Here is a 72089-nt window from a genome sequence, read left to right as displayed (position 1 = left end):
GCAACAACCGCCACCTCCCCCACCCCCCCACAACAAACCTCCAACACAAGCTGGGTGTCCAAGAATTCAACTCAGTTCTGCCATCGTCCTCCCCAAGACATGCCAGGTACATGGGTGAGGGCTCGGTCCCACGAGATCACCCCCTCAACACACACACACCTCAACACACACACACACACACACACACACACACACACACACACACACACACACACACACTTTGGGCGCATCTGCCACCCAGGCTTCTGAGCGACCAGCTATAGATCAGAGGTTCCAACAACCCCCTCCTTGAGTTTGATTAATCTGCTAGAGCAGCTCACAGAACTCAGGGGAACACTCACGTTTTTCAGTCTTTTAAAAGACTGTGGTGTGTCACTGTCCGGGTGTGGATGTGTTTGCCAGCCGGGAAGGTCTCCAAATGCCCGGCTTCTGGGATCTTAGGGAGGTTCCTCTCCTGGGCATGACTGACCATTGGCTGTTTCCAGCCCCTCCCCTCCCTGGAGAAGAGGCCTGGGGGCGGGTCTGAGAGTCCCAAGCTTGTAACCGTGGCTGGTGCTTTCTGATGACCAGCCCCACCCAGGAGCCCACCCACGGTTACCTCATTAGCATGAGAGATGCTCCCAGCGCCCTTATCATTTAAGAAATGGCAGGGATTTTAGGAGCTCTGTGTCAGGAAGTGGGGGCAGAGACCTATATGTATGTTTTTTCTATCATCTCATGCCACGTTTCAAACCCAACCCAACCAATGAATATCCCTGGGGGGCAGGAGCGGGTGGTTACGGTATTTAAAGCTCACCAGGTGGTTCTGATGTACAGACTGAGAACCAGTCGATTTTTACGCTTACCACAATTGAACCTGCATATGAAACACCTGGAATTATTATGAAGACCCCCAGATACCGGTTCAAGCTGGCTTGTGCTTGGGAGTCTGTATTTCTTTTTTTTTTTTTTTAAGATTTTATTTATTTATTTGACAGAGAGAGATCACAAGTAGAGAGGCAGGCAGAGAGAGAGAGAGGGAAGCAGGCTTCTTGCCGAGCAGAGAGCCCGATGCGGGACTCGATGTGGGACTCGATCCCAGGACCCTGAGATCATGACCTGAGCCGAAGGCAGAGGCTTAACCCACTGAGCCACCCAGGCGCCCCGGGAGTCTGTATTTCTTAACAGTTACAGGTTCTTGGATTCGACTGTAGGAACCTCCTCTTTACTCAGATAGAACTGGATGAAGAAAAATAAATTGACCCGATGTGATAAGGAAGAATCAAAAAGCTGTGATACATGTTCTCTCTCACAGATTTTCACTCCTCCTGAAAGAATGCAGTCGACCGTAACACTGCAACGGTTTTTTTTTTTTTTAAAGATTTTATTTATTTATTTGACAGACAGAGATCACAAGTAGGCAGAGAGGCAGGCAGAGAGAGAGGAGGAAGCAGGCTCCCTGCTGAGCAGAGAGCCCAATGTGGGGCTCGATCCCAGGACCCTGAGATCATGACCTGAGCCAAAAGCAGAGGCTTAACCCACTGAGCCACGCAGGCGCCCCTGCAACGGGTTTTTAATACCAAAATATAAACATTAAAAGAATATCCCCATTCCCCAAGGCAAAGAGAATTCCCAAGAAACGCTGCCTCAATGTGGAACATTCTACCCCCAGGAGGGCCACTGTTCCAGGGGTGCAGAGCCTCTCCATAATCCTCTGCCAGTCACCCAAGTCTTTGTCATTTACCCACCGGGCACAGACGAATTTCATAGCTTTCTACTGACATTAGGGTGTGACATGGCTTCCCCAAGTTGACTCAGTTTCTTAAACAAGATCTGATTCACAAAGGACTATGCATGACAATTTCATAAGCTCCATTTTAAATACAACTTAAATTTACAAAATTTACAGGCCGTGTCTGCCTGGTGTCACCTGGACCCCCAGCACAGGTGCAGGTGTCTGACTCACAGGACACAGAAAAGAGGTGCTCCTGCCTCTCTTCCCCGTCTCTCAGACACTTCCCGTCAGGGGACACTGGGCGCCCAGTCTTCTCTCCACTGGGCCTCCTTCAGTCATTCTCCTCATTGGGGAGGGGACTAGAAGGTCCCCTGGGACCCCAGGAACCTGTCTCTCTGACGCCTCTAAGATGTGAGAACTCCGATCTGCCGGGGCAGACTTCTCTGCAGAGAGTCGGGGGCAGCTGACAACTTGGAGCTCAGCCCTCCCGTGGCCCATCTCCTGCCCTGTCCTTGCCCCCGCTGGCCTGGATCGTGCCTGGGTGGTGGAGTTTAGGGACGGCACAGGCCTGGTCTGAGCTCACACCAGCAGAGCTAGATGGGGCCCAGGGATCAAACCCGGCACCAGGGCTGGTGTCTTCCCAGTCACTTGGGGTATTTGGATCCAAGAGAAGTGCACTGGGGCGGTGGACAGCTCCCAGACCAGGTCACCAGGAGCTCAGTTTGGGGGGGTTAGAAGAGGCCGAATCTTGCTCTCTTTGGAGGGTTCTGACAAGTTTGGAGAGCGACCTGGGGAGAGATTTTACCGGGGGCCTGGATGCTGAACTTGGAGTTCTGGCCACATTTCCCTACAACGGGATGCGAGTGGGACCTCGAGGCCACATGACAATGCTTGGCCTGTGCCTGGGCCAGTGTCTTCCCAGCAGGCCAGGGGACATCGGCGGAGAAAACACCAGGCCTGTTGGCTGTGAACTTGGTGATGAGAGGTGAGTCCTGGCAGGAGTGCTTTAGAGCTCGCAGACCGAATCCACACCACGTCTTTGGGCTGGCTCACCAGCACGCATTTCCCGGGCTTCCCTGAGAGGCAGTGTAGACCACTCATCAGGTGTCACGAAGGGGAGCTGACCTGCGGGGACCGGCCCAGGACAGATCGTCTCGTATTTGTTTGGATGGGCAGTGGCCTGGTGGGGCGCTGTGGGAGAAGGAACCTCACATCACACACCTCAGAATGTGTCACCCGTACTGCACACAGGTGTGTGGGAGTGTCAGGGTGTGTGACAACTGTCCATCGGGACTCCACACAGGACTGACGCACTCAGCCACGTCACCACAGCATAGAACGTGCAGAGTGTAAATGGCAACCATCCTTTTGAAGGGTAATCTGGGAGTATCCACAAAATTTTTCAAGATGCCTCGTCTTGATCTAGGATCACAGAAGGCATCTGACAGATCCCTTCGCCTGGGCCCAGAGACACTTCCACAAGCATCTGCTGGCCGACTTGCACAAAATAGAAAAAATACATATCTCAAAGAAAGAAACTGGAATATGAAAAACACGTAGGACACCCACGAGGCTCCTCTAGGCCGGCCTGGGGTTGACTATAATCCCACGCACCCGAGAATGAAGCGAAATGCAGATGGAGACACAGAGCAGGGAGGCAGGAGTGAGACTCACCCTCAGGTGGGCGCCCACGTCCACGGGTTCCTTCCACGAGCCCTGCTGCTTCTGCCGTGGTCTCACGGGTGGTCTCGGAGGCAAAGCCTCCCTCCTCTGATCTTCCTGCCTGCAGAAAAATCATGTGAACTGTCTGGCCGCCCCGACCTTCCTGCCCACACAGTGACCAGCCACCAGGAACACTCCTAGAGCCCAGACATCACCCCTGTTCTGGGGTGGGGGGGTGCTCCACGGCCCAAGAATCATTCCGACCCTGTGGTTCCTCACCTCTGTCTTGGTTCCCTCCTGCTGTCAGTCCTGTGGAAGGACCCCAGGACCTGTAAGTCCTGAGCCCTCCTGGGTTCCCGGTTTTCATTCTTATAGGAGCCCAAGGCCTGGGGGGCAAGGGCCCCCGCCCAGCACTTCATGGGGCACCTCCGGCTGCTGGCCAGGTGCCCAAAGTCCCCGAAGTTCTTGCGTTTCACCTGCCGGGGGAGGGAGCGAGCGCTCAGTGAGTCAGCAGAAATCGCAGCGGCTTTCACAGGTTCATGTCAGGGCAGAGATCTGGAGTTGGAAGAGGACACAGACCCAGTGCCGGTGGCCAGGAAATTGAAGATGTTATGGCCCCACTCGGAGCACATTTTATGATGTCCACGAACTGGATTGAGCATTGTGGACACCAAGCTGAACGTGCCGCTAAGTGGGGAATAAGGTTGCTCCCCAGAGGATCTGACTGGGCCAATCCCCCAGGTTAGGACATCAGAAACAGGCCAGCTGGGATAAGTCAGAAGCCCCCAGTTATGGACACACAGGTGTCAGCGTTTTCTCACTCTGTGGGGGCCATGCAGATCCTCTGTTTTTTTTGTTTTTTTTTTTTTTTGTTTTTTTAAGATTTTATTTATTTATTTGACAGAGAGAGTGAGCAGAGGCAGATAGAGTGGCAGGCAGAGGCAGAGGGAGAAGCAGGCTCCCTGCTGAGCAAGGAGCCCGATGTGGGACTCGATCCCAGGAGGCTGGGCTCACGACCTGAGCCGAAGGCAGCTGCTTAACCAGCTGAGCCACCCAGGCATCCCGATCCTCTGGTTTTTGAAACATTCAAGCCGCCACTTACCCCGGTTTTCTCTTCTGGGGAGGGATTCCTTTGCCCCACTGGTCCCCTCTGTGGCTTCCTCACGTTCTGAGCTATAGGGAGTCTTGGGAGCCGCTGGTATATGCAATCCCCCACCATATCCTTGGGTTTCTGGCCTTTCTTCCTCGGGGATTGATCGTCGGACTCCCTACTCACAAGAAAAGGACCAAAAAAGAAATCATGTAGACACAGAGATAGAAGTCCCTCATACCCCTACTTCTCTGCCAGGACTGGGTGGGGGACTCACTGATCACCAAGTGACACCCACAGGGATATGGTCTCTGGTGAACTGATGTCCATTCTGTGCCATGTTGTGATGTTTTCCCATCATTACTTACTCCCAGGATAGGACACTGCCTCATAGGAAAAGGCCACTTGGTCTATAAATGGTGAACTTAGATTTGCAACATGAAAGCCTGTACAAGTCCTCCCTGAAAATATTGGTATGACTCAGGCCCGTGACCTGGGTTTCCCTCCAGCTGCTCCCTCCATGTGTAAGGTGTCTTCTCATATTTATCAAAACCAATAAGGGGGCCAACAGCTAGTGATTCTTTCCCTACGGATTTCCGGAAGAGTCTGTTTTCACTGAACAACGTCTTACTGAGAAAACCCACCACTTCCTCTGACAAAGGCTTGCGGGGATTTGATGTGACGCTAATGAACACCTGTGACTCTTCATACGTGACCCCCATCACCATCCCCGTGACAACATGGCCGTTGTCGGCAGAGGCGCCCCCAAGCCGCACCGGGACACACACCCGAGGTTGCTGTGCCAGCTCACAGACGTGCAGGGCGCTCAAAGAAGAGCCCGGGTGATGGTGAGGGTCACACAAGTCAGAAGCTTCCCGGCATGTTTGCGCACAAGTCTACAGCCCACACCAGCGCCCCAGAGGGAATCCCCGCACCCCCTCCCCAGACCTTGCCCACGTTACCCCCTGACATTCGTCCCACCTCTCCTCTTGGTCTCCGTGTCTCCATGAAGCTGTGGGAGGCCAGCCCCCCGAAGGCTGACATTTCTTACTGGAGACACAGCGGGCATTAGGGTCCTCTCCTGGCATCAGAGGAAACCGTAGCATTACCTCCACGGCAGCAACAATGGCCCATTTCTCTGTCATCAAGTCAAGCTGATAGAAAAGAGGGTCAGGATACAGTCCGAGTTCTGCGCACAGGAGGAAGCCTTGGGATCATGTAAGATAACTAAACAAACTCCCAATTTCCCGCGCTCCTGAATGCAAAGCTACTCAGAGTAAAGGCTCTTTCCTCCAATTCAGCCGTGGGTTTGCCGATGACCTCCACCAGGGGGCGCTGCGGGGCACAGGGAACGCTGGTGGTCCCCAGGTGGGAGAACTCTGCCCTGTGATTTGATTACTGCTCGTCCCTGCAACTGGCCAGTGCCCACATATCCACGTGGCTAACCACGGGCTTTCAGCCCGGATCATATCATGGGGGGAGACATCAGCACTTGACTGGGAGGCCAACTCGTTCCTCCACATGTCACCTGCCCAACCTCTCCCACACTTACATCTCTCTGCGGAATCCCAAGCTGCTTTAAGAAATCTTTCCCCTGTCCCATTGAGAGCTGGGTGGGGTCCATCACGGTTGGTCTGTCCCAGGGACTCTATTGCCCTGTGGGAGATGGAAAATGAAACCACAGAACTCTGCACATCCCTGGACCCCCACCCCTGCCAATGCACAAGACAGCCAGCTCCCACCTCTAGCCTGCCGCTGTCTACCCTTTTACCTTTTCTTCTAATTACACCTCCGTAGTCTTCTACTAGAAACACAGTACCAATTTGAATGAGAAATAAGATGACAATTTAAAAAAATTTCTCCACTAGACTTTCCTGACTTAACTAGACTTTTTATATATACCTGAAGTACAGATTCCATATTTAGGGACCTTATACTGTATACCATAAAACACTTGGAGAAAGTGATCATGTAATTGGGTTCAAAAAGAAAATTCAATATATTAGAAAACTGGATATCTTACACTCTATAGTTCCCCTTTGTCATAACTAAATAAAAGTAAATAAAGCTACACTATTGAACTTCTTTATAAGGTTAAGTATGTTCAAACTATTCACTACATTTCCAGAAATTCTGAAATCAAATTCCTTAAAATAAAAAATGAAATTCAAATGGAAATTATACAGAAGGAAACAAAAGATAAAGCACTTTATGGGAAAACTTAGGAGCAGGGCAAAACCAGGTTCAGGGAGAAATTCCTTAGTCTAATGGCCATATTATACACAAACATAGAATTTATAGGACATTTTCACCTTAAGATATTGTAGCAGGGGAAGAAACTGCAGCAGGAAAACAAAAGGTCACAAAACGGGGGCACCAGGGTGGCTCAGTCAGTTAAATGTCAGCCATTGGCTCAGATCTGGGATCCCAGAGTCCCGGGATCAAACCCGGAGTCAGGTTCCCTGCTCATCGAGGAGCCTGCTTCTCCCTCTCCCTGCCCTCCCCTGCACTCATGCTCTCTTTTGCGCTCTCTCTCTCAAATACACAAAATCTTTTCTTTATAAAAGGAAGAAAAAATGAAATTAGTTAAATCAAAATTAGTTAATCAAATTAGTTAAAATTAGTCAATCAAAAACTCAGTGGGAGTACCTGGCTGGTTCAGTCAGTAGAGGACGCAACTCTTGATCTCGGGTGGTGAATTCAAGCCCCACATCGGGGCAGAGTTTACATACCCACAAACACACATACGTAGGATCTAACAGGAAAATAGAGTGTAATAGGAAAATATATTATTTCTTTGCAAACAGCAATAGAACCCATTACCACAGGCTGCCATAAAAAGATAATAAAATTTATCATAATAGATTATATTAGAAGAAATGCTGTATCTAACCTTGGGGCAAACATATTTGAAAATCTAGTATAAAGTACACTTTCCTCTTTGATTTTTTTTTTTTTTTTAAGTAAACTCTGCATCCAGCGTGGGACTAGAACTCCCCACGTCAAGATGAAGAGTCACATACTCTACCAGCTGGGGGAGCCAGGTGCCCCTCCTTCAAATTTCAAATGACCAGAATTGAGTAATGAGGAAGCATTTCCCAAGGACAAATTAAGGTAGAATAATTCTTGTCTCTCCATTGGACTGGGAGTTTCATTGCTGAGGTGCTACTCTGTTTCATTTCTGGGTTCATGATCCGGGCTCAGAATTTCAACCAGCTCCAAAGAAGTTCTCATGAACACATTGGCATAAAAGATAAACTAATAAATCACTTACTCTTTTTAAAAGCCCTGGGCCTGGGTGCTCAGTCTCTGCAATGACCTTAAAGTTAAAATTTGTCTAAAAATTAACATTTTTTAAGGTTTTTGAATCAGGCCCTGCCCAAAGAGATTCTATTAAACAATAAACAAATCTTTATTTCAACACCTAAAATGGCCCCCTCTCCCTATTTTCTTCTATTTTTGTGAGGGGTAAACAGAGGTCCCAAATAGTCATGGAAACTAACCTGTGGTTTTGTGTCTGTTGGTGGCCTCTCATATATGAGGGTGCTGGGCCAACCCCACTAGAGGCAGAGGAGATTCTGGGATGACTGAGAAGGCCACTCTTCTGCTGGGCTTTTATACAGCTTGGAATCCCCAGGAAACCCTTTCCCACTAACCCAATCAGCCTAATCTAATCTTGTGTGAGCTCATCCTTGTGTGTGAGCTAATCTTTGCCCGCTTGCCCAGGACTGGAAAGGATTTGCTTTATTGGAAGAAATGTTTTATTGTTTACACCCTCAGCTCTTTCATTGTATCTCATGTGTATGTATCTGAAACAATATACTGTAATTTGCTCTTTGCAATTCCCAGGGATTTTTTTTAAAAAGATACACATATAACTATATATATATATATATTTTTTTTTAATTTTATTTATTTGTTTGACAGACAGATTAGGCAGGCAGAGAGAGAGAGAGGAGGAAGCAGGCTCCCCGCTGAGCAGGGAGCCCGACTAGGGGCTCGGGGTTCGATCCCAGGACCCTGGGACCATGACCTGAGCCGAAGGCAGAGGCTTTAACCCACTGAGCCACCCAGGCGCCCCTAACTATATATTTTTTAACACTATACACCATGCTGGAAATGTTCATGCTCACACATTGTTCACACATGTTCATGTTCACACATTGCCAGTGGGAGAGGTTGTGCACATGTGAGGACACGGGCTATGTGGGAAATCCATGAACCTCTGCTCAATATTGTTGTGAGCCAAAAACTGCCCCAGAGAATAATACCTATTTTAAAAAAATATTTACAAGTATGCCAACATACTGGCTGATTCATTCTACGTCTTGCTACAAACAGGGTAACTTAGTCTCCCCAAGGCAAGGAGTTCAGTGGCAATCAGGGGTTTGAAAACTGAAATGAAGAATGGTTCTGGGGAAAAAAAAAAAAAAAAAAAAAAAAGAATGGTTCCGTTTATCCACAGAATCAGAGCCCGCCTCAGATGCTGAGAATGCCAGCCCGGCCAGGGCCAGATTCCGTCAGAGCACAGACAGGTTGCCAGTCTCCAACCCCCAGGAGACCTGGAAGCCAGCAGGCGTCCCAGGCCTGGGCAGGGAGAAGAAGCTCTGACAAGGAGAAGGATCCCGGGAGGATTTGGATATGAGTTTGGAGGGGATGAGGAAGGAAATGGGTGGAGCTCCGAAGAGCATCCCGGAAGGGTGTTCCCTGGGCGGGGTCTGCATTCAGGCAGGTTTCTCCACCCACCTGCTTCCCAGCTCTCTCCTAGGTCTGGGGAAACCGAAAGCTCTTCTGCACTTGGAGTCCTTCTGCCCTTGGCTAGGGAGGGGTGTGTGTGGGGGGGGGGTTTATTGATGACTGCAACTCTCAAAACTCAGGTGTGATTTCTAAGATAATCTCATCTGAAGACAAAGAGAATGAGGAGGAGAAAGAGAAGGGGTAGGAGGAAGGAATGACTGGCTTTTGGGTAAATGTCCCATCCTAGAAGGAATGCTGTGTTCTCTCTTCCTCTATAAACACTGTATTTTTGTTTAAAAAAAAATAGAAAATCTTTACTTCTCTACCTCTCATGTTCCTGCCTAATGGGTTTTTCCCCCCTGGGTTTTTTGTTTTGTTTTTTTTAATTTATTTTTTAAATTTCTTTTCAGTGTTCCAGAATTCATTGTTTACACACCACACCCAGTGCTCCATGCAATACGTGCCCTCCTTAATACCCACCACCAGGCTCACCCAACCTCCCACCCCCTGCCCCTTCAAAACCCTGTTTGTTTCTCAGAGTCCATAGTCTCTCATGCTTCATCTCCCCCTCCGATTTCCCCCAACTCATTTCTCTCCATCTCCCAATGTCCTCCATGTTATTCCTTATGCTCCACAAATAAGCGAAACCGTATGATAATTGACTTTCTCTGCTTGACTTACTTCACTCAGCATAATCTTCTCCAGTCCAGTCCATGCTGATACAAAAGTTGGGTATTCATCCTTTCTGATGGAGGCATAATACTCCATAGTGTATATGGACCACATCTTCCCTATCCATTCGTCTGTTGACGGGCATCTTGGTTCTTTCCACAGTTTGGCGACTGTGGCCAATGGCCAAAATTAACAGGACAGGAAACAATGTGTGTTGGAGAGGATGTGGAGAAAGGGGAACCCTCTTCCACTGTTGGTGGGAATGCAAGTTGGTGCAACCACTTTGGAAAACAGTGTGGAGATTCCTTAAGAAAATAAAAATCGAGTTTCCCTGTGACCCTGTAATTGCACTACTGGGTATTTACCCCAAAGATACAGACAGAGTAAAAAGAAGGGCCATCTGTACCCCTATGTTCATAGCAGCAATGGCCTAATGAGTTGGTTTTTTTTTTTTTTTCAGCATAAAAGTGTTCATTGTTTTTGCACCACACCCAGTGCTCCATGCAATCCATGCCTCTCTAATACCCACCACCTGGTTCCCCTAACCTCCCATCCCCCCGTCCCTTCAAAACCCTCAGATTGTTTTTCAGAGTCCATAGTCTCTCATGGTTCACCTCCCCTTCCAATTTCCCTCAACTCCCTTCTCCTCTCTAACTCCCCTTGTCCTCCATGCTATTTATTATGCTCCACAAATAAGTGAAACCATATGATAATTGACTCTCTCTGCTGGACTTATTTCACTCAGCATAATCTCTTCCAGTCCCGTCCATGTTGCTACAAAAGTTGGGTATTCATCCTTTCTGATGGAGGCATCATACTCCATAGTGTATATGCACCACATCTTCCTTATCCATTCGTCTGTTGAAGGGCATCTTGGTTCTTTCCACAGTTTGGCGACCGTGGCCATTGCTGCTATAAACAATGGGGTACAGATGGCCCTTCTTTTCACTACATCTGTATCTTTGGGGTAAATACCCAGTAGTGCAATTGCAGGGTCATAGGGAAGCTCTATTTTTAATTTCTTGAGGAATCTCCACACTGTTCTCCAAAGTAGCCTAATGAGTTTTTAAAACCACTTTGTTTCTTTGATTTTCATTCAAGTGAAGGTCGGTTCACTTAAAAAATAAAAATAGATGATTTTTGTGGTTTTATGCATTCTAATGTGAAAAGCATTTAGAATGGTTTCCAGTAAATGGTAAAATTCTTTGTTTTTGCTCTTCTCAAAACCTCTTTTAAACCCTATTATTTCTCTAAAATTTCTTGATTACAAAGTCATTCATTAAGTCTTTCCTCAGTCCCTTAATTCCCAGTCACTCAGAGTGTGAACATCAGATTGGCAGTATTGGAATCATCAGAAATCTTCTGAAAATGGAGAATCTTGGGTCCCACCCAGCATCTCCTCCATAAATGTCTGCCATTTAACAAAATCTCCAGGTAATTACTTTGTACGTGAATATTTGAAAAGTGCATTTCTAAAGCACCCCGCTTTCTCCTGTGAAATAGACAACACTTACTATGTAAGATTTAAAAAAATAGGGAAGCTATGACCCTGCAATTGCACTATTGGGTATTTACCCCAAAGATGCGATGTAGTGAAAAGAAGGGTCATCTGTACCCCAATGTTTATAGCAGCAATGGCCACGGTTGCCAAACTGTGGAAAGAACCAAGATGCCCTTCAACGGATGAATGGATAAGGAAGATGTGGTGCATATACACTATGGAGTATGATGCCTCCATCAGAAAGGATGAATACCCAACTTTTGTAGCAACATGGACGGGACTGGAAGAGATTATGCTGAGTGAAATAAGTCCAGCAGAGAGAGTCAATTATCATATGGTTTCACTTATTTGTGGAGCATAATAAATAGCATGGAGGACAAGGGGAGTTAGAGAGGAGAAGGGAGTTGAGGGAAATTGGAAGGGGAGGTGAACCATGAGAGACTATGGACTCTGAAAAACAATCTGAGGGTTTTGAAGGGGCGGGGGGGTGGGAGGTTGGGAGAGCTAGGTGGTGGGTATTAAACAGGGCACGGATTGCATGGAGCACTGGGTGTGGTGCAAAGACAATGAATACTGTTACGCTGAAAAGAAAAAAAATCCATAGAAAAAAGATTTAAAAAAATAGCTCTTAGAAACATATGTAGGTGAGTAATAGGTAGAGAGATGATGGACAATCTGTGTTGCTTCCTTGCCTGTATGTTTTTTTGTTCTCCAAAAGTATCATACTGACAGTTCAATGAATCTCTTTCCATCAGTATCTAAGACTGAATTTAAGAATGTTATTTTCTCCAAAAAAGTTCCCTTTTATTAATCAGATCACTCATGTCAACTGAGACGGTTCATACAACCCTCTCCTTTTGTCTGGACAAATTAAGAAGTCTTCTCTTGAGTCATTGCCAAAAGTGTTTTCATTTTAGGAAATGCTGCCCTTTGGATTTTTATGTCTATATCAAGTTCAAAGTGGAAACGCCTGGATTCTGTTTAACCTCCAGCTGAGGTGGAAACATGGTGTTCGGATTTCATCCTTGAGTGCTCTGCGATGCAGAGAGAGGTCTGGAGTTTGGGACGGAAGACTTATCTGTCCCTTTTCTCACTGAAACTTCAGCCTTGCTCACACGGCTTCCTAGAAGGACGATGTTGTACTCTGTCCTGAGATTCCCTGCCCTGGTTGTCTCCTCTCTGCAGTATGATGGATTGTAAAGTGGAAAAAGGAAAATTGTAGCAGCTGAGAGGACAGTTGTCTTACTTTGATTATTCTCTGTTTTACCCAAATTCTGACTTTTTTCAAGAAGGGATTCCTCTAAGGCAGCTGGGAACAGAAGGACGTGCTCACCCCACACAGGACCCATCAGGCACGGAGTCCAGCCTCAACCCAGCCACAGGCACAAGGCTCCTCAGGAAAAAACAGCAGTTTTCTGTCGTCCGAAGCACAAACCTTGGGGTAGAGATGCACTAACAGTGCAGACTGGAAGCCAAAGTCTCAGGCCCACATCACAAAGCGATAGAACCGTCACGAAGGAGACTCAAGTAGGAAGCTGGAGCAAAGCAGCAGCAGAACCTTCACCCACCCTGGACCCACCTGACCCCTTCTTCTCCAGCCCTGTCGACTTTCCACCTCCCTCTCGTCATAGCGCGCATAATATTTTGTACTGACTCGGAGTGCCTGGGTGGCTCAGTGGGTTAAGCGTCTGCCGTCAGCTCAGGTCATGATCCCGGGGTCTTGGAATCGAGTCCTGCATCAGGCTCCCAGGAAGCCTGCTCCCCCCCCCACCCCGCCTGCCCCTCTGCCTACTCATGATCTCTGTCTCTGTCTCTGTCAAATAAATAAATAAAAGCTTTTGAAAAAAGTACTTCGTATTGACTCTATTTATTCCGCATGCAACCCACACGTCACAGGGGTCTTCCTTCACGTCGTGGAAATCTTGCTTTATGATCCCATCCTTCCCACAACCTTAAAGATCAGGTTCACCAGGAATTTTTTGACAATTCTCAGGGATCAATGCTCTCATGATTTTCTCTCTTCCCACCTTAGAGTTCCCCATAAAACCCATCTTTGCCTTATATCTAAACAGATATACAACCCAGCCCCCAGCACTGTCTAGAAAGAATCAACTGGAGGCAAAACGACTTAGTTAGCCACAGGGGCTTTACTAAAGGCTCAGAGAGCACCAAGGTGGGTGAGGAGTGCTGGCCCACCCAGCAGCAAGTTGGGTAACGATTTCTCCTAACCCTTGTTTCACTCCCAGTGGCCTCCTTGCTGCTCTGCCATGAGGAGCCCCCGGTTCTTCTTCCGCAACTACTCAGCGCCTGGCTCAGTGCCCTTGCTCACAGCTCCCTCTCCTCTGCAATGATCACCCTCTTACCCCAGCATTTTGCACTGGTCTTCCTATTTATTTATTATTTTTTAAAGATTTTATTTTTTATTTATTTGTCAGAGACAGAGAGAACCAGCAGGGGGAGAGGCAGGCTCCCTGCTAAGCAAAGAGCCCGATCCCTGGATCCTGGGATCCCGACCTGAGCCGAAGGCAGACGCTTAATGGACTGAGCCACCCAGGCATCCCTGGTCTTCCATCTTCAGAGAACAATTTTCTCCCAAGGTTTTTCTGAAAACTGCTCACTAAATTCTTCCTTACTTAAGGAATTAGTGTGTTTTTTGCATTATCCAAACACTTAAGACAGCAATTTTTATAAGTTTTATACATACATACATACATATATACACTTCTATATATTTCAATATAAATATCTACATATATATATTTTTTGCTCATATATATAACTTTTTACAACCTCTGGTAACTATAAAGAAGGGTCTTCCATTTTACCCTGCATTGCTTCCTTGCCTGTATGTTAGCTTAAGACCCCACTGAGTCATGGTGCTATCATGACTCATAACATCGGAAACAAAGACGTTATTACTCACAGCACAGCAGGAAACACGAACTTCACTTTCCCAGGAGTTCCTTTGTCCCTTGAGGCCCGTGAGCCAAGCGCCATGCGGAAGTCTCAGGCAGATCCTGTACAAAACAGTGTGTTTAGGTCACAACCGAGGAAATATCAGTATTTGAAAGGGGGCACCTAATACACCTGCATATCTTAACTTTTTTTTTTTTTCTTAAGAGAGGGAGAGAGAGGCGGGGCAGGGGCAGAGGGCGAGTGAGAGAGAGAATCTTAAACAGGCTCCACAGCTAGAGCAGGGCCCAACACAGGGCTCGATCTCACGACCCTGCAATCACGACCTGAGTGGGAATCCAGAGTCGGATGCTTAACCGACTGAGCCACACAGGCACCCCATACACTTAACTTTTGAGGAAGGCTGTACATATTTTTCCCTGCACAGCCAATAAATCTGCTCCTTTCCCCCAAAAGATGTACTATATCCTCCAAGTTTATCTCTTAAACGGTCTAGCATGAAAGTTGTCCTTGCCTCTTCCAAGAAGATATCACAAGTATGAGAAACCCAGAGAACTTTTCAACAACGCCCATCCCTCATTTCTACACTCTCAGGGCTTCTGGCCAACTTTCCTATGAGTGCATCATCCCACTGGTCACTCTGACTAACCTCACTGGCGTGGTCTGAGATTAAACCCGTTCTGGGTTTCTCCTGCAGTCTTTAAAGCACCAGCCATCTGCTGATGTCCCTCAGGATTGTGGCTACATGTAGCCTTACACATTCTGTAAAAAAAAAAAAAAAATCAGGGTTTAACTTTACAGGCCAGATAACTATCCCAAAGTTTACATCTTGACGTTCCCACCTAGCCTAAGAAAATAATTCCACATCCAGCGTGATGTATCAGTGACGGCATAGACTCTGCCTATGCCAGAAAAGACGGCACCCAGGACACCTGTGTAACAGACCGCCAACACCCCAACTGTTCCGCTTTGTGCCTTAACCTAGAGTAGCAATACTCACGGCACTTTTTGTTCATTGCACATCCTGGTATCTTTGTGGATGCTTGCAAAGCGGGAAGTATAAAAGGCGGCTTCATAAAGGGGCATGAGTTACTAGCGTTCTTCCACATATGACTGCGATGGCTAGACAGACACACACATGCTGTGTGAATGCAGTTTCTGAGTGTTCTGGGACTACGTGAGTCTGCGTGAGCGTGTGTCAGAGTAAGTGCGTGTGATTCTATTGAGAGTCTGTATGCGTGGCGGGGTGTGAATCTGTGATTGAATGTGAATGTCTGTGAGCATCTGGCTGTACGTGTGATTTACATGGGGTCATGTGCATGTGTTTGTACGAGTGCACTTGTGTGCGCCCACAGGCATGGGTGGCAGGCCTTGCCCACCATTACGGCTTTCATCCCAGGCTCGGAAGTGGAGAGGCACTGGAGAGTGGGTCTGGATAAAACGTAGATGTGTTTGTAGGAAAAACCAAAGGGTTCATTTGAACTCCTCTTGTATATGTGTTCATGTATTACAAAAGCAACCAGAGCTCATTACTGAAAATTCGTCAAAAAGGAAGTGTGGAAGGAAGACTGCGGTGACCGCCAGTGCACTTGAACCACGTACTTAGCCTCTGTTTGTCTCTTAGACAAGGAACCATCTAGGGCGAAGCCAGACTCACGCGTTAATTGGCGTTGAGTGCTTTTCTTTGAGTTCCACCTTTCTCTTTGAAAATCCTCAGGGACCAACGTTTTGCTTATAATGTAAGGCTAGTTCACTTCGGTGGTCTGAAGATTTAGGAGGAAATCGATTTTGGGTGGAAGAACTTTCGAGCAAGGCAGATCCCGGGAGACACACCTACTCCCCTCAGTCCCTCACCCGCCAACTCTGAAATGTTCCGCTCCCTTCCACAGGAGACCCACCTGCCTTCAGGACTATAGCCTCGACCAGTCATCTCAACGGTCCCTTTGTAGAGATTAACTAGAAACTTGTAATTGGTTTCGGTAATTACCAACTTCAGAAAAAAAGCTCTTCATAAATGTTCTCAGCTCCCCAGCTGGCACTGTCACTGCGTGGAAAGGTGACATGATAATTGTTCCTCTGAGGGGAGGGAGGTCGCAATCCCTTCTCCATATCCCAGGGTCCTGTGGCTGCCCCTGCTGCTGCCCCTCGAACAATTTGTTACTTAAACTGTAACCCCTGGAGGATTTCACTAGTTGCCAAGCGCATGTAGATATGGCCTTAAGAAAAACATATACTGGCAACAGGTCTTTGGGGAGAAGGACGATAGACGACCGTGAAGCTGGGCAGCTGGGGACGCCCGGTCAGCTCAGGGTAGAATGAAAACCGCCTGCTTCCCTTCTCCGTGATCGCTCCTTTCTCTTCCCAGAAGCGCCCGTTGTTAGATGAGTCCTTTGAATGCGCTTGGTTAACTATAATCTTTGTCCTCCTCCTCGCTTGTCCGCAAGACATGTGACTAACGTTTGACTTTCGTCGGTCCTGCTGTTGGCTATTGTTTCTATCTAATAAAAGTGAGACTGTGGAGTTGCTCGGGGCAGCCGTCTTTTCGACTGTTGTCCCCTGCTCCCGATCTCTTGCAGCTGCTTTTTTGTTTGTGCCTAATTCTTCTCCCGTCGCCGGCTGGAAGCGGCATGCCCCCCTCCCACAGGCACTAGCTCTTGTGACCACGCACTGGGAGCTCACCATCCAGATGGAGGGATGTTTCTAGGAGACTGCCTCCCATTTCCGTCGGAGAGGCAAAGTCTATGAAGTCACCCGTTGGGAGTAAATGTGGGTAAGTGACCGTATATAAAAAAGGGATCGTTCTGGGATTGAAACTGATCCAGTGCCAAAGCCACACAGGCACGAGCCTGTAAAGAGAGCTAGCAAAGAGAGATGGGGTCCTAGACTTCCCGCCAATTCCTGCTGGCTCCTGGTGGATTTAACGGAAGCCTCGGGGACAACTCATCCATATTCGATCCTGTGAAAAGGAATCCTGATTGTTAAGGTAATTAGCACCTGTAGTTCTGAAACCGATAGCTTTCAGCCTCTCTTACAGGAATTTGTAGGATTACTAGAGGTGTGCCTGAAATACCTTCAGGTTTATGACTAGGACTGGGAAAAATATACCTGTAGGAATCCCGTATTCTTGTGAAAAAATGCTTATGTCCCAAGGACAGCTGCTAGAATAGAAAGATTTTCTCTGACCATGACAAGTGGAGGCAGTTGTATCTCCACTGAAAACACTGCGGTCTGTTGATTATCTTGAGATTTTCTCTCTTGAAGCTACTGGAAGCAGCATTTAAGGAAAAGATAATTTAGTAATGGGTTTCAGAGAGCAGCTGTTAGGCTCAAATGTATCCTGTGATATTTTCTCTAATATCAACTGCAAATTCTATAAATCAACTTATAAAGTACACAATATTCCTGTATTATTATAGTTTTCAATTTGCATATGTCATATTTTAACATATTTCTGAGAACTTACCACATGACTAATAGTTCATAATCGGTATGAACAGATAAACATGACCTAAAATGACTAATACTTTAGTTTTTACCTTACATTATCTTATCCTATATTAGAATTCAATGTCCCATACTTCAGGGTAAGACATGAGATTATGATAGGTGTCCTTATACTTTCATTCCTGGCATAAAGGCAAATGCCCAAATTGTCTTTTTCTTTCTGTATCCATCCTAGTGTTGAGCACTTCTTGAATTCATTACATTCAACTTGTCACGGGACAGGTTCCTATATAATATAAAACTGCAGTCAGAGCATCTACATTTTCTTAAATTTCTAAAGCTTCATTCATTTTGATATTGGCTTACAGAATAAATCTTTACACATCATGATGAGTTATTACAATGAAAATTATAAAGAAACATACTATCTAGCTACAATAAAATGGCAAAGCTAAAACCAAACCATATATCAGGATTATTCAAAGAACACAGCAGCTCTCTGGACTCAGCATAGCACAGAGGCTAGAGGCATTGTCTTTGCAAACAACTCAGCCAGACTCAAGTCCACACTTTGCCCTAAATAGGGTATACATGTAGGCAAATTACCTATTCTGTCTCTCTGCGTTCTCCTTGTCTTTAAAATGAAAGTAATAGTAGTGATAACTTGTAGTTTTGCTTAAAAAGTATGGGGTGCCTAGCTGTTTCATTCAGTTAAGTGTCTGACTCTTTTTTTTTTTAATATTTTATTTATTTATTTGACAGACAAAGATCACAAGTAGGCAGAGAGGCAGGCAGAGATAGAGGAGGAAGCAGGCTCCCTGCTGAGCAGAGAGCCTGATGTGGGGCTCGATCCCAGGACCCTGGGATCATGACCTGAGCTGAAGGCAGAGGCTTTAACCCACTGAGCCACCCAGGCGCCCCTAAGTGTCTGACTCTTGACATCACCTCAGGTCTCTATCTCAGGGTCATGCGTTCAAGCCCCGCATTGGGCTCCACATTGGGTGTGGAGCTACTTTTTTAAAAAAAGAGAAAAGTGAGTTACTACATGTATGAACTTCACAGCAATGATTCGCACATCGTTAAGTGCTCTTTAAAGTGTACATACTTAACTCTGGAAAGTCCTGTGAAATTAATATTTCTCTTGTTAAACTGTATTGATATATAACTGGTATACTAAAAATTGTACATATTTAATGTATATATTTTGATAAGTTTGGAAATCTGCATGCCTCTGGGATGGTATCACCACAATCAAGGTATCCATCACTTCCAAAAAATTTCTTGTGTTCGTGTGTGTGTGTGTGTGTGTGGTCAGAACACTTAACATAAAATACATCCTCTTTTCATTATTTACAGTCTACAATACCATTCTTCTAACTTGAGTCACTATATTGTACAACAGATCTCTACAACACACTCACCTTGTATAACTGAAACTTTACATACACTGAACAACAATCCCGCACTCCCCCTTCCTCCAGCACCTGGCAACCACTCTTCTGTTCTCTGCTTCGATGAGTTTGACTTTCAGGTTCCTCATATAACTGAAACCATTCAGTATTTTTCCTTCTGTGACTGGCTCCTCCATGTAGGAGTTCCTTCTTTTTGAAGCTTGAGTCGTGTTCCACTTGTATTCCTTTGTAGGTAATCCTACACTTTCCTTAGCCATTCCCAGTCAATGGCCATTTGAATTGTTTCCATATCTTGGCCATTGGGAATAATGCTATAATGAACATGGGCATGCAGCTATCTCTTGGACAACTTGATTTCAATTCTTTTGTATATATACCAAGAAGTGGGACTGCTGGATGAGGAGATAGTTCTATTCTAGTCTTTTGAGGAATCTCTATACTGTTTCCCATAGTGGCTTCAATATTCTACATTTCTACCAAGAGTGTATACAGACTTCAATTTCCCCACATCTTCACCCGCACTTATCTTTGGTGTTTTTTGGATACCAGTCATTCTAACATGTGTGATAGCATCTCATTGTGGCTTTGGTCTGCATTTCCCTGACTATTAGCAGAGTTGAACCCTTTTCATATACTTGCTGACCACTCATATGTTCTTTGGAGCGATGTTTGTTCAAGAAATTTGCCCATTGGCTAACTGGGTTATTTCTTCCACTGAGTTGTTAAGAGATTCTTCATATTTTATTAACCCTGTATCAGATGAACACTCTGCAGACATCTGCTCCCATTCCACAGACTTTGGTGATTATTTCCTTTGCTCTGCAGAAGTTTTTTGTTTTATATAGCACCACTCATCTTTTTGTTTTGTTTTGTTCACTTTCCTGCTGGTGTCAGATCCAGGAAATCATGGCCGAGACCAACGCCAAAAAGATTTTCCTCTATGTTTCCTTAAAGGGGTTTTACAGTTTCACATCTTATATTTAAGTCTTTAATACATTTTGAGTTGATTTTTTTGTATGCTGTAAGATTGGGGCCCAATTTCACCCTTTTACATGTGGATATCCAGTTCCCCCAGCACCATTTCTAAGGCAAAACGAACGATAAGTGGATAATACTGGATTTTAGTTGACATGATGCTTGAAGCCCACACCTCATATTCCCATGCAGGATCCTTTGGTTCTGAAGACAAATCTCGGTGGCTGGAATCTGGCAGGATGGCCTCCAGGGATCTGGTCATAGGAGTGATCTTCTTAACCCAGATCATGGTTGGAATCCTGGGGAACTTCTGTCTTCTTTACCATTATCTCCTCCTTTACTTCACTAGGTGCAGGTTGAGGCCCACAGATTTGATTGCTAAACACCTGACTGTAGCCAACTCCTTATCCCTCCTCTGTAAAGGAGTCCCCCAGACAATGGCAGCTTTTGGGTGGAACAGTTTTCCAAGTGATTTTGGATGCAAACTTCTTTTCTATCTTCACAGAGTGAGCAGGGGTGTGTCCCTAGGCGGCACCTGCCTCTTGAGTGTCTTCCAGGCCATCACGATCAGCCCCAGGGACTCAAGTTGGACAAAACTTAAAAGGGAAGCTCTCAAGCATATTGACTTCTCCATATTCCTGTGCTGGGTCCTCTACATGCTGGCAAATATCCTTTTTCCTATCCATGTGATTGGCAAATGGAGCAACAGGAGCATCTCGGTGAGAAAGGATTTGGGATACTGTTCTGTGATAAGTAGTAACAAAATCACACAATTGGTACAAGCAGCACTGTTATCATTCCCTGATGTTTTATGTTTAGGACTCATATCTGGGCCAGTAGCTCCATGGTTTTCATCCTGCACAGGCACAGGCAGAGGGTCCAACACATTCACAGGCCTAACAATGTCTCCCCCAGATCCTCTGCTGAGTCCAGAGCCACCCAGAGCATCCTTGTCCTGATGAGCACCTTTGTGTCCTTCTACTCCCTTTCCTCCATCTTCCAAGTCTGCATTATTCTCTTCGATGATCCCAGTTGGTTGCTGGTGAGCATCTCTGCCTTGATCAATGGATGTTTCCCAAGTGCCTGTCCCTTTATTCTCATGAACCGTATCTCCAGTGTATTCAGGTTCTACTTAGCCTGGATGAGGAACGCAACACCCACTAAACTCATGACAAATATGTAAATTGTATGTTCTTGCATAGTGTATGGTTGTTTATTCATTCAACCTCCAAACCTCCAAACTGCAAGCATTATGTAAAAAAAAGCCAGAATGAGCTTCTTTCCCATAAGAAACAGTAAATAGTAATAATAAATGTAAATGAAACATTATGGAATTGTTATGAAAATACTTACATAACTGAAATTTTATTCACACTTGAGTGAAGTAATTTGGAATTTGTGCAATTAAAAAATTGTTCCTGTAACAATCTAGAGATTGTGGGGAGGTCTTCAAATGTGTAATTTTAATTTGACAAATTAAACATATCTAGAAATTGACTAATCTTTGAATTTTTGGAAAAGATTCAAGAGAATTTAACATGTAAGATGGTATTCAAGAAAGTAAAGAAGAAAATGTTCTTGAGCCTGGGTGGCTCAGCTGGTTAAGCATCTGCCTTTAGCTCAGGTCATGATCCCAGGGTCCTGGGATCGAGGCGCACATTGGGCTCCCTGTTGAGCAGGGAGCCTGCTTCTCCCTCTGCTGCTCTCCCTACCTGTGCTCTCTTAAGCTTTCTGTCAAATAAATACAGGTAACCCTTTACCACATTACAGATAGTAAAGGTACCTCAGGACAGAATATTCCCAATTCCTCCCTCCCAATCCTTATAATATTGCTATCATTTATTTTGCTTATCCATAAGCTGTAATCACCCAGTACACTGTTCCTAGTTTGAGTTTGAAGTTATCTTTTTTTATATTATGTTCCATTAGTCACCATAGAGTACCTCATTAATTTTTGATACAGTGTTCCATGATTCATAGTTTGCGTATAACACCCAGTGCTCCATGCAATCTGTGCTCTCCTTAACACCCATCACTGTGCTAACCCATCCCAAAACCCTCAGTTTGTTTCTCAGAGTCCATAGTCTCTCATGGTTCATTTCTCCTTCTGATTCCCACCCCTCCCTTCATTTTTCCCTTCCTTCTCCTAATGTCCTCCATGCTATTCCTTATGTTCCACAAGTAAGTGAAACCATATGATAATTGACTTTGTCTACTTGACTTACTTCACTCAGCATAATCTCCTCCAGTCCCATCCATCCTGAAGCAAGAGTTGGGTATTCATCCTTTCTGATGGCTGAGTAATATACCATTGTGTATATATACCACATCTTCTTTATCCATTCATTTGTTGAAGGGCATCTCAGCTCTTTCCACAGTTTGGCAACTGTGGCCATTGCTGCTATGAACACTGGGGTGCAGATGGCCCTTCTTTTCACTACATTTGTATCTTTGGGGTAAATACCCAGTAGTGCAATTGCAGGGTCATAGGGAAGCTCTATTTTTAATTTTTTGAGGAAACTCCACACTGTTTTCCAAAGTGGCCACACCAATTTGCATTCCCATCAACAGTGTAAGAGGGTTCCCCTTTCTCCACATCTTCTCCAACATTTATTGTTTCTTGCCTTGTCAATTTTGGCCATTCTAACTGGTGTAAAGTGGTATCTCAATGTGGTTTTTGATTTGAATCTCCCTGATGGCTAATGATGATGAACATTTTTTCATGTGTCTGAATAGTTATCTATTAAATCAGTTAAGAATAAGAAAAAAAATAAAAATAAATAAAATCTTTTAAAAAAGAAAAGAAAATGTCCTCATATGATAATGAAGTAGCATGGGGTGAAGGTGGAGTGCAAATTTAGGTTCAGTTAGGAACATTCTGGACTAAGTTATAAAACTTGTAGGTCACATCCTTAGAGAGATAGTAGTATTTAAAATATGATTACATGGAGGAATATTAGCATATTTAAAACATTTAATGTAGAAATAGACAAAGGGACCTGGGTTGGGACAAAGGAGAACCCAAAAACTTGTTTTCACTGAGAGATGAGTGGTGACAATTAAAAAAAAAAAAACTCATCAGGTAACCAACTGAATGGGAGAAGATATTTGCAAATGACATAGCTAATAAGGGGTTAATACCCAAAATACATAAAGAACTCATACAACTCAACCAAGAAAAAACCTGGTTTAAAAATGTGCAAAAGACCTGAGTACATATTTTTTTTTAAAATTTACAGACAGAGATCACAAGTAGGTAGAGAGGCAGGCGGGGGGTGGGGGGGAAGCAGGCTCCCTGCTGAGCACAGAGCCCGATGCGGGGCTCAATCCCAGGACCCTGAGATCATGACCTGAGCAGAAGGCAGAGGCTTTAACCCACTGAGCCACCCAGGCGCCCCCTGAATAGATATTTTTCTAAAAATGACATACAGATGGCCAACAGACACATGAAAAGACGTCCACCATCATTTACCATCAGGGAAATGCAAATCAAAACCACAATGAGATATCGCCTCACACCATTCACAAGAGGTATCCATCTTCAGTGGTGGTCAGAGAAAAGTAAATTACAAAATATCTCGTTTGTTTTGTGACCACCAGCTTGTTAAGTTAAAAGGCTGCTGGGACATCTGGGTGGCTCTGTTGGTTAAGTGTCTGACTCTTGATTTTGGCTGAGTTCTTGATCTTAGGGTCATGAGTTCTAGCCCCACATTGGGCTCCATGCTGGGTGTGGAGCCTACTGGTAGATAGATAGATAAAAGTTTGCCGATATGGTCTCTTTCTGAGATTAGTAGAAACACACCATTCATACACGCATGTAGGGAATATCAATGATCAGTGACTTTTTGAGAGACAGTTAGGGAGTCTTTATCAAAAGTTGATAGATGCATATTCTTGCATACGATTCTACTAGCTAGAAGACACTTAATCACGTGCTCAGAAATGCCCCCATAGCCGTTACTGGTGGACATGCAAATAACAGCACAAAAACGAAGAAAAATACATATATGTCAGGGATCCCTTTGGTTAACCTGGACTTTGAAGATAATCCCCTTATAGGGGCACCTGGATGGCTCAGTCAGTTAAGTGTCTGCTGTCGCTCAGACCATGATCTCAGGGTCCTGGGATAGAGTCCCGCATCAGGCTTCCAGCTCCTCGGGGAGCCTGCTTCTCCCTCTCCCTCTGCCTGCTAGTCCCCCCAATTGTGTTCTCCGTCTCTGTCAAAAAAAAAAAAAATTCTTAAATAGGGACACAAGGAGAAAAGATCAAAAGGTCTCGAGATGAGGATAATGATTCAGCAGTCCTTACTTACCCGCTCAGATTGTGAATGCTGAGCAAATTCCAGGGGACACATGCAGCTTCCAGGATGACTGAGGAAGGATGAGGATGAAGGGAAGCTTCGGGGCCTTTATGTTGCTGGAGGAGCCCCTCTGAGCACTGGTGCTGACCTAATCAGCATGACACAACCAACTTTGATCTAATCATCCCTCAAGATATAAAGGGATTATTTATTTCCTGTTTATTTTTCCTCTGCATTTTTATTTTACCGTGCTTCTGTGTATCTGATATCATCAACCATAATTTGATAAGTCTCATTTCCAAGCATGTAAGAAATTTTAACATATACAATTATACTTTAAAAGCTATATATATAGGGGCGCCTGGGTGGCTCAGTGGGTTAGGCCGCTGCCTTCGGCTCAGGTCATGATCTCAGGGTCCTGGGATCGAGCCCCACATCGGGTTCTCTGCTCAGCAGGGAGCCTGCTTCCTCCTCACTCTCTGCCTGCCTCTCTGTCTACTTGTGATCTCTCTCTCTGTCAAATAAATAAATAAAATCTTAAAAAAAAGCTATATATATATTACTTCCTGCGAGTGCAAGATATGTACACTCATCGATAGACCGTTTAATTCTGTATTGTGACTTTTCTCTCAGTTATTTCTAGAAAATCCTCTTTTTATACATGTACCTCTAGTTCATTCCGTTTCCCCACTGTTGGTCGGTCATTTACAAGTGTCGATGAACCGGACTTTTCAGTTTCAGTCTCTGATCCTATTCATTGGGTATTTGTTGTCTTTAATTAATTTTCCTCCCGCTGGTAATGCTGCCAGGGTCGCTAAACATGGAGATGCAGGGGGGCGCCGGGGTGGCTCACTAGGTCAAGCATCTGCCTTTGGTTCAGGTCATGATCCTGGTGTCCTGGGATCAAGCCCCATGTTGTACTCCCTGCTCAAGGGGGAGTCTGCTTCTCCCTCTGCCCCTCACCCTGCCCTCGTGCTCCCTCTCATTCTCTCGAAATAAATAAATTATAAAATCTTTAAAAAATAAAAAAAAACCTGTTTAAACATGAAGATGCATGAGCATGATGATGCAGAAATTTAGTTCCTCCCTTCCTGTTGGTAGCAACAGCAAAGATCATAGCAAATGAGAACACAGCCCAAGTATGTTCATGGCAGCATGCTGTGTTGTGGTAGCCTGCGAGTCTTTTTAAAAAGATTTTATTTAAGTAGTTGAGAGGGAGGGAGGGGGAGAGAAAGTATCCACGAGTTGGGGGGGAGGGGCAGAGGGAGAAGCAGACTCCCCACTGAGCAAGGAGCCAGACTCCTGGGACTCTAGGATCATGACCTGAGCCAAAGGCAGATGCTTAACCAACTGAGCCACCTAGGTGCCCTTTTTATTATCTTTTATATACTTGAGTAATTATTTATTAGAGATGAATCTTATGGCTCACAACCTGTTTATTAGAGAAATACAGAATTCCAGGATTTCATCAAAGTATTCCAGCTCCATTTCCCACCCAACCCTGATCCCAAAGGAAAAGTTTGGAGTGGATGGTACAAGACTGCCAAAATGGGGGCGCTTGGGTGGCTCAGTGGGTTAAAGCCTCTGCCTTCCGCTCGGGTTCTGATCCCAGGGTCCTGGGATAGAGCCCCATATCGGGCTCTCTGCTCAGCAGGGAGCCTGCTTCCTCCTCTCTCTCTCTGCCTGCTGCTCTGCCTACTTGTGATCTCTGTCTGTCAAAAAAAATAAAATCTTTAAAAAATTAAAAAAAAAAAAAGACTGCCAAAACGCCGACATATCTTGAAGTGATCTTAAGGGTAAATAGAGATTCACTTTATTTTCTTTAATTGTGTGAATGCTTGAAATGTCCATATTGAATAAATCAGTATTGGGAAACTATCTTCACCATCAATTATTTTTAGTTCATTGCTGGCTTCATGTTTACACAAAGATGTATTTGTCAGATACTCGTAGGTAAGACTGACTTGTAAATTTTCCGACAGAGTCATCCAGCCCTTACAGATCCAGGGCCGAGTTCCTGCTCTCTTTCGCCAAGAACGGGAACGCGGGAGAGAAATAACTCCATTTCAGTAATGGGTCTGGTAGACATTTTATCGTTTTAAGGTCTGATTTTCCTGTGACTTATATAGAATGAAATTATCAGCGACAAGAATGCTGAAAACGTGTTTGTTTTTTTTTTAAGATTTTATTTATTCATTTTACAGACAGAGATCACAAGTAGGCAGAGAGGCAGGCAGAGAGAGAGGAGGAAGCAGGCTCCCCGCTGAGCAGAGATCCCGACCCGGGGCTCGATCCCGACCATGACCCGAGCCGAAGGCAGAGGCTTTAACCCACTGAGCCACCCAGGCGCCCCAACGTGTTTTTCATTGTATGGAAGAAACCCCTCCGATGAAGCTACGTCATCCTTGCACCCTTGCCGGGCAGCGCTCGCTTCTCATTTCACCGCGTTAGAAGCAACAGATCTGGCAGGGTCTTCAACAGCTGTGGGTGGGAGCTGGGCCAGGAGTAAGACAGGGAGGCGTCCCCTGTCTTCCAGTCCCTCTTCCCCTGGCTTTGTGTCCTGCTTTCTGACACCACGACAGGCCCCTGCAGAAGTCTCCCCTTACTGTGCGGGGCTCCGCTTGAAGGCACAGCCACCCACACGCCTTCCCGGAGACCAGCGCGAGTTCTGAGCCGCGCCCCGAAGGTGACCTTTTTCCAGCCAATAGGAGCGAGCCACGCCCCGCGGAGGGGCCTATAAAAGGCAGGTCCCAGCGGCGGGTCCACACTCCGCAGTCCGAGCGTCGCGGAGGGAGGATCCTCCCGGCGGGCGTCGAGATGGGCTCGGAAACTGGAGGCTCAGACCCACGCAGCCCCTCCACGCGACACCCCGCGGGCCAGCCGCCCTGCCATCAGAATCCCTGTAAAGCAAAGGGCTCAGGTGTAGCGGAGAAACCACTGGAAGGGAAAGAGGAGACATTCTCTTCCCCATTAAGAGAGAGCCGCACCCAGAGGCAAGGTAGTGATCCCGGCAGTTCGCGCAGGGAGGCTGGAAGGAGGGGTGGGGTCAGGGTTTTATCTTGGGATAGGTGATGGGGAATGTCACCCAGCCCTCGGGGGCGTTGAGAAACATGGCAGTGATCCCCGGAACCACACTGCTGTGGTCCGCCTGGGACACCGAACAACCTCCGTCGAGAAGACCGTCCACAAAGCCGGAGCAGGGCGGGACTGCGGAGTTGTGCGGGCTTCGGGGGAGGCCACTCACCTAAACTCCCTTTTCCGCTAGGGTCAGAGCCGCAGACTGATGAGGAGCATGCCCAGGAAGCTGAGCTCGAAAGAGTCGGCGGCATCTCTGGACCGGGTAGGAGCTGACTTTCCTGGGGAGGAGGGACAGGACGTGGGGTAGCTCAGTCTCCCGGTCAGGGGACTGGGAGCTCTACGGCCTCCTTGCAGATCCCGGACTCGAAGAACAGCTGGGAACTAGTTCTGGTTGCCAGCTTTGGTCTTGTGTGTCCAGGATGGCGGGGCGGGGGGGGGGGGGGGGGAGCGGGGAGGGGAGGTGTCCTGCCGGAGCAGTCACAAGACTCTCTGTCCCCAGGGTCGGAAGGCTGCTCCAGTCGGGAGGGCTCCGGGAAGAGGAAAATCGGTTCCAGCGACGGCACCTGCGCCGGAGCAGGTGGACTCTAGCTCTGGGCCCGGAGGGGTGCCGACAGAAAAGCGGGTCATAAGTGCAGGGCGTGGGCACAGAAGGGGCTGTTGAGTTGCCCAAGCGAGTTAGCAGACTCTGGAATCCAGGGGGCATCTGGGGACCCTGGATGGGCACGGCGTCGCCTCATCCCACCAAGGGACGGGGCGGGACTGAGTAGGAGACAGGGGGAGTTTCCCCGAGGGATGGCTCGGGGGGGAGGGGTGTCCCTGGGTGGTCTGGCTGGTCGTTCACCCGCGTGCTTCCTCTGCAGGGGCCTCTCTCGCAGACGAGCCCAGTGTCACTCCGGGAAGGAGGACACGGAGGACGCCCGACGGGGATCGCGGCGGCGAGAGCGAGGAGACCGCAGGTGCCCGCCCCAGGAGACAAGGGGCGCGGGGCGCGGAGCGCAGTGGGCGCCGCAGATACAGGTCCCCGGGAGACCGGCCGCCTCCCCTGCGCAAGAGGCTGGTGACCGCCCTGCGCGCCCTGTCTGAGGCCATCCATCAGGACGTCGCCCAGGCGTGCGAGCAGCGGGAGCACTCCCCGCTGACCTGGGAGCAGCGCTCGGGGCTCGAGGAACTCTGGGGGCCCCTGTGCGCGGCCTTGCAGACCGTCTACACCGTGGCCCACCAGGCGGCCTACGTCTTCCCTGCAGAGAGCTGGCTCGTGCCGGGCCCGCAGCCGAGCCCCGGAGGACTCCCGCGGGGGGCGGAGGACAAGCCCGGGGCGGCAGGGCGTGTTTGAGACACAGTGTGTCCCTGAGGGATAGAACCTGGGGTGGTCCGCGGAAAGGTCCTCGAAACATGGACTCAGAATGGGGAGATAGAGGCTTAAATGTCATGTTAGGCATTTTCGTGTATTTCGAGTATCTTGGGACAGCCCAGCGTTATTTTATAACGAGAACAAATATCAGGGTGCAATCCATATGTATTGTGTATTTTAACGTGTAGTGAAGCATACTTATAGCCTCCCCTTTGATCCTGGACTGAGGCCACAGGCCTAGGGTACCATTCCCTGGGGAGAGATAGCTGTATTGTTCAGTTTGATGAGATCATGATGAAGTCACCAGGTCATTTCTGTTCCCTTTTCAGTTATTTTATATAAAACCTGAGTCAAGCTATACTAATGTTATTGACCATATGTATTTATTCTTACAGCCGGCTCATATTATGCACCTAATTTTGTTTTCTTCTATTTTATAGATTTCAAGTTATCCTATTTATGAGAGGATATTAAAACTAATGTAGTCATTTTTTATATATTTTATATAGTTTCCTATTTGTATTTTATACTGGGATCATGCAGTCTTTAATCATATAAATGTATATAACTTTATGTAAGAAAAATAAACATTTTTGGTTATTATCTTGGTTCATAATTTCCATATCACATGTAATGAAATAAAAATTAACCTCATGTCTTCTCCTTATCCAGATGGAGTTTGTTTTATGGAGGGGTGGGTTAGGAGACTGCTTTCTTTTCACCTCTACTTCATTTCCACCTTGGCTTTCCTCCACCTAGCAGCTCTTTTTTTGGTAGGGGATAGTTAATTATCCCAATGAATGGGGCAATTCAATGATAATATATTACAAATCAGTTTGAACCCATGGCATGGCTTCAAATTATACAAAACAAATGCCTGCATATGTAAAAAAAAAAAAAATCACAATTGCAAGTTATATTTGGGGGTTGGGGATGCAATTACAAAAGAGTCAAAAAACCAAAATTTTTAAATACTAATACAACAAAATAAAATATCTGGGAATAAATCCAATAAAATATATCAAATGTATATGAGAAACCATATAAAATTTCTGAAAGATATGAAAGCAGACATCAACAAATATAAAAATCACATCACTGTCCTTGGGTAGGAAAATTCCATATTATCAAACATCAATCTCTAAGCTATATAAATTCAATCTGGTCCTGATACAGATACCATCAGTTACTCATTGGAGCTAGGCATGTTGTTGCAAAAAAAAATCCTACAGATGAAAATACAAAGAAGGATAGGCAAGAAAAGTCTGAAAAAGGAAAAAAATGAGGATAAAGTTTTAGTTAATCAAGATGAATAAGCTTCAGAGATCTGTATAAAATTGTATATATGGTCACCAACGTACTGTGCACTTAAAAATCAGTTAAGAGGGTAGATCTCATGTTCAGTGTTCTGAAAAATAAAAAAAGAAAAAAGCTAAGGCTAGCTAGCTCTGTGAAACATGTTATTTCTTGAATGAGACCGATCAGTAGAGATAAAAATTCAAAAATAGACCAAAGTATTTGCGAAAGTTAATAAGCAAGAAAATATTGGGGATGGCATCATTCCTACTTGGGGTTTGAGAACTTGATTATTACCACCACATAGGTAAGAAATTGATTCACTGGGGCGCCTGGGTGGCTCAGTCCCTAAACATCTGCCTTTGGCTCAGGTCATGATCCCAGGGTCCTGGGATCGAGCCCTGCACCCGGCTCCCTGCTCAGTGGGAAGCCTGCTTCTCCCTCTCCCACTCCCCCTGCTTGTGTTCCCTCTCTCACTGTCTCTCTCTGTCAAATAAATAAATACATAAATAAATAAAAATCTTTAAAAAAAAAAAGAAATTGATTTGCTCTTCACATCCTATAACAAGGTAAAGGTCCAATGAAAAAATACAACCGCATGACGAAAAGAACCTCTTTTCAATACAGACTCTGCTTATTAAATTGAAATAGAAAATTCACACTGACTCCCTCCTGCTGCCAGGACAGGGGGCTCCGCGGGAAGGTCATGGCAGCCAGTATGAGAGGAAGGCAGCCAGATCCCAAGACAGAAGTCCGTGCTTCAGCGAGCTCCCCTCCCCCTCTGAACTGCAAAAATCATTTCACCTGTAGCAGCGGAGAGAGGTCAGACTTGGGGAACTGAGAATTTGGTTGGAAAACTATTTTTTTCCCCCAATTGCTACTTGCCAAAAAAGAATTACAAGTTCCAAGTTAGCATCTCTCAAGCGTTTGGGAGGGACTTTCTCTTTTCCAAAGCCCTGGAAGTAGACAGTGTTCAGGGGAAGGGCAGGAAACGCTGACCTGTGCGGAAGGGACTGTCAGTGAAACACCCGAATTTCACTGGGTTCTCTGCCATGCTGAGGAATTCTACCCAAAATAGAGTTCCTTCTAATACTCAGACCACTGGGATGCCCTATCGTTTAAGTTTTAAGCATAGAAATGAAATCAGACAAAGTGCCGGAAAAGGATTTGCAGAATTATAATCAAAGAGAACATGCGATGATAATTTACATTAGGAATCACTGGACTTATTTGCACAAGTCAGTGCCAATTTCTGTGAAAGTGCAGATGATATGGAAATTTGTTAGGAAAATATGCTTTACCAATATTGATCTCCCTAGTGGTAAAAGAAAGTCTAAACACAGCAGTATCTACCAAAGGGGAGAAGTTTATGAGACCCTCACAAATGAAAGCACCAGGATCAGATGGCCATTTATTTTTAAGATTTTATTTATTTATTCATGAGAGAGAGAGAGAGAGGCAGAGGGAGAAGCAGACAGAGCAGAGAGCCCGACAGAAGACTAGATCCCAGGACCCTGGGATCATGACCTGAGCAGAAGGCGGATGCTTAACCGACTGAGCCACCCAGGTGCCCCAGGATCTAATGGTTAAAAGGGCAGATCCTATCATTCCTTTAACTTTCATATGACCCAGTACTCATTTAAATAGCTTTGGGTGGTTACTACATCGTTCCACAGCTGCATTTTTGCTGAGTTCTCAGTAACCAGCTCTGACTGCTTTTATAATCAATTAAGACACATGAATTCACATTAATCCTTTGTCTTTCCCACACACACACACACACACACAATTTGGTCCATGCCCACTATCGAATACTCCCCGTACCCAAGTCAGAGATTAGAGCCAAGTGCTGGACACCCTTAGTTCCCAGACACACAAATACACAAACGTTACACACAGGTGCAAACACCCACGCATATGTACAACATACACGCAAATGCACAGCGGTATACCCTCACACACATACACACACTCACACTCCACAGGGAACTCACACGCATGCACAAATTCATCAAATGCAAGCACATAATCACATTTACACACCCTCGTCCCGACGCTCACGTTCCCAGTCCCATGTTCATGATCTCATCCAAGGTCAGCATGCACGTGTGTGTCTCAATCACGTGGTCATGTGTGTAAGAATACAGGCATCCCCTCACCTCGGATGCCTGAAGATGGGGGGAGAGGGGCCACTTCCACCTTGTCCACTCCGCCCATCCCTGCAACCCACAAAGATGATACTTACCACGTGCGGTATTTTAAAGTGCCGCGAGCGTCGCCAGGGGCCGACTTGGCATGTCGCAGGGGAGTCGATAGAGCGGGGTTCAAATGAGGACTGAGGGACCAGGGTCAGGCGGTGTGCAGACAGCATGGGAGTGTGGAGGGCACAAAACTCTTCAGAGGCATGTCGTGTCATAACACGCGATGAATGCCGATAGATACAGAAAAGCAAGGGGGGAGGCTAAAATGAACCTGAAGTAGTGGGTCAGAGTCAGGGACATGTGAACATATGTTTAGCTGTAGAGACGCAAGTAGACAGGTAGATAAAGAGAAAACTACACGTGTGTGTGCCGACAGAGATTTCACAGGTCGGTCTGCTCAGAGGGCCTACCGGCAATGAAATGCCAGGAGCAAGAAGAAGGCCCAGCACTCACCCAGCACCCACAGTCTTGTATCTAACGCTGTTCTCTAACCAAAGGCTCCTTGGAGAAATGGCGGGAAGATACAAGAGGAGCCTGGACCATCTTGCAGTGACAAAACGTAAGAGTAAGGAAGTGCTCAAAAGGCAAGAAAACTGGGGGCCGCCTGGGTGGTCAGCTGGTTCAGCGCAATTAAGGGTCTGCCTTCAGCTCAGGTCATGATCTCAGGGGTCCTGGGATTGAGCCCCAAGTCAGCTCCCTGCTCAACGGGGAGTCTGTTTCTCCCGATGCCTCTGCCCTCCCCCCATCCCTGTGCTTCTGCGCAAACTCTCTCTCACATAAATAAATAAAACTAAAGAAAAAAAAAAAACTGAAGACATATCAAAGGGACACAGTAGCTAAACCTGAAAGGGTTCTTGTTTGGCACCCTGTCAACAGTGCTCTGATACCAACGGGAGGTCCTGCAATTCCACATATTTCTGACATTCTCCATTAGTACAGACCCCACAAGTTAAAGGCGAAGTCCTTCCCGAGACCAACCCCTGTCCCAAGTCACTGCCTGCTAGGGAGGTATTCCCAGACTGGGGCATCTGGCGGCCAGCTACAAATGCAAGGCTTCCCACACTCCCCCCAGGCTGGAGATTGGCTGGGAAGACTCACAGAACTCAGGAAAGTGCTGTATGTCTGGTGATCCTCAATTAAGTTAATTCGCGTATCGGAACCCATAAAACAGAGGCCACCCCAGCGGCCCAACGCACATCACAGATACACCTAAGCCAGCCTGCCCTTACGTGGAACACGGGCAAGGAGACCTAACACACACCAATGACAACCCACCGACTCCAGCTGACCCCACTGGGGAAAACAGCTCCTGCTGGCTTCGTGAGGAAGTCCCTGACCTCCTCCTCAATCACGCCTGGTGTCTGGACAGCCTCTTCCAAAATGTGCTCTAACCCCAAACCCCTCAGGAAAAGCGCCCCCTTGTGAGGAGGCTCTGTCCTCCCGAGATCAAAGGTGGTCTTCCTTTGAATAAAAGACAGCAAACTTCTTACTAAATGGTTTTAGTTTTGTCATTTGACATCATTTTATTATAAAGGACAGCAATAAGGAGCCACAGGAAGGCATCCACAGAGCGAGATCTGGGAGGGTTGCCCACAGAGTAGCTTCTGCTCCCCACCAAGAAACTCCCTGGAACTTCTCCAGAGGTTTAAATTAAGGTCTCATCTCATTACGTAGGCATGGTTGACGGCCATCTGCTGGAACTCAAGCCCCAGTCAGCCTCCTTCCGCTCCCCAGAGGTTGGGCAGCTGAGTGTTTCAGTCCAACCACACAGCTGGTCTTCCAAAGTTGTTCAGTCCCCCGTTCTAAAGTTATGTGGGGAACCAGGGGCTCCCCACCCCTGCCCACAGTTGCCTCCTTAGTATAATACAGACGCTCCCGCCACTCAGAAAATCTCAAAGGTTTTGGAGCTCTGAGCCCAGAACCCGAGACAAAGACCAGATGTACCTGCATATATGTGTATATACACATATGTATGTGTTTTATTATACCATGGCTCCCAGTGACCAAAGCTGGAACAATTTAAGCAAATTACGTTACATAGTATTGAATTACAGCACAAAGTATAAAAGACGTATAAAGGAACTGAAGAAACAAATAAAGGAGGGAGAAGTGACACAGCTTCCATACAGAAGAACAGCAAATAATATATGGGGTTACTTAGCCCTCCAGGAGGCGGTGCCTAACTCAACACCCCACCCCCCACCCTCAAGCACCCCTCCTCGCTCCCCCCACACTACTGTGGGCTACGGTTACAGTCTCCCAAACAACAGAGTCTGGAAAGGCATGCAGAGAAATTTTACAGTGGAGAAGCCTGGTAAACGTGCCTTAATTAACTGATCGAGATTAACACCGCACAAGATGACTCATGCTAATTGCATGAACCTCTCAGGCCAGATGCTGTGATGAGATGTGATACTCTTCTGAAAAACCCATAAACCCAATTTGTCCATGAGAAACACTTCAGACAAATTCAACTTTAGAGGCATTCTAAAACCTACAAGACCACTGCTCCTCAAACCCGTCACGATCAACACGGAAGGTCTGAGAAAATGTCACAGAGCAGAAGAGCCTGGGGGAGACGGGATGACTACATGGTCCTGGACTGGATCCTGATAGAGAAAAATGATGCTGTTAAAACAACTGAAATGTAAAGAATGTCTGGAGTTTAGGTAGTAGTAGCACACCACTGTTGGCTCCTTGGTTTTGACAAATGAACTATGGTAAAGTTAAGATGGTAACAATTGGGGTACTGGGTGACAGATATTTTGGAACTCAGTGTAATCTTTACAAGTTCTTTGCAAATCTAAAGTTATTCCAAAATAAAATGTTTACTTTAAAAATTTGCAAATAAGAGAGGATTATATTATAATTTTTTTCAAAGATTTTACTTATTTATTTGATACAAGCAGGGACAGCAGCAGGCTGAGGGAGAGGGAGAAACAGGCTCCCTGGGAGCCTGATGTGAGGCTCGATTAGGACCTATGTGGAAGGCAATTAAGTAATTAATTCAGTCAATTCAGTCAATTAAGCAATTGATTGAGCCACCCAGGCACCCCATATTAAAATATTTTTAAAAAGATTTTATTTTTAAGTAATCTCTACTTGCTTAAATATTAAGTAGTACTTAAATAGTAAGTAGAAATTACTTAAATAGCCCCTACCAATGTGGGGCTTGAACTCATGATCCCAAGATTAAGAGTCACATGCTCTACTCAGGGAGCCAGTCAGATGCCCCTAAAGTATTTCTATGTCTGAGTTAATGTCCTTTTAGTTTTCCTTTCAAAGGTGTCCATTTTGCTCCAGTGGGGATTTCAAAAGCGGTAAGACCCCTTGTTGAGCAAAATATATTCACCTTCCGGCTTCAAATTGCTACTCATCTACTGCCCCAAGCTTGATGAAATGCTCTTCTGTAACGTCTTGTATCCTCAAGTTGGAAAAGCAGAAGTCCATCTTGAAACATCTTTTCGCCAAAAGAGCCAACTGCCATCAAGATTTAACACAGGACAATCCACCTTCTAAACATTCCCAGAGTCCGTTCAGTCTTTTCCTACACACCCGATCTGTGTACTGGCTGCCCCCCACCTGCACCCTTTATAAAATTCAGTGGACATATCTTCCTAAGTTCCTCTTCGCCCCCTGCAGTTTACTCCTAAAATGTTGACCTGAAAATATTTTAATATGCTCGTCTTTCTCCATTAGCATTAGCATATTTCAAATGTCCCCAATTTCTCTTAGTCTATAAAGCACAACATTCGCAACACAGCCTCCAAAGCCAGAAATAAGTAAAACTTGATTTTTCCCTCCAGCTTCACCCCAGGCCATTTGCATCACAAATCAGAACCATGGCTCCCATCCCTAGTTTCTGAAAAGACTTACCCACATGCTGTTCCCTCTTATCCAACTGTCTTCACAATTCCGGGCTCAGGTACATCTTAGGACATTTTAATGTATCTCAATTTGAAAGTTACACAGTCAAAGGCATTTCCAGTGTCTTCACATTATTTCAGGACTGTTCTATGGAACCTTAACTTCTCCAGGGTAACTGTTAATGAACATACAACTATCTAAGTACACACATGTTAATTCCAGAAGAGTTCATGTACCACGCTATTATTATTCACTATTTCATATTAGGCCAGTGTCAGTCTGTCTTGCTTAACCTTCTCTCTGCAGGGAAACTGGCTCATAATTGTTCTAAACATGCTTTCAGGTTTGGGCGTATCCATGACTGAACTGGTGGAGGACAATTCATGCTTCTCTGACGAGATGACGGAATTATGTATTTCTCCCACAGCAGACACAGTGGAGCCGGCGCATGATCAGCCACCGCTTGGAATCACTAAAGAAAGCCAAGTAAATGTAAATGACAGAGGAGAGGGCACAAAATAAAAAAAGGTGGTCACCAAAACAACGATGCTTCGGGTGGCTCTAGTCTCAGGGGAGGGTCTGGGGGAGAGACTGTTCCTACGGATGTGTTGGACCCTCTGCTTGTGCCTGTAGAGGACGAAAACCATGGAGCTGCTGGCCAAGGTCATGAGTCCCAAACACAAACTGTCGTGGAAAGATGTCACTGCGGCGTACACTGAGCTTGCGATCTTGGCGCTATGCCACCAAGCAGGACAATATCTGAAATCTCTTTTCTCTGTAATATTTTTGTTGCTCCATTGACCAGTCACAAAAATAGGAAAAAACATACTTCCCACCATATGGAGCACCCAGCACAGGGTACAGGAGAGGCAAACGTACTTGGGAGATTTCACCTTAAGCTCCGCCCACCTGGAGTTCCCGGGGTGGATGGTGACAGCCTGGCAGATACTCAGGAGGCAGGTGGAACAAATGCACATGCCTCTGGCTACTCTGTGAACATAGAGAAGGAGGTGGCACTCATGGTAAGTGGCGGAATGTTTCAGCCCTAAAGCTGCCATGGTCTCCGGGACTCCTCTCGAGAGAATGACCAGGCAGTTGGCTGCAGTCAGGAGCCCGAGAATCCAGTCTGTGGCTCTCAGCTTGCATCCCCTGAAGTAAAGGGACACGCGATGATACAAGAGCAAGAAGTTCCCCAGGATTCCCACGACTGTCTGGAATAGCAAGATCATTCCTATATTCAAGTCCACCGAAGCCATTCCGCCATTTTCCAGAACTCAGTATTCAAATTCACAGGCGGGGGGTTCTGCATGAAGACATGAGTTTGGGGCATGAGTTTCATGACATGAAAAAGACATGAGTTTCACAGGAAATAAAATCTCCGCTTACCTTTCCTTCTCTCTGAGACTTCATATTTAAAATATATTCTCTTTTGTTACAGAGATTTCCCAGTTCGGGTGTTTCTTTTTATAGCGCTTACAGTGTGTGGGTAACTGTCGTAGCTCTACCAATTCTAACTTATTTAATATTCACAAGCCTGTGAGTAAGGAACTATGATAACTCTCACTTTATGGGCGAGGAGAATTTAACCATGGGCACTGAGATGATTCCTCTAAATAGCGGGATTGGGATTTGAACCTGGGAAGTCTCGCTGCAATGACCTCAGTGTGCATTACTCTATTCTACTATGCCAGGTGCCTAGTTATGGGTGCAAACACACGCACACGCACTTCTCACATTTTAAATGTATTTTACTGTATAAACTTGGCTTGCTAGTTTCCCATTTTTGTTTAAGTATTTCTTTCATAACCAATATAACCAAGGAGTGAGGATTCAAAGGCCTTAATAAATCATAAATGTACTGAATAATTTTATGAGCCACTTTGATTTATTTAATGTAGACAAATATTAGGATGGCAGCAGAAAAAGTCATTTCATTTTTTTCCTGAGCCCAAAATACAAGGGCACCCGTAACAGAAATTATTGCCCAAAACTACAGCTAAAATATGGGACATGAAACATAAATAGTGACAAAGTATATCAGGGCAGGAAATAAATTAATCCTATAAAGATCACGTCACTGTATGTGTATTATTCTAAAATAAACTGAAACTTGAACAGATACTTGATTTGGAAAAGCTATTACAATACAAGACAAACATGCAAAATGGCATTTGAAGACTTGGAACTTTGAGCATTTAATAACTGAAAAGCAAGAGAGGTGAGTGGTGAGCTGGTAATAATACTGAAATGATTTTTTAAAAGATTTATTTACTTATTTGAGAGAGAGAGAGAGAGAGAGGAAGAAACAATGTGAACAGGGGGAGGAGCAGAAGGAAAGGGGGACAAGCAGACTCCCCTCTGAGTAGGAGCCTGTCGCAGGGCTGGATCCCAGGACCCTGAGACCACAACCTGAGCCGAAATCAGGAGTTGGACGCTCAACCGACTGAGCCACCCAGGTGCCCGTGAAATGATTTTAAACCAGAGAAAAACTACCTTTTGAGATTATATTTTTAAATTAACTTATCATTTTAAAATTAAAATATAAAAATAAAGTCCTTAATTTTTTGCTCTTTGAACCCCTCTACTACGATGTTAATTTTTTCTTAAGGGACCTTTCCTAATTTCAGGAAACAAATTGTCTCACAGATCGCTAGATCACCAATATTTTCAGTAGAGACACATTTACTGTCTCCATTCAGCTTGTCACACTCAAGTTACAGTAGAATAAATTTCAGCAATTCCCATTCAGTCACACTTTTCCTGCTGTGAATCAGGTAATTTAACTCTTCCCATCATATTCGTTATCACATGCACAGGCCTTTACAGAAATCACAATATTGCTCCTGAAAATGTCCCTGTGACTCTCACACACTGTACTGAATAGCAGACTAATTCTGAAATTATAATCTTGAAGCATCTTAAAAATCAGACTCTGATAGCACTTGGATCAAACACCACAAACGCCTTTAAATGACAATTTTGTTAAATTACATTAGCAGCAGTCAGGCACGGAGTTAGCAGGCTCTCTCAAACTCAGGACTGTTGGCCCAGACATGCTCACTTACCCAGGTTCCTGCTGCATCTCCTGAGCGTCGACACTCTGCTCTTGGACTAAACTAGGAGATACTCACAAACTCTTTCCCACTGCCTGGACTGTGAGTCGGGTGTAAAGCAGTGGCCGAAGCATGTGTGGATGGCAGGCAGCCAGAGCCCGAGATATGGGCTAGTGATTCTGTGACCTCACCTCCCCAAAGACATGCAATCATCATGTCACCTGTAGGGACAGTTCACACTTGGGGAACTGAGAACAGTTCTGAAAAACTTTAATTACCAGCATCTATTAGAAGTTGCTAATGGGCATATTCAAAGGGACCGTCTGAGTGTTTGGGAGATATTCTTCCATTATTCCTGGAAACGGACAGGTCTCACGTGGAAGGAGGAAATGCTCAGGTCTGAGCCACGAAAGCCCAGCAGAAAAGTGCACGTGCCTCATCGGATTCTGTGCTTCCCTGAGAATTTCTTTTATCCCAGTCTAATTCTTTGTTAATCCTCAGATCCCTGAGTACCGCCATCATTTAACTTAGGGGCAGAAAGAAAGAATCATACAAAGGACCCAAGAAGGATTTGCTATTTTTAAGGTTTTTAATTAGTGCAATAAATTTTTTAAATTTTCAATAAATGCAAAAGAAAGAATATGATGTCAATGATTGAGATTTTAAAATATTTGCCCCGTTTCTCCAAGTTAAAACAAACTAGCCAGAAAACCTATATAAAATGGACACTTTGGGGCGCCTGGGTGGCTCAGTGGTTAAGCCTCTGCCTTCGGCTCAGGTCATGGTCTCAGGGTCCTGGGATCGAGCCCCACGTCAGGCTCTCTGCTCAGCAGAGAGTCTGCTTCCTCCTCTCTCTCTGCCTGCCTCTCTGCCTGCTTGTGATCTCTGTCTGTCAAAAAATAAATAAAATCTTTAAAATAAAATAAAATGGACACTTTCTAGGAAAACGTATCTTACCAAAATTGCCTTCAGTGACACAGGGAGTCCAAACAGCCCAATATCCATGGAGGAAAGGAAGACATTTATAAGGAGTCCCTCACAAAACAAAAACCAGAATCAGATTAGCAAGCAGATTCTTCCATTGTTTTAAAACTAGACTCCATCCCCAGTGTGGGGCCCAACGTGAGGCTTGAACTCACAACCCGGAGATCAAGACCTGAGCTGAGATTAAGAGTCAAACGCTTAACTGAACCACCAAGGTGTCCCCAGAGTCCTCCACTCTTTTACATAGCAGATAAGCCAATGCTACTAACTCAATTCAAAAACATTACAGAAGAAGTAAAATGTCCAAATTATCTCTATGTGTCAAATAAAATTCAGATACTAAAACATCCTTAAGTTTGTGCCAGAAAGAATACCACAGAAAGATCTCCATCTGCCTATAGATGGCACCATCTAAAATAAATATTGCCAAAACCCCTGAAAAATAATAAACAAATAACACATGATGACCAAGTAAAATTTATGTCTGGAATTCAAAAATGATTCACTATTAGAAAATTCGTTAATATTGTTCATCATATTTATGAAGAGAAATCAAGAAATGGCATAGAAATTAGAAACCAAGATGTAAAACTGTGCCTGCAGATGATAGAAAGAACTGATAGAAAACCAATTACAAAAAATAATTCAGGGGGCGCCTGGGTGGCTCAGCGGTTTAAGCCGCTGCCTTCGGCTCAGGTCATGATCTCAGGGTCCTGGGATCGAGCCCAGCATCGGGCTCTCTGCTCCGCAGGGAGCCTGCTTCCCCCTCTCTCTCTGCCTGCCTCTCTGCCTACTTGTGATCTCTCTCTCTGTCAAATAAATAAATAAAATCTTAAAAAAAAATAGCCACACAAAAACTCTAGAAAAAGGGGCGCCTGGGTGGCTCAGTGGGTTAAGCCGCTGCCTTCGGCTCAGGTCATGATCTCAGGGTCCTGGGATCGAGCCCCGCATCGGGCTCTCTGCTCAGCAGGGAGCCTGCTTCCTTCTCTCTCTCTGCCTGCCTCTCTGCCTGCTTGTGATCTCTCTCTGTCAAATAAATAAATAAAATCTTTAAAAAAAAAACTCTAGAAAAGAAATAAAATGAGCATGGCTAGCCTTATGAGATATGTTTATTTATGAACAGACTATTAGATCAGTGAAGTGAAAAATTCAGAAGTATGCCAAAGTGCAAAAGAAAAGTTAGTAACCAGCAAACAGTAGAGTGGGAAGAACATCATTAACGCTTGGCATCTGGGAAATGGGAATTCCTATCGAAACTACAATAAATGAGGCGCGCCCAGCGGGCTCAGTCAGAAGAGCATGCAACTCTTGATCTCCAGGTCATTCGTTTGAGACCCACGCTGGGGGCAGAGATTACCTAAAAAAATAAAATCTTGGGGTGCCTGGGTGGCTCAATGGGTTAAAGCCTCTGCCTTTGGCTCAGGTCATGATCCCAGCCCCACATCGGGCTCTCTGCTCAGCAGGAAGCCTGCTTCCACCTCTCTCTCTGCCTGCCTCTCTGCCTACTTGTGGTCTCTGTCTGTCAAATAAATAAATAAAATCTTTAAAAAAATATTTTTTTAAAAATGACAATAAATGGTCATATTCTTCACATCCTATAGCAAGGTAAAGGTCAAGCAAAAGAGAAGTCAATATGGTAAAAAAAAATAAAGCATGGTTGAACTCCTTCCTAAGACCTGCTTCTGAGAAGCACCTGCCTGTAGCCAATGTCTGGCTCATTGTCCTTAATGGAATCGCTCCCTGACAGCTTTGGGCTTGAAAAATGTCCTTGTTGAGTTTTGATGCAAACTTGTTTTGTACGTTCAGAACGGCCAGTGGTGTATCCATCAGCACTATCTGCTTCTTGAGTGGGTTCCAGAGCATCACAACTGGCCCCAGGAACTCCAAGGTGATAGAGTTTAAATTAAAATCTCCCCGGTGCCTCTCTAACAGCTGATTGATCCTGAATATCCCAGCAAATGCCACTTTCCCTCCTCTTGTGACTACAAATAAACAGGGAAAAACATCACAAAGAAACATGACTGGGCATTGTGAATAAGATCACACAGTCACCACTTGCTGCACTTTCAATCCCTTCCCTGGGATTCGGAATCTGGGCAGCATCTCCATAGTTTTCAAGCTCTTAAGATATAAGCGGTGGGTCCAGCACATTCATAGGAACAACATGTCTCCCCAGAATTTCCCCTGACATGAGGGCTACCCAAAGCATCCTTGTCTTGGTAAGGACGTTTCTATCTTTAAATGCTCTCTCTTCCACTTTTTCACTTTATTTGGCTCTTTCTGAAAATCCCAGTTGGTGGCTACTGAACCCACCTGTTATGATCACTCCATGTTTTTCAACAATCAGCCCTTTTGTTCTTGGAGCCATGACCTTACTGTGTCCAGGATCTTCTCTGCATGCCATAAAAGGAACACACAGCTCCCTACAACCTACAATAGCCAAAAACTATTATAAACTGTTTAAAGGACGTGTGGTCATTTGAGCACCAACTCCTTGCAGAGTTGTAAGCAGTGAGTGAGCAGTCACCTAACAGGGCGAGAGACGCAGATCCAGCCCACAGCACCCTCAGAATTCCACCGGAAACGGAAGAGGAACTAGTAACTTGCCTGCTTGTTCAGTTCATGTTCAGTTATTAAGTGTATACAATGGTTCTGAACATGTGAAAAGCCAATTTTATTATTTGCTTGTATTGTTCACATAAAGAACAGACATCTTTATCAGACGTCTCTGGAAATACTTCCAAACCAGTATTTCGCCAGTACTCGGAAAAGTTAAGTATCTCTGAAAGAGTACACCTTTTACACGCCTCCTTACCTGCACGTCAGAGAAAGCATTTAGAAACAGAAGAAAAAAATATCGGTTAAAATACTTACTCTTCGAGTTAAAAATACTCTTCCAAAATAACTGAATAGAGATTCTAGAAAACTGAAATTGCAACGATATTTGGTAACTAATGCCGTAAGCAAAATACAGGAGGCCATCCGACAGCTCTCAAAGGCGTTGGAATTAATAATTTATCTTGAGGGGTGTGAATTCCAGTATCAAACTTAGAGAGAAATTAATTTATATGCATACAGGCAGGAATTTTGGTTCTTTTAAAGGAACGGGCCAGCCCTCCGCTCCCGCAGCCCAAGGTCTGGCCCGAAGCCCCGGAAGGGCAGCCCAGCGACCGCGGAGCACGAGTGACAGCCCCGTGAGAAAGAAGAGCCCCGCTGGGAAGTTAGTACAAAGCGGCACGTCCCCGCAGAGCAGTCCTGCATTTCTCATTCCAGCTCCCACCACCCACACTGAGCACTCGGCTTTTCCTCAATCAAGTTAGGAGCTGTTACTGTCGGCTCGGTCGCCCCACGAGGAGCCCCGGGTCCCCGCGCTGCTCGGTCGCCCTCGCAGGAGGCGCGTCTCCACCACTCGCCAGAGTCTGCACGCGCACCGCGCTCAACCTGTGGGACACCGCCGCTTCCGGCCAAAGCGCCCACCCCGCCCTAACGCTGAACCCAGCAGGGCGGCTAAACACACCGGCGGAGTTCGGAGGAATCCCAGAGCAGGACCCGAAACCGCCGGGAGGGAGGGACCGACAGACCCGAAACCCGCGGGACCCCGCGCGCCTAGGCCCCGCCCCCGCCCCGCGGCGCACGCGCACGCGCGCTCTTCCGCAGACCCGGAAGCGGATCGCGCGGAGCCACGGGCGCGCTCGGGTCAGTGAGTGTCCGTTTTTCTGGTTCCTGCCGCCGCCGCGCTCCTCGGGCCCCGCCTCCACACCCAGTTTCGGGGGTCGCCTGGTAAGGTTAAAATCCCTGAACCCCCTTCGTCCCTCTCGCTGGGAGCTTGTACCTATCGCTTGTCGCGGCGTCGCCGTAAGACGTTCCGAGCCCTGTCGCTCGGTGCGGGACCCGGGAGTGTGCGCTCGGTTCCGTTATCGCTCTGAGGCGGGTACGGGCCCCAGCCTTGCCGCCCTCGGCTCTTGTAGACACCGATGGCCCTTGCCGGTCGCTTTCCCTCTCAGAACCTTCCCCGGACTCCCGGCTCTGCGCCCACCCTCACCCGCGCCGGTACTGTGGTCCCTCGGGAAGTGGATGCAGGCCCTTCTCTCCGCTCCAGGGAGGGCAGAGGAGCAACCGAGATGGCGGGGAGGAGGCAGGAGTCTGCGGAGTTAGGGGCCACCAGAACGTCTGGGGAGAAAGAGCGGCAGGGATTGAAACAGAGGTTGCGGCAGAGCCGGGTCGAAGTGTTGGCATAGTGAGGGAGGGAAGCCGAAGGATGCGCAAACAGAGAGGGAAACGCAGATGGACAAAAGGAGAGAAGAGAAACGAGGACAGAGACATACACAGAGAACACAACACATAGTGGTCTCGGACAAAGCACGGGACCCAGACCCAGGTGAGTGTTGAATTGACTGGATGTGGGATATTGAGTTGTGAAGTACGGATTTGTGGCTCTGGAGTGAAAATTTGTTGAATTGTTTGTTAGGCAGAAGAGAATGAGAGTTGTGAAATCGGGTGTTGAAGGCATCTGCACTTCCTAATTGCATAGAAGAGGATTCCATTTGCAGCCCCTGTTAACTAGAGTGCAGAGGCCTAGCTCAGGCAGTTCCAGGCCATCCTCTTCCCTTCCAGGAAATGGGGGAAGACTTTCTGTAAGCACGTGGTGCTTTTCAAAATGGCGGTTATTGACAGAAAGTTTCTCTTTCCCCCCTTTTCCTGTGGCTCATGTCATTCTTTTCTAAATTTGATGTAACTTCACACCTGTTTTAACTTTAATCTCAGAATCCACTGCATATCTTTTTAGTTTCTAAGTTATTTTCCTTAATTTTTTGTTCAGATTATGAGTTACATGATTTTCTACTTTACTGTGTAGTGGAATATTGTTTGATGTCTGGTAAATAACTTAACCTGTTTCGTTATGCATCCTTTAAGGATGTTGAGAATCTTTTAACACTCAACATCTAGTTTAGCCAGTTAGTTTCATGTTCAGCAGTTCCCTTCCCTTAAGTGATCTCATGAAATTACTGAGCTCTGAGCAGAAGTTTCCAACTAAGTGGATGTGCCCCTCAAGTCCCCTTTCTGTGCCAATGTTGGGAGGATGGGCTGGACTGATGTGGAACTTTATTCCAACGGAGCCCATCTGTTTATACTTTCTTTTTTCTTTTTTTTTTTTTAAGATTTCATTTATTTATTTGACAAACAGAGATCACAGGTAGGCAGAGAGGCAGGCAGAGAGAGGAGGGGAAGCAGGCTCCCTGCTGAGCAGAGAGCCTGATGCGGGGCTCGATCCCAGGACTCTGGGATCATGACCTGAGCTGAAGGCAGAGGCTTTAACCCACTGAACCACCCAGGCGCCCCGAGCCCATCTGTTTATGATGCAGAGGTTTGCTCAGAGCTCATCTCCACAGGTGACCCTTCTTCATGTTTTTCAGAACTAGTAACTATTTTCAATTTCAAATATTTTTATTATATTTTTTCTGGAAAAGCAGAAGTAAATTAACTTGGGTTTGATTAAACCCATTAAAGATAATCTAACCTAGTTCAGGAACATGAAAGGTCATCTGCAATTAGGACAAGTCCTTTCTACTTAAACTTGTCTGGGCTACCATTTCAGAAATTACTTACACCCAGGTCTGCTCACTGCTCCGTGGTTCAGACCTTTTTAGGGCAACGTGGTAAAAGTGTTCCCCCTCTAAGACTCAATGCACCCGCCTGTGAAATGGAGATGATAGACCAGGAATTCCGAATCTGAGCTAATAAGATCCCTGAAGTGATTTTCAGAACTGGATGTGTGTGTGTGTGTGTGTGTGTGTCCGTGTGTCCGTGTCCCTGGAGGTTTCTGAGAGAGCGTGCCCAGTTATAATTAGAGTTTAAAATGTGACCTAGGGGCGCCTGGGTGGCTCAGTGGTTTAAGCCTCTGCCTTTGGCTCAGGTCATGATCCCAGGGTCCTGGGATCGAGCCCCGCATCGGGCTCTCTGCTCAGCAGGGAGCCTGCTTCCTCCTCTCTCTCTGCCTGCCTCTCTGCCTACTTCTGATTTCTCTCTGTCAAATAAATAAATAAAATCTTAAAAAAAAAAAAAAAAAATAAAAATAAAAAAAAAAATAAAATGTGACCTAGTTCTCCAGAAATAATGAACACCACTAAGAAAGAGGCAGGAGCATAGTCCCAGAGACAGAGGCATGCGCCTCTCAGCTCCTACCCCTTTCTGTATCATAACTATCTTAAATTTGATTGTGTCATCTCTTGATATTAAACCCTCTTATGGCTTCCATCACTATCAGGACAAAAATCTAAACTTTCAGTACCGCTACCAGGGAGGAGCTCTGGAGCTGAGGTGGTCCTTAAGATTGAGAGTTGGGTCCAGCTTGATGGAATGCACCGGCTTCTGTATCCTGCATCAACCATTCATTGGATGTGGCTGCCTAGGGAGGATCCAAGAACTTGAATGAGGCAGTTCCTTTGGCCAAGAGCCAAGGGGACAAAGGACAATGCAGTTGCGGTAGAATGTGTGGGTTTCAGCAGGAGGGGAGGGCTTTCCGAAGACATACGTAAAATAAGGCACTTGTTGCCCTCCATATGGGAGTTATCGTCTCTGCCTCCCTCCTGTTGGAGTGAGCAGCAAAGGACTGTCTTTCCTCCACAAGAAGGTTCTCCCAGTATGTGTATTACAGCAGAGGAAGGGGTTATGTTGATTCTGTGCATTAAACAACATACTTTTTGTCACACAGAATAACCTTATCTGAGAAAGAAGCCCAGAAGAAGAAGGAAAAAAGGAGGAATGGCTCTTTCCCAGGTAAAAGTCATATATTTTTAGTTGGTTTTTCTCCTGCCTAAAATGTTTACTCACACTTTGTCCCAGTCTTCTCTCATCTCCATGAAGATTCCATCTCACTGTGACCCCGTGACATAGAACTTGGGAAGAGGCTCCTTTTAGGTGGTCAGCCTGGGAAGGATTTTCTGTGTAGGCATGGACTGGAGAAAGAGAGTAGGCTCTGTGGTGTCAGTGCAGTTGGACATCAAGGATTCCTTAGAGACCCTTTCTGGATGCCCTTTCAGCTCATATAAATCAAGATTAAAGAGATTACATATGTAAATGATGTATTAATGTGCACAAATACCTGAGAACCTCTGGAAAAGGAGACTCATGGGGGATATTTGCTTTTTCTAATTTTAAAAATGTCATCGGACGTTAAACAAGGAAATCAGTATATTTCTGACTCCAAAATATTAATACTTTGAAAGAGAATGGGAAGTTCAAAGTAGGAAATAAGGAACAGAGAGGGTGTCTTTTTTAATGAACATAATTAGTTTTAAAATGTAGAATCAACCCATTTGTCTAACCGTGAGTGTTCTTTAAATTATTCATTGCACACCCATCTCATAAAGACCATGAGATCTTTATGGAACGCTCAAGGTCTTTGCAACTCTCACACAGCAGATGTTTTAGGAAAAAATGTTTATGGTTTAGCCAAGACATAGGAACAGAACTTTCTGTCATTAGAGAGTCTGGGGCTAAATTTTTATTTTACTAATTTTTTTTTAAGATTTTTATTTATTTATTTGACAGACAGATCACAAGAAGGCAGAGTCACGCAGAGAGAGAAGAGGAAGCAGGCTCCCCGCTGAGCAGAAAGCCCAGTGCAGGGCTCGATCAAGGACCCTGAGATCATGACCCGAGCCGAAGGCAGAGGCTTTAACCCACTGAGCCACCCAGGCGCCCCTTATTTTACTAATTATTGTTAAATGTTGTTTTTTTGTTTGTTTTTGTTTTTTTCTGTATTAAACCTCTCTGGTATTGCTGTGGTTCAGTTCTACACAATAATGGAGTTTAGAAACTAAGAAGTAAACTATCCCCTTCCTATCATACCATCCATCATCACTGATTATCTTCATCAGGAACCAGTATTTTCTTTATTTTATTTATTTATTTTTAAGGTTTTATTTATTTGGGGCGCCTGGGTGGCTCAGTGGGTTAAAGCCTCTGCCTCCGGCTCAGGGCATGATCCCAGGATCCTGGGATCGAGCCCCACATTGGGCTCTCTGCTCAGCAGGGAGCCTGCTTCCTCCTCTCTCTCTGCCTCTCTCTCTGCCTGCCTCTCTGCCTACTTGCGATCTCTGTCAAATAAATAAATAAAATCTTTAAAAAAAAAAAAAAGATTTTATTTATTTGACAGACAGAGAACACAAGTAGGCAGAGAGGCAGGCAGAGAGAGGGGAAGGGAAGCAGGCTCCCCACTGAGCAGACAGCCCAACGTGGGGCTTGATCCCAAGACTCTGGGATCATGACCTGAGCTGAAGGCAGAGGCTTTAACCCACTGAGCCACCCAGGCGTCCAGTATTCTCTTTAGTAACTATTATAAAAACCTTATAAAAGTGCATTTATATACCATAATTTATATACTATAATGATTTGAGAAAATATTCTTCAGTAAATGTTTAATTATAATATTTTATTTTGCAAATTTAAATATTTACAACCCTATGTCTGGAGTTGTTTTCATGTTAGTAAACAGATAACTGCTTTTTTAGAGCCTCATCGGACCATCCTCTAAATGAAGATACATCAATCCTTTACGATTTCTTACTGTTACAATGAATGCCTGCTTCTGAGCAGGCTGACCTGACTACAGATAATCTAAGGGTATGTCCAGATTGTATATCTTAAGCATGATTACCAGGTTAGCCAGGTAATGATGGTGTTCCTGAGAAGGCCAGACATTCCACTTACTAAGTAAAGATTTTAAGTCAACTGTCTTAAACTAACTGAGCTAAAGGAAGCCATGGAAGAGAACTAAGAAGTAGGAGAACAATGTTTTGACAAATAGAAAATATTAATAAAGGGACAGAAATTATGGTAAAGGGATAGAATACAAATTCTAGAGCTAAAAAGTACAATCACCAAAACTGAAAATTCACTAGAGGGTTCAGTAGCAGAATGACAAGAAGAATAAAGAATTGGTAAGCTTGGGCGCCTGAGTGGCTCAGTTGTTAAGTGTCTGCCAGGATCCTGAGATCCAGCCCCACATCAGGCTCCCCACTCTGTGGGAAGCCTGCTTCTCCCTCCCCCACTGCCCCTGCTTGTGTTTCCTCTCTCGCTGTGTGTCTTCCTGTCAAATAAGTAAAATCTTCAAAAAATAAAAATAAATTAAAAAAAAGAACATAAAGGGAGACTGTATAGGAGCAGTTGTCATATGCTATTAAAGCTAAGTTAATATCAACGAAATTCAAATGTTATTCTATATGTAAAGTGCAATCCCCAGGGTAACCATTCAGAAAATAACTTAAAACTATGCAGAAAAATAACAAAACCAATCAAAATGGTGTGCACATGGGGTGCCTGGGTGGCTCAGTCGTTAGGCATCTGCCTTTGGCTCAGGTCATATGAGGGTCCTGGGATCGAGCCCTGCATCCGGCTCCCTGCTCGGCGGGAGGCCTGCTCCTCCTTCTCCTACTCTCCCTGCTTGTGTTCCTTCTTTCACTGTCTCTCTCTTGTCTTTATCAAATAAACAAAATCTTTTTAAAAAAAATAGTATGTATGCACAGACACAGTGTAAACTGATTAAATTGATTAAACTCTTCAATAAAAGACAAAGAAGTTAATTTTTAAAAAATAATTTCACTCTAGGGGCACCTGGGTAACTCAGTGGGTTAAGCCTCTGCCTTCAGCTCAGGTCATGATCCCAGAGTCTTGGGATCTAGCCCCACGTTGGGCTGTCTGCTCAGTGGGGAGCCTGCTTCCCTTCCCCTCTCTCTGCCTGCCTCTCTGCCTACTTGTGCTCTCTGTCAAATAAAATCTTTGAAAAAAATAATAATTTCATTCTATATCTACAAAAGGCTCACTTTAGATACACAAATAGATGGAAAGTGAAAGGATGGAAAAGATACTCCATGCAAATAGTGATGAAAGCTAGGGGCTAGCGATACAAATAGATCAAATAGACGTAGTTGTTTAATTGTTACCAGAGAAGGTGAAGGACATTACATTTTGAAAGAAGGGTCAATCCATCAAGAAGATAAAACAACTGTGAACAATATGTACATAACAACAAAGCCTTTGCTTTTTTGAAGCAAAAATTGAGCAAAATAGTTGGAGACCTCAATACTCCCCTTGTAATAATGGCTAGAACAATCAAACATAATATCATTAAGGAAATAAAGGATTGACCAACTAGACTTAGAAGACGTCTACAGAACATTCCAACAAAAACAATGCACTAAAAAATTAGGAATAGAAGGGAACTTGCTCAGTCTGAAAAAAAGGTATTACTAAATACTAAAATTCCGCAGCTAACATTATACTCACTGGTGAAAGACTGAAAACTTACACCCTAATACCAAGAACAAATAAGGGTGCCCCATTTTGTCACCACACTTTAACATTGTACTGAAGTTCTACCCAGAGAAAATAGAGGGGAAAAATGTGTCAAAATTGGAAAAGAATTCAACCTACGTCTGTTCACAGAATACATGATCATATATTTAGAAATAAAGAATCCTCAAAAGAACAATTAGAGATAATAAATTGAAGTTACAGAACACAATATCAACACTCACAGTTCAGTTGTATTTCTGTATACTGGCAATCAATAAATTGAAAGTAAGTAAACAGTTCTATTTACAAGAGCATCAAAACGAATGGGAATAAGTTTAACCAAGGAAATGGAAGATTTATACACAACGAAAACTACAAAGATGCAGTTAAAAATTAAAACCTAAATAAATGTCAAGATAGCCTGTGTTTGTGGATTAGAAGACATTAAAATGGCAGTCCTCCCCAAAGTTAGATAAAGAGTAATGAAATACCCAGCAAAATCTCAACAGCCTTTTTTAAAAGCACAAATCTGAAACCTGATTCTAAAACTCAGTCGATTTGGAAAGGACCCCAAATAACCAAAATTAACATGAGAAAGAACAAAGTTGGAAGACCTGGAATTCTAGGGATCTAGGGATCCTCTCTGATCCCCACTGCCATACTACAAATCTTTTTTTTTTTTTTTTTTAAGTTTTTATTTATTTATTTGATAGCGAGATCACAAGTAGGCAGAGAGGCAAGTGGGGGGCGGTGGGGTGGAGAAGCAGACTCCCTGCTAAGCAGAGAGCACGATGCGGGGCTCGATCCCAGGACCCTGAGATCATGACCTGAGCTGAAGGCAGAGGCTTAACCCACTGAGCCACCCAGGCGCCCCCATTCTACAAATCTTGAGTAATCGAAAGTGTAACTCCAGCAGAGGCTAGAAATACGGATCAAAGTGACAGAACTGAGCATCTGCAAATAAACCCATACATCTGTAGTCAATTCCTTTTTTACAGGGGTGCCAAAAACACTCAGTGGAAAAAGAATATTAAGTGGTGCTGGCACAGCTGGATATCCATGTGAGAAAGAATAAAGTGAAACTACCTTGTACCATATAAATAATTTAGAATTAATCAAAGACTCTGTAAGAGCTAAAACTTTAAAACTCCTGGATGAAAACAGAGGTGAAGCTTCATGACCTTGGGGCTGGCAGTGGATCTAATACATGATACCAAAAACAAAAGAGAGAAAGATAAATTGGTCATCATCAAAATTAATGTTTGTGCATTAAAGGACATGATCTCATATGTGAAACATAACCTACCAAATGAGAGGAAATAATTCGCAAATCATGTATCTCGTAAGGGTCTAGAACCTAGAATATATGAAGAACTTCTACAACTCAACAACCCAAATAAAAAGAACCCAATTTAAGAAATGGTCAGAGGATTTTAATAGACACTTCTCCATAGCAGATAAACAGCTGAAACAGGCCACTGAAGAGAGGTTCAGTGAAATCAGTCATTAGTGAAATGCAGAGTCAAAACCACAATGAGATACCATTTCACACCCACTAGGATGAGTACAGTAACACAAAAATGTTGGTAAAGATGTGGAGAAATTAGAATCATGACACATTCTGTTAAAATGTAGAAGTTGCTGTTGGAAAGAGCAAGGCAGATTCTTGAAAAATTAAACCATGCGACCCAGGAATTCCATTCCTAGGTATATAACCAAAAGAACCGAAAACAGGTATCCACACACCTACTTGTACTTGAAAGTTCACAGCAACATTATATTAACATTAGCCAAAGGTGATGACCAAAGGCCCATCAGTAGACAGTGAATATAGTCTAGTCCTATGATGGAATAGTATTCAGCCATAAAAAAGCAATGTACTGATACGTACAACATTATGCACGAACCTGAACATTATTCCAAGTAAAAGAAGCCAGATGCAGAAAAGTCACACTTTATACCATTCCATTTACAAATATGAAAAACCCAAACTAGGTAAATCCATAGAGACAAAGCATTAATGGTTGCCAGCGACTGGAGAAGAAAGGGCCAATAGGAAGCACCTGTGTAATGGGTAAAGGGTTTCCATTGGGAACGATAAAAATATTTTTTTATCTCAACTGAGGTGACGTTTGTTCAATACTATGAATGTACTAAATGCCACCAAATGGTACTTTAAAACAGCTAATTTTATGTTGTTTCATTTAAGAAAATCAGAGAATTTCTGATTGCTCAGAATTATCTTACACAGATCAGTCGGAATACTCACCCCAGTCATGTCACCTTTATACATCTCTGCTGCTTTTACTTTGTGTCAGAATCAGAACACTCTGCCTGTCCGCTTGGTGAGATGTGTTTTCATTTCAGGGACACCTGACCTTCAGGGATGTGGCCATCGAATTCTCTCGGGAGGAGTGGGAGTGCCTGGACCCTGCCCAGAGGGCCTTGTACAGGGACGTGATGGTGGAGAACTACCGGAACCTGGTCTCCCTGGGTGAGGAGAGTTTCCCTCCAGAAGTTGGTAGTTCATTTTGTATGTCTTTGCATTTTTTTCTTGAGAGGCCCTGACTTGACTGTATGAGTTTCAATCCCTGTTCTTAACGGAGTGACGAAAGCTGTTTTGATAGAGAATGGAAAGGCTTCGTAATGTCAAGTGGACTCTACTGTCCCTTCTCTTCAGAAGTTCCGCGTTCGTGCTTCATTAGGTAGTTGCAGAACATTAGTTTTCAGAAAACCTTACAGTGAATTTTTAAAACATACCCGATTCTGTGGTCTTACTCTCGTGCTTTTGATTCAGTAGTTCTTGGAAGAGAGCTAGATACCTGCACATGTAAAATAACCCCGAAGCATTCAGGAGAAGGCAGTCCATTGACTAGTTTTTTAAATACTTTCTACACCCACGTCTAATGAACACCCTCTGTTCTCCACTGAACAAAGAGCCAGGAATATGTTCTGGAAGAGCAAAGCATATCAGGTTCTTTTTTCTTTATAATTTGAAGTCTCTTGAGCTGAATATATCCATTTTAGAACAAGGGGAAGAGCCGTGGACTGTGGAAAGTGAAGTTCAAACGGGAAATGCAGACATGTGGGAATGTATTAGGGATGGGAACACACGTAAGAGCTCAGATGGGCGGAGTAAGCTGCTCCGTTAAATACTGTTTGGGGAAGATCTATGGGAAAATAAAAATTTATTTCTTATGAACTCTCAAAGGAAATCCTCTGTGCTCCCATTGTCATGACCTGTAACCCTCGGCCCTGGCCCCTCTGACCATATTGGTGCCATTGTTTGAGAGGGACCAAGATGGCTGTCCCTGAGGAGTCTTTCCCCTTGGTTTCTCTTGGTTCTCAATCCATACAGATCAGAGCTGAGGCCTCCGTAGTGCTGACCCTAAAGCCTATTCAATTTCCAGTAACAATTTTCTATCCTTGGGAGAACATCTCAGCCGACAAACAGAATGGCTGCCTTTCTGTTGTATCTGGGGCTCCATGAGACTTCGTGGAGCTGTGTCAAGCTCTCTCTGCCTGTTCAGGCCCCTCACCCATTTCTTCAGTTCTCATTTTGCCATTCATGTTTAAAAAGAAATGGGGAGGGTCTTTCTGAGATGGTGGCCCAGCAGTAATATAAAGACTGGATACTGAGATCCTCTCTGATCCCCACTGCCATCTGGGGGTATAGCCCGGTCGTTTGGACATTCACCCTGCAGTCTGGATAGAGCACACAGCCCCTTTCAGGAACCCCACAAAATTTGACCCTCTTATTTTACTCCCATATATTGTATTTTTCTCCCTCTTCTCCTCTAAGATTTTGCCTCTGAAACTTGTTTTTGAAAAATAATTCCAAGGGTCTAAAGCTTCATCCTCTTTTCCTGCTGTGATAATCCACCTTTAGGTAACAGCTTCACAGTGGACTCTGCCATGGAGGAGTTTACCAGGTAACAAAATTCTTGAAGAGGAACATAGATTAGTATGCTGTGGTATCCTCCTGCTGCATAAAGAAGTGCTTCTTGAAGCCACCAGTTAGAATGTCAGCATGTCCCAGGACACCGAGATGGAAGGTATCAGGAGATCCTGAGTGATCTGGGCCTCTAGTTGTCCTAGCGTTTGTGCAGTTTAACAGTGCTTCCCGAGGTGGTGACAGTATAGATCAGACATAATATGATCATCTCCTTTGAGCCAGCAATAAGAGAGTCCTCACACCCTCCCTCTTGGCACCTGCAAACGTGGATCTCTTCACTGTATCCATAGTTTTGCCTTTCCCAGCATGTCATTAAGTTGGAATCAAATGGGATATATGGCCTTTTCAGATTGTCGTGCGTTTACGTTTCCTCCATGTCTTTTCCTGGCTTGACAGCTCCTTTTTATCGCTGAATAGTATTTCCGTTGTCTGAATGGGCCACAGGTTATTTCTCCATTCGTCTACTGAGAGGCACCTTGGTGGCTTTCAGGTTTGGGCAATTACAGATAAAGCTGCTATGAACATTCATATGCAGGGGTTTTTGGTGTGTTGTTTGACTTTTATAGCCCTTTTTGGTTTTTGTAGAACTTCATTCCTTTTTGTCGCCACGTAATATTCCATGCACGAATCCCACATCTTGTTTATCCGTCCGTGCGTCGCTGGCCATTCGCGTTGTTTCTGCCCTATGGCTGTTATGAGTAATGCTGCTGTAAACAGTTTTGCACAAGTTTTTATGGGGACATACAGTTTTCATTTCTCCTCAGCATATAGCTGGGAGTGGAACTGCTGGGCCATACAGTAGTTTTCTTTAATCTTTTGGAGAGCCACCAGACTATTTTCCAAAGCAGTTGCCCCATCTTACATTCCCACCAGGGATGTATGAACATTCCAGGTTCTCCACATCCTTACCAACACTTGTAATCCGTTTCCTTGATTATAGCCATCCTAGGGATGTGGAGTTGTATCTTACCCCGGTTTTGATTTGCATTTCCCTAATGACTAAGACATCTTTTTGTGTGCTTATTGGCCATCTTTCTATGGTTTCTGAAATGTCTTTTCATATTCTTTGTCCATTTAAAAATTAGATTGTCTTTTTGTTGTTGATCTAAAGAGTTCTTTATATATTCTAGATGCAAGTACCTTATCAGATATATGATTGGCAAATATTTTCTCCCATTCTGAGGGTTCTCTTTTGACTTTGTTGAAGGCTGAGTTTTAAAGGCTGAAGGAGAGGATAATCTTTATTGAGATTTTGTTTGTAAACTAGTTTCCTATAGTGTCTACAATAACAATCTGAAAATGGATTTTCATGACTGGGAGGACTTGAGGTTATATGCTAAAAATTTCTCAAATCTTAACTTGCTAGGATAAAAGGCACTTAGGCATATTTGGGAGCGCTTTTGTTTCAACTCAGGTCATTTCCGCCTGTAGCCTCCGAGAGCGGTGTTCACACAATATGCATGTGGGTCACAACACCCACAATGCTCCCCTTGCCCCCCTCCCCCCGCCACTCCTGCTCTTTACTGGCCACATTTTTCCCGTTTCAACATTTCTCTTCCTGTTTACAAAAGTAAATTTCAGTATATAAGATTATATTACCTATTCTGATCAAGACAGAAATGTTTCACTACTGACAATGGTGGTCTAGAGGACACAGAGTCACTTCATTCTACAAGGAAGCCACCTCCCATTAACCCTCTGAGAAGATGATAGTGTCTTAGTTGAGCCTTTTCCTAGTATTGTCTGTCTAATAAAGTACAGCTAAAATCTCTCTCTTTCCCAAGCCATCCTGGCTTTTTAGGGTCTGGCCCCTTTGCATTCATTAGTTGAAAGTCACGATGTGGATAATTCCAAAAAGTGAAAATCTAAAATTAGATGTAGTTTAGATACAGCACAGCTTACTGAGATTTCTAGTTAGCCTTTCTGTAGGAGAAACCTGTATCATTGCTCAAATGTTTACTGCATTCCGGGTATATGGAAAGCACCATATTGATATCTTTTTGTTTTTCGTTTAAAAACTCAAAGTGCAGCAGCAGTTTGTTTTGCTTTGTTTTTGGTTTTGTTTTGTTTTTTTTGAAAGAGAGGGAGTGAGCATGTGTGTGCTGGCAGGAGTGGTGGGGGAGGGAGGAAGGGAAGGGAAGAGAATCTTAAGCAGACTCTACACCCGGCACAGAGCCTGACAGGGGGCTTAATCTCACGACCCTAAGGTTATGACCTGAACCAAAACCAAGAGTCAGACACAACATACCGAGCCACTCAGGCATCCCAGCAGCAAGTCTTTTTTTGTTGTTGTTAAGATTTTATTTATTTATTTGACAGACGGAGATCACAAGTAGGCATAGAGGCAGGCAGAGAGAGAGGAGGAAGCAGGCTCTCCGCTGAGCGGAGAGCCCGATGCGGGGCTTGATCCCAGGACCCTGAGATCATGACCTGAGCCGAAGGCAGAGGCTTTAACCCACTAAGCCACCAGGCGCCCCGATTTTTAATTTTTAAGAGTTTGCTACCCCCACCGTGGGGCTCAAACTCAACAACCCTAAGATAAAGAGTCGCATGCTCTGCCAGCTGAGCCAGCCAGGTGCTCATCTTTTTTCTTTTTTTCTCCTAAACCTTTTAATCCCCTTCACCCATTTCTGCTACTATCCTGTCAGCCTCCTGCCTCTGGCCACCGTCAGTATACTCTGTATCTCAGAGGGTTGTTGTTGTTTAAGAGTCCACATATAAGACAGATCATAGAAGATATTGGTCTTTTTGGTTGACTTATTCCACTTAGTGTAATGTCCTCAAGGTCCATCCATGTTATCACAAATGGCAAGATTCTGTTCTTTTTTTTAGACTGGATAATCCTGTATTTACCCATTCACCCATCAGTGGACACTTAGATTGTTTCCATATCACGGATATTGTGAACAGCGCTGCAGCGAACATCAGAATGCATGTATCTTTTTGAACTCGTGTTTTGTTTTCTTCAGATAAATAAGAGGAATTGGTGGATCATACAGTAATTCTATTTTTTATTTTTTTAGGAACAACCATACTGTTTTCCATACTGGCTACACCAATTTAGACTCCCACCAACAGTGCACAAATTCTCCATCCCCTCACCAACACTGGTTATTTCTTGTCTTTTTGATACCTGCTATTCTGACGAGCGCAACATGGTATCTCACTGTGGCTCTGATTTGCATTTCCCTGATGATGAGTGATCTTGAGCTGCTTCTCTTGGTCCTGTGGGCCATCTGCATGTATTTGTTGGAAAATATCTATTCAGATCTTTTGCTCATTTTTAAAATTGGGTTATTTGGGGGCTTTCTGCTGTTATTCTGGATTATTAGCCCCTAATAAGACAAATGATTTGCTAATATTTTCTCCCATTCAGTAGGTTACCTTTTCATTTTTTTGATGGTTTCCTTGCCTGTGCAGAAATTTTCTAGTTTGGTGCAAGTCCCACTTATTTTTGCTTTTGTTGATTTTTAGTATCAAGGGTGAAAAAAAAAAATCATTGCCCAGACCTGTGTCAAGGAGCTTATTACCCTCTATCTTTTCTTCTAGGAGTTTTATGGATTCAGGTGTTAGGTTCAAGTCTTTAATCTCTTTTGGGTTAGTTTTTGTGTATGGTATCAGATAGTGGCCCAGTTCCATTCTTTTGCATGTGGCTGTCCAGTTTTCCCAATACTGTTTATTGAAGAGACTGTCCTTTCCCCATTGTATATTCACGTCTCATTTGTTGTAAATTAACTGACCATGTGTGGGTTTATTTCTGGGTTCTCTTCTGTTGATCTCTGTGTCTGTTTTTATGCTAATACCAATACCATATTGTTTATATTACCACAGCTTTGTAATGAAGGAGTGTAAAATCAGGGAACATGATGCCTCTAACTTCGTTCTTCCTTCTCAAGATGAGTTCACCATTTGGGATCTTTTGTGGTTCCAATCAGATTGTAGGATTTTTCTATTTTGTGTCCCAGGTTTTTACGTGGACATAAATTTTCAACTTAGCTGTGTAAATACCAAGGAGTTTGACTGCTGGATCCTATTTAAGAGTATATTTAATTCTGTAAGAAACTGCAGGTTGTCTTCCAGAGGGGATACCATTTTGCATTCCCACCAGCAGTGACCTAGAGTTCCTGTTCCACATCCTCAGTAGTATATTAGGTGTTATAGTGTTCTGGATTTTGGCCATTCGTAATTGTGTAGTGGTATCTCAGTGGTTTTTTTTTAAGATTTTATTTATTTATTTGACAGAGAGATCACAAGTAGGCAGAGAGCCAGGCAGAGGGAGGGGAGACACAGGCTCCCTGCCAAGCAGAGAGCCTGATGCAGGGCTCGATCCCAGGACCTTGGAATCATGACCTGAGCCGAAGGCAGAGGCTTTCACCCACGGAGCCACTCAAATGCCCCAAGTATCTCATTATTTTAACACACATTTTCCTTAGTTAAATATATGACATTCTTTAAACTGAGAGTTTTTGATATCTTGTGAACATACTTTTAAGTTACTGCTTTAGTCCCAGAAATACCATCCGATTGACTTACCTTAGCTTTTTTGTATAAGATACATTATTTTTTCGCTATATATACACGTAGTTTTCTGAAAATAACTTTAAATTTTATTTTCATTACTTTTTTTTTGCTACAAATACTTTATTCTAATACTCTTGTTTAGATTCATCATGTACATACTGGTATATTAATGATATTTAAATATCTAAATTTACTTAAGGAAATGAAGTTTTTTTACATTCCATGGTTTCCTTATTACTTATTTGTGTTCCTTATTACTTATTTGTGTGAATATTTCCTTATTCCTTATTTGTGTTTCCCAGAAAATTTCTTAAGCTCTTGAAATTACGTATTTCAGTTAACCCACCTGGTCCTTGTTGACACACGTCCCGTTGCTGTCCTGTTTTCCTGTTATTGGCTACTTACGTTGCTAACCACAACTGTGCACATAGACCTCTGTCATGGACCACAGTGACACTGCCAAAAATTGTTTCTCTTTTTAAATTCTGCTGTTCACACTGTCCTTCTAAAGGACATATTACCATAGATGTGCAAGCACAAGCACTATTCCCACTTCTCCTGGTACTCCTTGTGCTTCACTCTTGCTTTTCTGAACCCAAATCCAAATCCTCCTCAGACTTTTCATTGATCTAAACAACTGTACTGGTATCTCCTGGTATATTAATTATGAGGCCAGAGCACCTCAGTTTCCACAGGACCCGCCCCTCCCCACACTGCATTACCTACGTAAGGAAAGAGCCCCATTCATACACAGCACAGCCTGCTCAGTACAGCAGCGTGATCTGGTGCTTAGTAATAATGTGGGGGGATATGATGAAAGAAAAAAGGTACTTTAAGAAGTCTGTATTACAGTTAAACAACTGATAAATGTAGAAGGTTAAGTAACCAGTTACACAAAATAATAGGTCTCTGGAATTCTAAAGAATTCTTTCCCAAGAACTAAAGAAAGAATTTACATTCCATAAGGAACACACAGTAGAAGAAATGAAAGATACGTTGAGAATCACTGAATTATGAAATATCGGGTTCAGATAAACATACTTTTATAAAGATTAAGAATAAGGGAAGACATGGGGCGCCTGGGTGGCTCAGTGGGTTAAAGCCTCTGCCTTCGCCTCAGGTCATGGTCCCGGGGTCCTGGGATCGAGCCCCGCATCAGGCTCTCTGCTCGGCAGGGAGCCTGCTTCCTCCTCTCTCTCTCTGCCTGCCTCTCAGCCTACTTGTGATCTCTGTCTGTTAAATAAATAAATAAAATCTTTAAAAAAAAAAAGAATTAGGGAAGACAGAAATCTCAGTTATGATCTCATGTACAGTTACAGAATAGCCAGTATACAGATCAGCTCCCTAATCATGAAGTATCAAGTACCCAGGTATATGGCCAAAAAATATGTATAGTATATAATAGTATGTTTAGAAAATTTTAATTAAGATCAGAGAAAATATTAATATGGAAAAATTTATAAAAAGAAAACAAAAACATTATATATTACGATAGTGTTTATATATTATGATAGTGCTTGAAGACTATGCTTGAGAAACTTCCTATGTTCATGATAAGTACTTTTTAATGTAATTATGTAATTCAGCATACAATAATTACCCTCCAACTCTCTTTGATAGGAAGCCTTTCTGCTGGATTTGCAATCAAGAAATTATCACCAAAAGAGGACATTAATAAAGGAGAATCATACCGCTTAGTGATATTGGAGGGAAATGAAAGCCAAGGCATCAAGGATTTTGATCTCAAGGAAGTCTGGGAAAATATGCATGAGTTTGAGAGTCAGTGGAGATACGATGCAAGAAATTACAAAGAAGTGCCTTTGACACATAACAAAAATCTCACTCACAGAAAAGATCAACAGCTTAATAAATCCTCAATTACGTTTCCTCCAAAGCAGAGTACTTCTGTAGGAAATCATACATACCAATATTTCATGCATGGTGAGCCATTTGTAAGGCATTTGTTAAAACTGGAAAATAACACAAGTGTTGCTGGAAAATGGTACACAGACTGTTTGGAAAACAGAACTGGGTTATGTTTACACGCACACCTGGCTGAACTGCAGAGATTTCAGACTGAGGAAAAAATGTATGAATGTAATCAAGTTGAGAAATCTTTCAACAATGGTTCCTCTGTTTCACCACTTCAAAGAACTCCTTCCAGTATCAGAAACATTTGGAATAAATATAGGAAGATTTTAAAATATCCTTTGTTACCTACACAATACAGAAGAGCATACACTAGGGGAAAATCTTACAAATGTAATGACTGTGGGAAGGCTTTTAGCAAAAGCTCAAACCTCATGAGTCATGAGAGAATTCATTCAGGACAGAGACCTTACAAATGTAATGAGTGTGGCAAAGCCTTTACAGAGCGCTCACATCTTACTCAACATAAGAAAATCCATACTGGAGAGAAACCTTACAAATGTAAGGAGTGTGGCAAAGCCTTTAACCAATGTTCAAACCTCACTAGACATCAGAGAATCCATACAGGAGAGAAACCATATAAATGTGACATATGTGGCAAGGTCTGTAGTCAAAATTCAAACCTTGCAAATCATCAGAGAATGCATACTGGAGAGAAACCCTACAAATGTAATGAATGTGGTAAGGCTTTTATCCAACGGTCACACCTTTGGAGTCATGAGAGAATTCATAGTGGTGAGAAACCTTACAAATGTAATGAATGCAGCAAAGCCTTTGCTGAACGTTCAAGCCTTACTCAACATAAGAAAATCCATACTGGAGAGAAACCTTACAAATGTAAGGAGTGTGGCAAAGCTTTTAAGCAGTGCTCACACCTCATTAGACATCAGAATACACATCCTGGAGAGAAACCACACAAATGTGATGTTTGTGGCAAAACTTTTATCCAAAGCTCTAGCCTTCTAGAACATCAGAGAATTCATACAGGAGAAAAACCTTATAAATGTAGTAAATGTGATAAGGCTTTTATCAGACGGTCACACCTGTGGGGCCATGAGAGAACTCATACTGGAGAGAAACCTTACAAATGTATTGAGTGTGGCAAAGCCTTTGCTGAGCGTTCAAATCTTACTCAACATAGAAAAATCCATACTGGAGAGAAACCTTATAAATGTAATGTGTGTGGCAAAGCTTTTACCCAATTTGCAAACCTTACCAGGCATCAGAAAATACACACTGGAGAGAAACCACACAAATGTGATGTGTGTGACAAGGCTTTTATCCAAAGTTCAAGCCTTATGGAACATCAGAGAATTCATACAGGAGAAAAACCTTATAAATGTAACAAATGTGATAAGGCTTTTATTAAACGTTCTCATCTTTGGGGTCATGAGAGAACTCATACTGGAGAGAAACCTTATAAATGTAATGAGTGTGGCAAAGCCTTCACGGAGCGTTCACATCTTACTCAGCATAAGAAAATCCACACTGGAGAGAAACCTTATAAATGTAATGAGTGTGGCAAAGCTTTTACCCAGTTTGCAAAACTTACTAGGCATCAGAAAATACATAGTGAAAAGAAACATTATAAATCTAGTATGTGTGGCAGTGGTTTTATTCAAAACTCAAGCTTTGGGGATCATCAAAGAACTCACAATAGAAGGAAACCTTACAAATAAAATGATTAAGCAAGTGTTCAAGCCTTATTCAACATCAGAGAATCCATATCATGGAGAGGAACCATATGAAACTAATGTATGTGGCAAAACTTGTAACCAGGGGCTTACACCTCACTTGACATCATAATATAAATCTCTAAAAGAAAGCACACAAATGTAATGTATGGCAAGGCTTATCCAAAGTTTATACCTTGTGGAATATAACTGTTCTTATAGACAGAAACCTTACAAATGTAATGAGTGTGATCAGCTTTATAAAAAATGTACAGCTTTGGGGGGCACATAAAATAAGTGAATGGGATTAAAAGGGACAAATTTCCAGTGATTAAAAAAAATAAAAGTACAACGTTGTGGTTATGAAAGAATTCATATGAGATGGAAACCACACAAATGTGTCAAGGTCTTTACCTCAGGAAATACCAAAGAATGCATACTGGACAGAAACATTACAAATGTAATGAAAGTGATCATTTGTTTAGCCAGTTCTCTCAATGGACTAAAATAAGAAAACTCATACTACAGGGGAAGTAGGCCTACTTTGAGGATTAACCAATCTTAGATGTTAAATTCCACAGAAAATTTAAATTATTTAAAACCTAATGAGGTATCATTAGATAGGTATCAACAGAACAAGGATATCTGTGGAAAGAGCTACTAATTATCTTCAGCTTATAATTTTTTAAAAATATTCTAAGTATTCTCAACACCCAATGTGGAATTTAAACTCACAACCCCAAGATCAAGAGTCACGTCCTCTTATAAGGACTGAGCTAGCCAGAAGCCCCTATAAATTTTTTTACTCAATTACTTGAGGTTTCTCGAGGCTGCATTATTACTGATGACACGACCTGCAGTTTGGAATCCACTGATGGTATACTTTAATTACATTCATTTCATGGGCCACCATAATGGGCTCAAGGGATTGGTAAGGTGAAAGGACCCAGGTCATTTAGGTGGGGTTTACTCATACCTACGTAACCTGGAAAAACTAGGACACTAATTTTAAGATACAGCACAATGTAGGTTTGAGGGCTTAGTGGGGGCAGGGAATAGCACAAAACTGTTACCTAAATTGCCATGTTTTCTGTGACTACAGCCTCTTCTCTAGATTGTTGGTATGATTGAGGGCCTTTGTTGATGGTTACAGGAAAGGATGATCATGAAACAGAGTAGGCCAGAACATTAAGAGAAATATTTTCATGTGAGTAGAAGGACAGGTTATTGGGGATGGCATATGTAGTAGAAAAAATGGAGGGGGAATGATGATTTCTCCCTCTTATGAAAGGCAGTAATTGTTGTATATCATAGATAAGTAAAAATTAGTCTTATTTTTGGAAACTGAAGAGAAAGTTGTAGAGCACATTTTAATCAAAAGAACCAGAGTAGTATGCTTGTGAAGGATTCAAATTTGGCCACTGAAATTGCAGTCTGATATCATTTTATTAAGGATATTATAAATTCTCATATCTAAAAAGGAAACTATAGAAACATTTTTTTGTAACATGAATGAATCATGTGCCTTTTATTAGCCCAAGTGCATCCCATCTCATTGGAGCATTTCATAATGAACATTGGTAATACATCCTTGGGCTCCCTAGGTTGAATGTCATCCATAATAATTTTTCTCCATGTTAGATTCACACAACTTACATTGTTGGAAATATATATTCATAATTTGAATTTGAAAGTTACACAATTTCAAACTCACCCTCTAAAACCTGCCTCCCCGTTCATAAACATACACTGTGTGATTATAGTTTACATGGCTTTCTTTTGTGCTGCAATGAGACCCTTGGGTTGCATGTTTACATGAAATGAAAATAGAAAAATAGTAAGCATATGAAAAGTATTAGGAAATAAAAGAAAATTTCAGAAATAAGGATAAAGATAATCTCTTGTGCTGGCTTGCTCAGGAAGTTGAAAAGATCAGTGTTCACTGAGTTTCTCTCAAGAACAAACATTGACACAGTGGGAGTCTTGATAACTAGCAATCTCATATATTTACCCTCTAAAACATTTTTTGCTAGTTTGTACTTGTGCTTACTCCACTGGAACAGGATGTCTGGATGTCATCAATGAGGACTCCATATAATAGTGTTAAGAGAATGTTTATTACATATGATGCTTTCTGGGGAGAGCAGGGTAGACCTTCTCAGGTTGTCTAAAAATGGCTAGAGAATGCAGGGAATGGTGACTGGTATGTTAGGATGGATACTATGTGGGGCTGGGGCGATGGCACTCATGGTGTGAACTTTCAGTTAATGCCAAGGGAAGGGGCACTCAGGCTTTATTATTAGCTTGCCCTGCCCAGGTGGGCAGAATAGTAAGAGGTTATATAGTGAGGCTTAATAGGTATCATTCCTCAGACATCAAAAATGGAGTCAGACTCTAATATAAAACTGAATGTTTACTCCTGACTTGGTAGGGAAAGACCACAATCTGCCGCATGCTAACACACTACCTTCCTTTTCCTGGTGCACATACAGACCCTACTGCACAATATGATTGTTGAAAATGGTGAAATACTGTTTAGATAAATTACCTAAGGTATTTTTACACTGAGGATGTCACAATTATATTTCTATTAAGTTACAGTCTAATATTAAAATACATGTGGAAGTGATAGAATATGTCCCAACTACAAGCCTTTAATGAGTCCTTTCATTTCTCTACCAAGATACTAGAATCAGAGTATCTGTATTGAGACTTGGCAAATTATTTCAGTTTTAGGTCCAGATAAATAAAATTAACAGAGGAATTAAGTCTTTAAGTTAGGAAACACTAGGTTAATAATTTTTGAACCTCATTTGGAACACCTACCAAGCTGGTCATGGGTTGCACAGAACATACTTCAGGATAAAGGACAAAGTATGCTGATAAAATCTCTCTTTCCACAGTTATCCTTGACTACCTTGTCACTTAATAAGGGGTATTTTTAATTTGATCTGCAGAATGTTTTCTCTAACATCTTTTTCTTTTACCTTCTGTTTAGGTGTGAATATGAAATTGGAAAAATCCCTAATATCCTTAATAAAACTATTATTAAAATTTCTAGCTAATTGGAAAAACTTCCTGGGATTATCATTTCCATGTAAGCAAGACAAAACCGAATAATGAAAAGGGCTTTGCCCTTTACCGTTCACCCTTAGTCCTACAGTGGCCATCCTGCTGGACGGTGAAAGGGCTGCCAACGGAGGTAGAGCAGGGAGAGAACTACCCAGGGCACCCGTCCCATCCAGCACTACAAATCTGGGCCTCCTGTTACTTGGGGATGATAAACCGCCTTGTTTCAGCTGCTGTTTTCCAGGAGGTCTGTCACTCACAAACTGTCCTACCTGACAAATAAGATCAATATTTTGTATTAAGAGCGGAATGGCGCATTTGAGAGGGGTTCTTGAATTTAAAATTTTGTAGCTTAGGAAAGCTTTATTAAAACATCCCTTCAGGGTCGCCTGGGTGGCTCATTCAGTTAAGCATCCGGCTTTGGGTTTCAGCTCAGGTCATGATCTCAGGGTCGGGTTATTGAGTCCCACACTGGGCTCCGCACTCACCAGGGAGTCTGCTCAAGATTCTTCCTCTCTCTGCCCTTCCCCCCACCAAATAAACAAATCTTCCAAAAAAAAAAAAAAATCCCTTAAAAAAAAAACGAGTTAGAGCTATTTAGCACACGTTGCCTAAAATTCACAACATCAACAAAGTACAGCCTGAGACTTTATAACAAAATGTTCCGAACACTAAGTTAGAAAGTTACAGGAATGGGCGCCTGGGTGGCTCAGTGGGTTAAAGCCTCTGCCTTCGGCTCAGGTCATGATCCCAGGGTCCTGGGATCGAGCCCCGCATCGGGCTCTCTGCTCAGCTGGGAGCCTGCTTCTCCCTCTCTCTCTGCCTGACTCTCTGCCTACTTGAGATCTCTGTCAAATAAATAAAATCTTAAAAAAAAAAAAAAAGGTACAGGAATAAGGAATTTGGTCCCACAAACAATTACATGTTTACTTGACCATTTGAACTATTAATCTCTCAGCTTATGCATCACAGTAACTTTCTACTTCGCACTGATAAAATGCATTCTAATCACTGACCTTAGCAGGAAACAAGTAGTTCATATTCCATAACGGTAAGTCTATGAGGATAAAATATTATAATGCTAAGTATCCAAAGTGTGTTCACGTACAGTGATAGACCTACAGGATTCCCTAATTTAAACAGTGTTTTCTGGCAATGCCCATATGATGAGGTGACATTTGAGCAGAATCACTGAAAGTGTCTCATGCAGTTACAAATGAGGAAGGGCAAGTGGGTGGAGGAAATGGAGAAGACGGTCAGCATGGTGACATGTTTACTGCCATTGGCATGCAGCCTGGTGAAATGTGATGCTAAGTCTCTACTGGAGACATTTAAAAATTGGGACTTCCTATAGTTACAATTTTTAAAATTTTAACAAAACTCCCCAGAGTACTTAAGATGATATGTAATAGATCCAAAATCATGATGATCTGTTTGGAGAATACATAGACGTATTTCTTTATGGCAGCCTTACCAAGGGATGGGGTGGGGTAATGAATTAAGGGAAAGATAGTAAATATCATTTGTCAAAACTACCTGAGATTTGATCCCAGTTAAGATACACACTTTAAAAAAAAAAAGATACACACTTTTCCTGTTGTCTACACACCCCTGTAGCCAGCCAGGGGGATATTGCTACTTCCACTTATGAATGTGTATCAAGTAAATGTGGGGGGTCTTTTACACCTCAGTTATATCTTCAATGTCCATATCATACTTTTTTTTTTTACCATATAATAAAATACTGTACTTTAAAATCAAATAGTAACAAAATGTACTTTAAACAAAAAGTTTGAAGAAACTTTTTAAACTTTTTTGTTTTAAAAAAACAAAATGAGGGGCGCCTGGGTGGCTCAGTCGTTAAGCGTCTGCCTTCAGCTCAGGTCATGATCCCAGGGTCCTGGGATCGGGCCCTGCATTGGGCTCTCTGCTCAGCAGGAAGCCTACTTCTCCCTCTCCTGCTCCCTCTGCTTGTGTTCCCTCTCTCTGTTAAATAAATAAATAAAATCTTGGGGCGCCTGGGTGGCTCAGTGGGTTAAGCTGCTGCCTTCGGCTCAGGTCATGATCCCAGGTCCTGGGTTCGAGCCCCACATCGGGCTTTCTGCTCAGCGGGAAGCCTGCTTCCTCCTCTCTCTCTCTGCCTGCCTCTCTGCCTACTTGTGATTTCTCTCTGTCAAATAAATAAATAAAATCTTTAAAAAATAAAATAAAATAAATAAAAAAATAAAAAAACAAAATGTACTTACAATCAAATAGTAACGAAACATATTTCATATGTTTTCCTCATGAGTACAAGACCTACTCATTCCCACTTATTCCTAGTTTCACTCTTCCAATTGAGACCAGTCCTGTGTCACCAGTGCCTAATATTTAACTACAAAACTGACTTTTCAGTTACGTTTCGTATCCCAAATTTTATACTAATTCAGATGTGATGAGAATGTGATTCTGTATGCAAGTTTGGCAAACTTTTAATGTAAGGGACAGTAAATATTTTATACTTTGTAGGCCATACTGTTTCTGTCACATCTATTCCAGTATGTCCTTATTGGATCAAAAGCACCTAAATACGGGTGTGGCTGCATTCCTTTACACTTCTTCTAAAAACAGAGGGTGCGCTATATTTGGCTCTTGTTCTGTAGTCTGCAGGCTCCTGATCTACACAAAGGAATGAAGAGCACCAGAATAAGTATATGGGTAGATTAAAAATGTCTTCCTATTTTTAAATCTCTTTAAAATACAGCAGACTGTTTAAGAAACTAACAGCTTAGTACATATGTTTATAGCATATGTAAGAGTAAACCTATAATAATGATAGCAAAGGGAGAAATGGAAGTTCACATAGAAAGGAATGGTCTGATGCTCTATATGAAGAAGTATCAAGTCACATGAAGGTAGACTGATATGCTGTGTAGTACACCCCCTTAAGAAAGCACTTAAAAGACAGCTATAGCTAATACCAGTAAACCAAAAGAAATTCAAAATAAAACCATTTGTAAAAATTCAGTTATTTCAAAGAAGAGAGAAAAAGGGAAAAGAACAAAGGAGACATGATGAAACCAGTAGCAAGATAATTTAAATCTATATAATAACTATAAAGGGAAGTGGTGTAAAGACACCAATGAAAATCAAAAATCATCAACTAATTTTCAAAGACTGACAACAATATGTTTCCTATAAGAAATTCACTTTGAAAATTAAAGGATAGGGGCGCCTGGGTGGCTCAGTGGGTTAAAGCCTCTGCCTTCGGCTCAGGTCATGATCCCAGGGTCCTGGGATCGAGCCCCGAATCGGGCTCTCTGCTCAGCAGGGAGCCTGCTTCCTCCTCTCTCTCTGCCTGCCTCTCTGCCTACTTGTGATCTCTGTCTGTCAAATAAATAAATAAAATCTTAAAAAAAAAAAAAAAGAAAATTAAAGGATACACAAACACTATTAAAAACATGGTAGCTATATTAAGATCAAAGTTAATCAAAGAGCAAATAATATGACCAGGAGTAATTATGAAATCTATTTCATAATCATAAAGGGATAAATTCAGCAGAATGGCATGAGAATCCTAAACCATGCACCCAGCAGCAGAACTTCAAAAACCCTGAAAAAACATACAGGACCACCATGACAGACCAATCCATAATCACAGTCAAAAAATTTCCATGCCCCCTCTCTCCATAATAGAACAAATAGACAGAAAATAAGGACCTAGACAATTGTAACATGAATGTCAAGGAAACTGACCTAATTAACATTTGTAGAACTGAGAAATAATAGAAAATGTGTATATTGGCTTTGCCTCTGGTTCCTGCCCTGAGTTCCTAAACCCCCTATATTTTCCTAAGTGATAAGAGCACTAGGAGCATCGTTTGTTACAATGAGATGACTCTGGGTGGACTCCTGGGTGCAGCTTTTCACCAGAAAGACCAAGCCACAATTAGAAGCTTGGGATCTTCAGCCCCATCCCCACATCTACAGAGAGGAGAGGGGCTGGGAATGGAGTTAATGACTGGTCATGCATATGTGAGGAAATCTTAAAATCTCCATAGTTGGAGGGTTTGGAGAGCTTCTAAGCTGGTGAACACAGCCACTCCAGGAGGTGACACACCCCAACCACTCCATGGGGACAGAAGCTGCTGCACTGAGGACCTTCCCAGACCTCATCCTATGTTTCCCTTCATCTGACTGTTCACCCACATCCTCTACCATACTCTTAATAAACTGGTAGATGTGTTTCCCTGACTTCTGTGAGCTGTTCCAGCAAATCAAAGCCAACGGGGGGACTGTTGGAAACTCCGATCTAGAGCCAGTTGTTAGAAGCACAGGAACTAACTGGGGCTTGCAACTAACGTCTAAAGTGTCTAGTGGGGGTGGAGGGCATCCAGGTAGATGGTGTCAGAGTTGAGGTAAATTGTAGGACACCCAGCTGGTGTCAGAGATGCCCTGTTGGTGTTGGGAAAACCTCCACAGGTTTGTGACCAGAAGTGTCAGAAGTGAAGTTCTGCATGAACAGTAAGGGAGACACAGAGGAAAGGAGCACACGTAGAGGAGAACTGGATTCTTCCCTACACTGGGGGAGGAAAACGGACTTTTTCCTTATAAGAACACTCCACTCAACAAGGGGATCATACCCAGTGTTTAAGAGCGCACAGTACTTTACCAAGGGAAACCATATTCTCGGCCATCAAGCTAGTCTTGCTAAATTTTAAAAGAATTCACATCACAAAATATGTCTGTGACCACAACGGAATTATGATAGAAACCAGTAACAGAAAAATGTCTGGGAAATCCACAAATATTTGGGAAATAATGACCTTCTTGTGACTAACCCTGGGATAAAGAAGAAATTGGTAAAGAAATTGGGATGTATCCTGAACTGAATGAAAATGAAAACAGAACACTTCATAATTTGCCACCACAGCACAAGAAACCAAAAAACACCCCTGCAAAAGAGATAGCACTAGAATACCTATAAGTCTAAAGTATCTCTCTTTTTTTTTGTTTGCTTGGGGGGCTGGACCGATCAGTGTGACCCTCCTGCTTATAATGGTACGTAAACTGGTAAGTGAGCTCATCTGGTCTGAGGCTTGCTTAGTCAGGTGAAGGCAGCACAAGGAAAGAAGGAAAGTTTCTTGAGATTATTTACAAATATATGGTTATGAGAATGTTATAACTGAGAACACAGTCCACTGGGAGCAGTTAGATGATGAAAGGCAATGTTTATAGATGAATTAAAAATAAATGGATAGTCTAACAGAAGTAGATAGTATAAAGTGGAAACAACGAGGGTGATAATACAGGAAGGGGATTACTGAAACTTGACTTCAAAGGTGGTACAATTACTGGAGATGATGACTTTGGGAGGTTAATGCGTAAGGAGAAAAGAAAAGGTCATTGAAAGTACCAGTCAGCTTCCTAGAAGCTTTTCTATGGTTAAAAAAAAAAATTCCTGCATTCTCATGGTCTTACAACAAACATTTTTTCTTCCTCATGTCACATCTATCATGTCTTGTTTGGTTCTGTCATTTTAGTCTGGGATTCGGGGTAAAATTTCAGTGTTTGTGGGATATACCATTCTAGCACCAGAGAGAAGAGAGGGTTAGAAGGAGCAAACAAAGCTTTTAAAGCTTACATTTACAATTAAAATATGACATTCTACTCACACCAAATCGGCCAACCTATAAATTGGGCAAAAAGTGTAATCCCCCCAAAGAGAAGGGTTCCCTAAGTCAAGAGGACAAAGGCCTACTCTCACAAGAGGGTGATAATTAGTTGGAAATGATATTACAATATATGACAGTACAGCTTCTACCAGAAATAATTCTCCCTTCTTTGTTTACACAAAATACACTTACCTTTGTCCCAAAGGAAAAAAAAAAAACAAAACTACCCAGACACGGCTTCAGTCCCATATGAAGGTTATGCAGTAGTCTTGTGAGACTCTTTTTGCTTGAGAGACTCCAGTGGAGTCCTTCCTCACTCAACACACTACGGTGGAACAGAGACAAACCCCAATAAACCCTCCCATTCAGAAAACAGAAGAAAGGAGGGACCCAGTAGTCTCTGGTCCACAGCAAAAAAGGGTAGGAATGAGGAATGATCCTTTCCTCAGCTCCTGTTTTTTTCCGGAGAACAGCTGTCTAGTCCCTTGTGCTCTGTGTTTCACTGTTCTTGACTAGAGCTAACTACACCAGCTAGAGGATTAGAAACTCTGCCTTCCTCACACGTTTCTGCAGCTACTTCCTTCCCATCAAACTGTACAGTCCCTAAGTTTATTGGCCATCGACGAGATCACCGTTTCCTTCTAATGCAAACCTGGCGCTCCATCAAGAGCGGGCTCTTTCTAAGTAGTACTTTATATGATGCCGAACAGCTACATTTTCCAGTAGCTACAACCATGTTTTC

General features: G+C 43.6%; 4 protein-coding genes across 4 annotated transcripts; 3 read left to right on the top strand and 1 right to left on the bottom strand.

The window, feature by feature from the left end:
- Positions 1–20359: 20359 nt before the first annotated feature.
- Positions 20360–21303, top strand: LOC125088571 (vomeronasal type-1 receptor 4-like). Its single transcript, XM_047709774.1, is given in 2 exon segments — positions 20360–20942; positions 20945–21303. Coding segments are annotated over 2 exon segments (942 nt in total).
- A 5934-nt stretch (positions 21304–27237) lies between these two features.
- On the top strand, positions 27238–28831 carry LOC125088570 (protein FRG2-like). The gene is made up of 3 exons (XM_047709773.1): positions 27238–27418; positions 27686–27760; positions 28359–28831. The coding sequence occupies exons 1-3, from the start codon at positions 27238–27240 to the stop codon at positions 28829–28831; spliced, it is 729 nt and encodes a 242-aa protein (XP_047565729.1).
- A 6883-nt stretch (positions 28832–35714) lies between these two features.
- Positions 35715–43843, bottom strand: LOC125088905 (vomeronasal type-1 receptor 2-like). The gene is given in 4 exon segments (XM_047710527.1): positions 35715–36737; positions 36740–37516; positions 42564–42680; positions 43768–43843. Coding segments are annotated over 2 exon segments (846 nt in total). The 5' UTR covers positions 37470–37516; positions 42564–42680; positions 43768–43843; the 3' UTR covers positions 35715–36621.
- A 78-nt stretch (positions 43844–43921) lies between these two features.
- Positions 43922–65024, top strand: ZNF677 (zinc finger protein 677). The gene is made up of 4 exons (XM_047710466.1): positions 43922–44628; positions 46963–47027; positions 52914–53067; positions 60643–65024. Exons 2-4 carry the CDS (start codon positions 47013–47015, stop codon positions 62628–62630), a joined length of 2157 nt encoding a protein of 718 aa, XP_047566422.1. The 5' UTR covers positions 43922–44628; positions 46963–47012; the 3' UTR covers positions 62631–65024.
- Positions 65025–72089: the final 7065 nt, after the last annotated feature.

This window comes from Lutra lutra, chromosome 17 (assembly GCF_902655055.1).
Source record: "Lutra lutra chromosome 17, mLutLut1.2, whole genome shotgun sequence".
Classification (NCBI taxonomy): Eukaryota; Metazoa; Chordata; class Mammalia; order Carnivora; family Mustelidae; genus Lutra; species Lutra lutra.
The sequence above is the reverse complement of the archived record's forward strand: the minus strand, read 5'-3'. Positions and strand labels throughout refer to the sequence as shown.

Coding starts and splice junctions, on each gene's coding strand:
- LOC125088570 (XM_047709773.1), top strand. CDS start 27,238: ATGGGCTCGGAAACTGGAGGCTCAGACCCACGCAGCCCCTCCACGCGA. Junction 27,419..27,685: donor GAGCCGCACCCAGAGGCAAG/GTAGTGATCCCG, acceptor CTTTTCCGCTAG/GGTCAGAGCCGCAGACTGAT. Junction 27,761..28,358: donor CGGCGGCATCTCTGGACCGG/GTAGGAGCTGAC, acceptor CTTCCTCTGCAG/GGGCCTCTCTCGCAGACGAG.
- ZNF677 (XM_047710466.1), top strand. Junction 53,068..60,642: donor GAGTTTCCCTCCAGAAGTTG/GTAGTTCATTTT, acceptor TCTCTTTGATAG/GAAGCCTTTCTGCTGGATTT.